At 44.5% G+C, this 72,089-nt stretch overlaps 1 protein-coding gene across 1 annotated transcript; it reads right to left on the reverse strand.

Annotated features, from left to right (window-relative positions):
* Positions 1-9,621: 9,621 nt before the first annotated feature.
* On the reverse strand, positions 9,622-40,107 carry LOC126298344 (uncharacterized). Its single transcript, XM_049989639.1, has 2 exons — positions 39,208-40,107; positions 9,622-9,696 (listed from the first exon to the last, which is right to left on the reverse strand). The coding sequence occupies exons 1-2, from the start codon at positions 40,105-40,107 to the stop codon at positions 9,622-9,624; spliced, it is 975 nt and encodes a 324-aa protein (XP_049845596.1).
* Between the last annotated feature and the right edge of the window lie 31,982 nt (positions 40,108-72,089).

Genomic DNA, 72,089 nt, shown 5'->3' on the forward strand with positions numbered 1-72,089 from the left:
AGGAATTGGAGAAATAATTACCACAACCAACAAATGATAGTAATTTTGTTCCTAACAAAAATGTGCAATTAAACAACAGTGTTGAAAGCAATGCTGTGCCAGTTAACTATAATGCAAATAAAGGTAACAGTAGTAGGCAGAGGCTGGAAAACTAGTTCCCGTCTATGAGGATACTGGCGCTCACCAGGCGGTTGCTTTTCCTAAGCCAATAATGAGTATGACAGATCAGAATACTCAAACTGAGGATTCGGGTGATGGGACGGTAGCATCCGATGATATTGCACAAATATTACACCACTCACAGTATTTGATAGATACTGTGTTAGAGACGCTTTCTAAGTGGGAAGAGAAAGAGAAGGCGCAGCAGTGTAACGGTAGGGAAGAGCTACAAAATACTGAATTGTCAGGTGAAGAAGCAGAAGAAATTCATGGTTATATTTACCATGAGGATGATGTGCTCGTATCCAAACTGCCTGTGCAGGATGTTGATACTGTACTAATAGATTTAGGACAGGAGGTAAGTGAGACTGTAGAGGATAGCCTGTTGGGAGTCGATGAACCCAGTAGCCGTGACCAGTTGTCACTGGAGAAGGAACCCGACGATAATAGTGAAAGTGGTTAAGCTGTAACTAGTGTTATGCCCAGTCTGGAGGCGAAGAATCGCTCCGACTACAGTAATTTGGGTCATGTTCAGCAAACTAAATGTAATGAAGTCGTGCGGTGTTTCGATTTGAAATTAATAGACCGACTGGAAATGGCAGCTGAAAATGTAGTTCAGAAAACCCCTACACACTTTGACCTAAATGTAATGAGGCCAGATGTCGATCACTTTAGTTGGAGACAGATCCAAAAGGAACTATTGGATGAGTTTGAGGAACCACCTGTACAACCTAGAATAAGCCACCCTATAATAATAGTGAATATGTTGGATATCAATGTACGTTGTCTCTTAGACAGTGGAAGTGAGGTGAGTGCGATATCTCAGTCCTTCTTTGATGCATTACCTGGTAAAGACAAGCTTACCGTAATGTGTGTATCAGGACTAAGAATAATTGGTGCTACTGGCAATGTGTCAAAAACGGTAAAGCAAGAAGCTTTGCTGCCTTTTGATATTACTGGTAATTTAATTGATCATCCATGCTTAATTGTAAACAATCTCAGTATTGAGGTTTTAATTGGCATAGATTTCTTGTCGAAATATCAGAGTGTTGTTGACTTTGAAAGAAGCCAGTGTAAAATTGGTCTTGCCGATAACCGGAGTAGTTACGGTACATTTTATTGGTAAACATGTAGTAACTAATGATGAAACTTGAGAGCTGCCTATACGAGTTCTGAAAAATAGGAGATATTGGGACGAAGGTGTTAATCTTAGTAAAAGAAAGCTAAACACAGAAGAAGAAGCAATTATTTTGCACAAGATAGAAGCTAAAGTGCAGGAAATCGATAAAACTTCAGCTAATCAGAAGGAAGAACTGAGACAGGTTTTAAAAAGGTATCATAAGGTATTTTCAAATAGACCTGGCGTGGTCAAAGGTTATGAATGTCAATTAAAGGTCAAACCTGGCCAAGTGTTTTTCAGGAAGCCATACCAAATACATGTAGCTAGGAAACAGGCGGTTCGAAAGGAGATACAGAGAATGCTAGAGTGGGGTGTGATTGGAAAAGCGGTCAGTGAGTACAATAATCCTCTTGTTGCTGTACCAAAAAGAGACGGGAGTGTCAGATTGATCTTGAACGCTCGTTGGTTGAATGAAATAGTGGTTAGGGAAAGTGATAGACCGCAGAACATGGACGAGTTACTGTAAAAGTTCCGGGGAGTAAAATTCTTAACTTCTATGGACGTCACGTGTGGATATCGGAATTTGCCACTGGCGGAAAGATCAAGGAAGTACACAGCTTTCTTGTACGAAGGAGTTTGTTACCAATACCGTGTGGTACCTTTCGGACTTAATATCTTTGTTTGTGCCTTCGTACGTGTGATGTGCCATCTTGTAGGACCAGCCTTAAGTAATAAAATAACAGTCTACGTAGATGATCTGTTAATAGCAACTCCTACCTGGGAAGAACACATAGTTTTATTAGAGGAAGTGTTAGAGGCTATTGAGAGAGGTGGCATGAAACTAAAGATTGAAAAGACAGAGTGTGTTAAAGAGGAAATAGGTCTCTTGGGATATATATTAAGTGGAAAAGGTATTCTGCCTGACCCAGGCAAGCTAGCAGTCATTGAAAAATTTGAAGCTCCCAGAAGCAAGAAGCAGTTGAGATCCATGTTCGGTCTTTTCGTCTTCTATAGGCGTTTTGTTAGTGATCAGGCTTTCAATACGCCCTGTCTTCACCTCCTGCTAAAAAAGAATACCCCTTGGGTTTGGACAGCAGAATGCCAACAGGCGTTCGAGATGCTTAAACAATCTTTAATTAATAGTCCTATTTTACATCATCCTGGTTTTTAAAAACTATTCTGTATGTCTGTTGATGCTAGTGGCTATGGTATATCTGTGGAGATATTCCAAGTAGAAATAGAGAACGAACAAGAAGTGCACTAGACTATAGCTTTCGCAAGTCGATCTTTACAGGCAGCAGAGACAAATTATGGCATCTCAGAACTGGAAGCATTGGCAATTGTATTTGGGGTTCAAAAATTTGAGCAGTATCTATTAGGCCACAAGATAAGTATTTACAGTGACCATAAGGCGTTGACCTTTTTAAAGACCTGTAAGTTGAGGAATGCTCGTTTGGTAAGATGGTCATTGTATGTCCAGCGGTTTGACCTTGAAGTTAGATATATTCAAGGGAAAGACAATCTGGTAGCTGATGGGTTATCTAGAAGTGCGGAGCTAGGTAATGACGCGGGAATTGTAGCAACTGACCTAAGTGAAGTACGAATGTTTGCGTTGCACGAAGTAAAGGAAGAAAGTGCATTAAAGAGGGTGATTAAGAACTTGAGACGTGAGCAGAATGCAGATGACCAGCTGAAATTAGTGAAGAGCTCTTTAGGAAATGCGAACTATCACAAGGTTTCGCAATACTATTGTGTGCATAAAGGTATTCTGTTTAGAAGGATTAATGTAGGAGTTTCAGAGTGGAGGCTGTGCTTTCCCTCACAACATGTAGACTTAATAATCGACTATGTACACCTGAGGTATGGGAACTACGGTGCAAAGAAGTGCATTGCCAAATTAAAAGAGGAGGTTGTGTTTGACAACATGTACCGCCGTGTTGCCAAGTGTCTAGCATCTTGTGTAGTGTGCCAGAAAGTCCGTGCTGCTAACACCAGAACACAAAGGGGATATGCATTCAGTAGAGCCCACTGAAATCCTAGGATTACTGGCTTATGATTTGTTTGGCCCTCTTCCTGCTTCGAGAGGTGGGTGCACCCATGTTTTTGTTGTTGTGGATGGATTTAGTAAATATGTTAAGCTATACCCAATTAAAAGAGCAAATACAAAAAACGTTGGTAGAAAAGTTGGAAAAAGATTTCTTCGTGAACGTTGGCGTTCCGAAGAATTTGCTGTCAGACAATGGGCCTCAATTTACTTCTGATAGATTTAAAGAATGTCTGGATAAGGCCGGACTGAAACATCTGAAAATATCTGCGTATTTCCCCCAAGGAAATGTGAGTGAACGTATTATGAGAGAATTGAATAGGCTTTGCAGGACTTATTGTGCTCGGAAACACTCAAGTTGGGCAGAGCACATCAAGTATTTTGAGAATGTAATTAACAACTTAAGGCATGATGCAACTGGTTTTGCGCCTTGCGAATTGATGTTTGGCCAAGAACCACACAACGTGATTGCAGATATGGTAGAATTCCCTATTCTAACGCAAATATCCACAGACGAAAAGAAGTTAAGGGCTAGGGAAAATATAAGGAAAGGAACATTAGAAAGAAAGAAGCATCATGACGCAAAAGCTGTACCCACCAGTTTTGAAATAGGTCACTTAGTCCTTGACAAAACCAAGGAAAAAACAAAGAAAATAAATGCAGAAACAAAGAAATTCATGTTCGTATACCAAGGACCTTTCAGCATCATAGGAAAACCACATGCCAATGCATATAGGCTAGAGTACCATAAGAGTAAAAAGCTATTCGGTCTCAGGAACGTGATCGACCTAAAGAAGTTCATAGGTAGTGAATGAATTCTGTAGGGAGGAGGTTGTTCTGTAACCTCTACACAGTGTGGCAGCTGTGCAGTCCCAGTTGTGTGAGATCTTCTTTCCTTTTCAGGTCTCACTCATTCTTCATCTTTCCTATCCACCATAGTTTCGACTCCTTCTTTGCAATACAAAAATTTCCCGTCATGGCTATCAAGCCATGAGTTCTGTAACCATTCTATCCACCGATTAGTGAAAAAAATACCTAATGTGACAAACCTAACAGTGACATAAACAACAGAGAAGTATGATGTAATTAAGATACAAAGGTATTTAAGTAACAAGTATGTATAGAACCCTGGTAATATTATAAGTACAAAGTTGTCGTTTTATTGGAAATGGTCCCACAATAATATTTAAAAAAGATATACAAGTTCGTTTATAAGCAGGATCTGAAGTGGTGATGAGACCTAGTGTATGCATTAGAGCTACGTAATAAATAGTAAGAGAGAGTGCTTAGTGTTATGAAAAATAGACAGATAAGTTGTAAAAATGAACTCACCTTGTGTAGCAAGGAATGGCAGTGTAATAGAATTGAGTAGTGTTTGTGGTTGAGACATGAAGGACACGTCCCTGAAGTATTTATAAGGTTGGAGCTGGCCATTATTTTGTTGTTGGGAGTGGGGTGACACACCTACATGTATTGAGATTATGAGTTGGAGGCGTGAATGCGACCATAGGTACTCATAGGTGTCCTATAGGTTTAAGGAATTTAGCATTACGCTCGTCCATAATTACTTAATGCATTTTAGTGGTAGGTCGAGAGAGACTACCTGTGGTTTCAGTGTCCGATCTAGTGAAAATGGATTGCCACGTGAGCAAACTGATCAGCTGCAATGCACTATAGATATGAAATAAATGTGCCATCCGATGCTTTAAATTTTAATGGAGTGAGTATTACTTAAGCTCATACAATAGCAAACTAAGTAAGTACATAATTGCAGATGTGGAACTGACACATCAGCAGAAGACCAATAAGTGGATTTAGTAGTCAACTAAACGTAGTGTGTTTTGAACACTCAGAACTGTACTATTACCACAAGTTACTCACATGTACAAAGAAGCTGACAAGACCACTACTAATCAAATATACTCATACTATCTCTAAGAATAAGGTAATCGAAGATGAGTCAGCTAAGTAAATAAAATACAAATGTATCAATAATGTACCGAGCATTGGTTCAGTGTTCTGCCCCAGAAATAATAAATTGAGATTAAGTAGGATTCATGATTGTATGCCTTGAGCATAAATTTTCTCTAGTACGTGACTAACGGCGTTTTGAGCCATTTGTTTTCCGATTTTATGACAGTTAAGTAACCGCGAGAGTAAAATTGAAAAAGTTCTGTTAACTTTGTTCCAGTAACATATTGAAAGATAATATATATATATATATATATATATATATATATATATCCCCATTTCATTGTGACCTACCCTTAGATATTAAGTGAACAGAGTCTAAGACACTCTTTTTGTTTGTTCTACAGGACAAACCAGATAATGGCAGCCTGGTAGCTGTGGAGTGACTTGGACACAACTCACAGTGACCCCTCCCCTTTCCCCATGTAATTTATAGTGAACGTGAAGGATGCATACCATAGCAACTTCCCCTCCTGTACCCTTGTAAATGGAAATTTAGAACGCCAGCCAAAGCGGCTGCAACCACATGTGTAAAAATGAAATTGTCGGGATATGTGAAATTTTCTTTCAGGTTTAGAAAAGACTCCTAAGATATAATTATCTGTTTATGTATCATGAATAACTGTGTTATTTTCTTTGAATTTGTGTATGCAAAATATTTACAGACGATTTAATGGATTTAAGATTTTCATAGTTTTACATATTTTTATGTGTTTGTCTGTCTAAGGCAATATGTATGCCAAAGTGTTTCATTGATTTTGCTTAAATTTTGAGTGATAATGTTGCTTAAGTGGCAGTAAACATACCAGCAATTTAAATAATTGAAGTAGGTAATAAGTTTTCTTTTAGTATTTCTATATGTTTACATTTCAATTTTTAATTTTCATAGGGAGTTAAGCTGTACTCTTGCTTCCCTTTTTGTAATTAATTTTTTTTATTTACAATCAAAAAAATTAAGTAGAGGGTGATGTAGGGAAGCAGCCTATTCACGCCTTATAAAAGTCACATCAGTCTTTCCATTGTGTGCCAGCCAGTCCGCTGTAACTAGCTCTGACGTCATAAATGTTGCGCAATACTTTAAAAATCAAGTAAATAACCTGAAACGTTTCTAGCATGTCAGGAGCAATACTAAATCAATATGTGTTGAATATCAGTTCAATAACTTTAGCCATTTTCGAAATTTGGATGTTTTTCTGTAAAAATCATTGGTGCAACAGAAAAGAACTAGAAACTTAAACGTTTACATTTAGATTCCTTTTGCACAATAATTTAGTAGAAACAGTGTTCTGGAACTCACAAATTAAAATTTTAGTTGAAATTCATGATTTTCTGGTTTTTGTCTTAGAAATTCTGGAAGCAAGATAGATTAAGTATGCGAATAAAGAAAGCCAGGATGTTTAAATTTAAGCAGAAGAGAGATACGCTATAATCATAAAAATGTGAGAAGTTTCAACAGAAAAACTGTAAAACTATAGCTATAGCGTATCTCCAAAGAGCAAGTTCAGAGCTCGTCTACTGAATTATAACTGTGTAATTAAATTAATTCTCTCGCCCAAAATATTTGACTTAGCCACGTCAGACTTTTATTATGATTACTTACTTGTGTGCCGATTGCACAATTAAATTGAAAGCTTCATCGGCCATCAGCAAAGAAAGCAATGATTTATTCGGTAACTTAAAGTGGTGCATTACTAGCCCAGCGGCTAGTCGGGAGAGCATATTTGATCAAGCGTTCCCTTAGCTGTCCGCACCGCGGCTTTATATGTAAGAACGCTGCGCGAGAAAAGAAAGGCCCCAGTAATAAGTTACTCCGGATACACGTAACCATGAAATCGTTTTCGAGTGAAGTGTTAATTTTGGGATGACGTTAATGATTTATCTTTAGTTTGCGTATATCGTATTATCACTTGCCGCCGCAGGACAGACATTCTACCATTATTAGCGTGGCGTTTGATGAACATTATCATCAAATTATGGCGAGCATTCACTTAAACTTTCAATTTCAACAGTTATATTTGCATCAGCGCATTAGACTCTGAACTGCTCTGGTAGTTGGATTGTGTGGATTCTTTTTGGTCTGTGACTTTCAGAATATAGTGAACATTTTAGAGAGAATGGTTTTTGATTATGAATCCCCGACAATCACCTAATTCCTCAGAGCTATAAGCTGTAGATATAAACGTATTTCTCAGATGAAGTGGGCTCTAGGAATTCTAATTACAGGCTTCACGTTTTGCTAATCACTTTCTGGTTGCCAATATTGTAGTTAGAGAGCCAGTGTTGAGAACGGCAAACAACAGCATAAATACAAAACATGTATTGTATTATTCCACCGGCCGGCCCACAGCGGGAAACATGTAGAATAGCAGTACAAGTTGTGGACCGGACAGTTTATGTGGGAGGGAATAACCGCCCAGTGTAAACACTCTCCCGTACTGAATCTTCTCAGAATGCCCACAACTCGCAGGCTGAGTGTCAGCTCGCTATTCACCAACCTAGTGGACGGCATGGTTTACGTCACCTGCACGTTTTTGCCAGGCCAGCTCAGGCGGGTCAGCGGCGGCTCATACCTTAACCCAGAAACGTCAATTCGTTCCAGCCACTGACTTTCTAATCCACACACCGGCACGCAAGGCAGAATTGTGTAAGGAAACCAGCCATTGTAACTACAGTTAAATCTTACGATCGTAGCGCCAATATGGCGACATTTGACAATAAGTGAAGGTTCAGAAATACCTCCTCCTGACGACTGTGGCTCTGGAAATATCAATATCTGCGGCCCTCTTATGACCAGACATAATTTTCCACGTAAAATCTTTCGCCCCCTGCAGCTACCGATACGCTGAAATGGCAATTTTCCACTTCAGATCCGTACCTCACTTATGACCGGACAAAACCCTTTTCTTTACACATCTCGGAACACCAACCACAGTAACTTTACACCCCAACACATACTTTATAAGCTTGCTATTCAAAGTGATTCTATCACACATCCCCTACTAAGTATAATACTTCGCCAGTAACTGAATGCTGGTGGTTCCAAACAATACTGAACGAAAATCCGCAGTAGATAGGCAAGTCTCATCTGTTTCCTTGTGAGCGGTACCATTATCTCTTATGAAGAGAGACGTAATTCTACAGGCTCACACAGGTATCACTAACGATACCCTCGTTAAAAACTATACATACCTTATAGATCGGGGTACGGTATTGCTTCCAATTGAAGTGGTCTTCCACACATATACCGTGACATTGAATAAGGACAGTGATTGTTGGGGTGTATATTAACAGACAAAAAAGTGCAGGTGGTCGTCGCCAGCTGTATAAGCCAGGAATAAAATCAGCCTTCTCATCGTATTTAGAAAGTGATTTGGCTAAGGAACGTGAGTTTGGGGGCAAAGAGAGTTCTCGTACACTCTGCATTGTTGCCAGATGTATCCAAGATGGCGGAAATGACGTCAACCAAGATGGCGGCCACTACGTCAGCTAATAACCCAAGTACCATTATCCAAGATAGCAGCTCCCCAGAAAAATGGCGGGAAGTTCAAATTCTGACAGGATAATTCATCATACCACAGTTATCTATACTAACCTAAGAAAATCGCGGGAAGATAGGTCACTTGGGTTATCCACACTAACCTAAGTCACCCAACTGCCACTTTTCCTATGAACCGGCTCCAAGTTTGAATTTTGGTGGGAAGATAAGTTACTTGGGGTTTCTCTACTAAGCTAAGAAAATTACGCAAAGGGAAGGATATTTGGACTATCCTCAGTCACCCGACCGCCACCTCCTCCTAATGATTCGTGGGAAAAGGACTTGGACATAAGTCTTTATTTGAACAATTTCATGCAGTACAGCCATCCAGTATGTTCACCATGAAGTCTGGACTCCAACTGACTTAGTACACAGTACCACCAACAGAGTGCGCTCGCATCTTGGACGTAAGCCACAGTGGTGGGAAACAGTGTGTTCACCATGAGGTCCGGACTCAAACTGACTTAGTACACATTGCCACCACCAGAGGGCCCTGTCGTCCAAGATGGTGGCTATGACGACAGGTAATTACACAAGTACCGTTACCCAGTGGCAAACATTGCGTTTACCATGAGACCTAGTACATATTGACACCGCCAGAAAGCGCTACAATGGACTTGGAATGAATATTCGTGAGTGTCACGCCCACCTGGACTTGAAAGGAAATAGTTAAAGTCTCCAACACGATCCTCAACCGTTCACCACGTCCCCTTACCAACACATGTTGGCAGACTAACATGTAGCAACGTGCACTAACGTGTACTAACGTGTATTAATGTGCACAAACGTGTACTAACGTGCACAGCGCATGACATCATCCAATATGGTGGCTGTGACGTCAGTTGATGATGCAAGTGCCACACCCCTCTGTGGGAAGTTTGAATTTTGGCTTAAAAAATAGGTCAATTGGGTACATCCACTAACCCAACCCACATATGCGAGGCATCTACGAGCAGCACGTGTCTTTACCTTTGATGACAGAGTAGCTACAAACCTTGGCAGACGCATCTAACAACATTCTCTATCTTATACTCACAATACATAACTACGTAAAAAATAAGAACCGAGTCGACCTCGCGGAAATTGTATAGTGTCCCTGAAATAGTTAACGCTCACTGTCTTTATGTCTCAGCTTGTATGCACGAAAATTCTAGCCCTAACAGAACCTGTTTACGAAAATAACGCAGAATAACGTAGAATGCAGTCTTCCTCGTGGACCTAACGTGGTACCCGCTCCATCATGTGTTACCCTTCCTGCTTTCAACAGACACAAACGTTCCGTCCGCTCTGTAGCGGTTCGTACAGAACAGCACATAGGATGTGAATGAATCGAGCATAACGATTGGCTCTTATCCAATTTACCCACCGAATTACAGATGTTGCCGGTATCGAAGCACCATCCACCTTTTCTTTCTGGGACTTTCAGGGGTAAAATTATTTTGCATACATCGCTAAATTGCACTCACAGTTAAACCCGCATAGTTGTCTACAGATCATCAAAAACATACGAGACTCACATGAATATTAGAAGCCAGGAACACACTTACCAGTCTAACTACAATTAAATATTATTATTATTGCCACAACAGTCTGACACCGGTCGATGTACACGTGATTTCTGCTCTTGATGGTTGTGCTTCTGGAATGAATCTCAGTATCTATAGCACACATAATTTCCTACGTAAAAAATCTCTGTAATATCCACGTGGTTATCGATGAGCTGAATCTATACGTCCCTCACGATAGGACACACAGTCATCCTGTCTAGTCATGCCACAACATAAAGCATAATAATTTTACAATGCAATATAACAAATTTTACACAACATAAGCCACAGTAACAATATATACACATTTTACACAAACAATGCAGTTATCCTTTATATCTGTACAGCACATGAAAAAATTATCGTATACCTACACTCACACTGGCTGTATGTTACGATGCTCCTCAGTCACAGGGAAGCACTGTCAGTCTTTTCTTTCTTTCTAGAGATGTGACATTCAGCGGGAATAAACTATTTTACACTGATCATCACATTGCACCAACAACTAAACCTTGAAAAGTAAGATACATATCGTCAAATACGGAAAGACTGTTACTCAATTACAGTGCTTTCCCACCGAGGACAGGAGCTTGAATATTGGAGCGTGAAACCGATATCCAACCCAGCAATATATCACCGTGTACCGTGTCGATGTAATAAACATACAATTGATATCCTCCGCCATACAAAATCATCCCTTTTACATCAGAGCACCATCACCAGACCGATGTCTCTCTCAGAATTGTTCTACAAATTTCGGATCGTTTCCCCTCGCACAAACGCGTTACTGTTCCTGCTCCGAACCTGCTTCCTTGCTTGCTCACTTTTCTACGTACATCTCCAGACTCAGGGACTACAGGAACACACGTATTTTCACATGGTTCACCATATTATTATACCATTTTCGCGGTACTTCTCGATTTCAAGCACTAGGCAGCATCCTACCGATCGCTAGCGCAACATAATTCTGAAGATATAGACTGGAAATTATTTCTCTACAAACCCAAAACTTTAGCGTGGTGCAGCTTGCTGTAAACCACTGAGTAACTAGAAACAAATAGAGGAAACTGTTATTTCCACTCTCGAATACCGATAAGGTTCAAATGGCTCTGAGTACTATGGAACTTAACATCGATGGTCATCAGTCCCCTAGAACTTAGAACTACTTAAACCTAACTAACCTAAGGACATCACACAACACCCAGCCATCACGAGGCAGAGAAAATCCCTGACCCCGCCTGGAATCGAACCCGGGAACCTGGGAGTGGGAAGCGAGAACGCTACCGCATGACCACGAGATGCGGGCGCCAACAAAGGTCTTTACCGTGTCTAGAGAACAGGCAAATGGGTCTTCCACATGCTAGATGCACACCCCACAATCGATCTTCTCTCAACTAAATAAAGGGGCGAAATGTGCAGAAGCACTCAACCAAACTATTTACATGGTAGGGTATAACGGTCCAGCAAAGACGCACCTCCATACATACTCTTCTCAAATTTCCACTTCATCACGTAAGCCACCCACCACATAATAAGTATTAGTTCGCTATTCGGTTGTCTAGACGATACTTTCCTACACTCCAACAGGCCTCTGCATTCAGACGGCTGCTGCCGTTAATGGGAAACGTGAATTATTCCCGCCACAGGCCCATGCATACACGGAATCATTCTAGAAAACCAGTCACATATATGTTTTATCATTATACTTACAATTAAATGTTACACTCGCAGTCTCAATTGAATGGCATTTGACAATGAGCAAAGTATCGGAAATGCATCCTACTGTGGCTGTGGCTCTGGAAATGGAAATATCTGTACCTTCCTTACGACTAGATATAGTCATCTCCTTTACACATATCAGAACACAAAGACGTACATTATAAGCCTGATGCTCAACTGCGAACAATTCGCGCACCCCCCACTAGTACTAAATATAATACTTGGCCAATAACTGATTCCACACGATGCAAAATAATACTGACCGAAAATCAACCATGGGTGGGCATGTCTCTTAGGTTTTCCTTGCGAGTGCTATCACTGTGTCTTAGAAAGCGACATGTAATCAGCCAGGTGTTAAAAAACCCAGATCGCAACAACTACTGCATGTTACCGCCAAAAGCGGTCCTGATCCTACAGCTTCTCGCAAGTATCTATGTTAAAAGCTATACCCACTTTACAAATCGAGGTATGACATTACCTCTGAATGAGGTGGTTTTTTCTGTACAAATACCATGACGGTGATCGTAGGAATGTGTGTTATCAGGCCAGCGCGGAGCCCACGATGCAACCTCATGATAAAATTATCACATTTTGAAAGTGATTCGGCTAAGGAACGTGGTATGTAAGCGGTATTTGCGAATCCCTCATACCGCCCCAGCTAGACATTTCTGTAGTATTTGTAGCACATTTTGTCTCGATATCACATCAGAGGTTCAGCGATATTTCCACCGAGCTATAGGCGACGACTGATTGAGAACGAACACAAAAAGTAGTAATAGATGATGTGCTGATTGATGTCGTAAGAAAATGTACACCGGCTTCTCAGATCTCTAGTGTTACGCTATCCGCTAGAAATGATGTCCATCATTTGGAATCTGGTCTTTGATTACAACCACTACTCAATCGTATTTCTGTCACTCTCATATATCGCAACAAGTCACCTTCCTCAAACCTGAACGCTACAGTAAAATTACAATCTGGTTTTAGTCAGTCCCTACGCATCTTGCAACTGATCTCATTTCTACAGCTTTGTGCATGTGATCGGTCCAATTTAAGTCAGAGCTGAGCAGAAGTTGCAGAAACACATATCCACCACCTTCTGCAACCCATGTAGAAACAGAAAGACCTGAGTTAGTGCAACAGGACAGTGTTTAGACCATTCGGCGGAAATGTGGTACATATCCAAGCACATGGAGTGCACATGGGGTTTTTTTAGGTTAGAGAATTCCCTCCCTAGGCCCGACAAGACGCCTCCTGAGACGCGGCAAGGCAGGAGTAGGCAAAATGCAACAAGGAATAACAATATTAATGTGCTAACAGTAAACTGCAGAAGCGTCTATAGAAAGGTCCCAGAACTGCTCTCATTAATAAACGGTCACAACGCCCATATAGTACTAGGAACAGAAAGCTGGCTGAAACCAGACGTAAACAGTAATGAAATCCTAAACTCTGATTGGAATGTATACCGCAGAGATAGGCTGGACAGTGAAGGGGGAGGCGTGTTTATAGCGATAAGAAGTGCAATAGTATCGAAGGAAATTGACGGAGACTCGAATTGTGAAATGATTTGGGTGAAGGTCACGGTTAAAGCAGGCTCAGACATGGTAATTGGATATCTCTATAGGCCCCCGGGCTCAGCAGCTGTTGTGGCTCAGCACCTGAAGAATAATTTGGAAAATATTTCGAGTAGATTTCCCCACCATGTTATAGTTCTGGGTGGAGATTTTAATTTGCCGGATATAGACTGGGAGACTCAAACGTTCATAACGGGTGGCAGGGACAAAGAATCCAGTGAAATATTTTTAAGTGCTTTATCTGAAAACTACCTTGAGCAGTTAAACAGAAAACCGACTCGTGGCGATAATATATTAGACCTTCTGGTGACAAACAGACCCGAACTATTTGAATCAGTTAATGCAGAACAGGGAATCAGCGATCATAAAGCGGTTACTGCGTCGATGATTTCAGCCGTAAATAGAAATATTAAAAAAGGTAGGAAGATTTTTCTGTTTAGCAAAAGTGACAAAAAGCAGATTACAGAGTACCTGACGGCTCAACACAAAAGTTTTGGCTCAAGTGCAGATAGTGTTGAGGATCAGTGGACAAAGTTCAAAACCATTGTACAATATGCGTTAGATGAGTATGTGCCAAGCAAGATCGTAAGAGATGGAAAAGAGCCACCGTGGTACAACAACCGAGTTAGAAAACTGCTGCGGAAGCAAAGGGAACTTCACAGCAGACATAAACATAGCCAAAGCCTTGCAGACAAACAAAAATTACGCGAAGCGAAATGTAGTGTGAGGAGGGCTATGCGAGAGGCTTTCAATGAATTCGAAAGTAACGTTCTATGTACTGACTTGGCAGAAAATCCTAAGAAATTTTGGTCCTATGTCAAAGCGGTAGGTGGATCAAAACAAAATGTCCAGACACTCTGTGACCAAAATGGTACTGAAACAGAGGATGACAGACTAAAGGCCGAATTACTAAATGTCTTCTTCCAAAGCTGTTTCACAGAGGAAGACTGCACTGTGCTTCCTTCTCTAGATTGTCACACAGTTGACAAAATGGTAGATATCGAAGTAGACGACAGAGGGATAGAGAAACAATTAAAATCGCTCAAAAGAGGAAAGGCCGCTGGTCCTGATGGGATACCAGTTCGATTTTACACAGAGTACGCGAAGGAACTTGCCCCCCTTCTTGCAGCGGTGTACCGTAGGTCTCTAGAAGAGCGAAGCGTTCCAAAGGATTGGAAAAGGGCACAGGTCATCCCCGTTCTCAAGAAGGGACGTCGAACAGATGTGCAGAACTATAGACCTATATCTCTAACGTCGATCAGTTGTAGAATTTTGGAACACGTATTATGTTCGAGTATAATGTCTTTTCTGGAGACTAGAAATCTACTCTGTAGGAATCAGCATGGGTTTCGAAAAAGACGATCGTGTGCAACCCAGCTCGCGCTATTCGTCCACGAGACTCAGAGGGCCTTAGACACGGGTTCACAGGTAGATGCCGTGTTTCTTGACTTCCGCAAGGCGTTTGACACAGTTCCCCATAGTCGTTTAATGAACAAAGTAAGAGCATACGGACTATCAGATCAATTGTGTGATTGGATTGAGGAGTTCCTAGATAACAGAACGCAGCACGTCATTCTCAATGGAGAGAAGTCTTCCGAAGTAAGAGTGATTTCAGGTGTGCCGCAGGGGAGTGTCATAGGACCGTTGCTATTCACAATATACATAAATGACCTGGTGGATGACATCGGAAGTTCACTGAGGCTTTTTGCAGATGATGCTGTGGTGTATCGAGAGGTTGCAACAATGGAAAATTGTACTGAAATGCAGGAGGATCTGCAGCGAATTGACGCATGGTGCACGGAATGGCAATTGAATCTCAATGTAGCGAAGTGTAATGTGATGCGAATACATAGAAAGATAGGTCCCTTATCATTTAGCTACAAAATAGCAGGTCAGCAACTGGAAGCAGTCAATTCCATAAATTATTTGGGAGTACGCATTAGGAGTGATTTAAAATGGAATGATCATATAAAGTTGATCGTCGGTAAAGCAGATGCCAGACTGAGATTCATTGGAAGAATCCTAAGGAAATGCAATCCGACAACAAAGGAAGTAGGTTACAGTACGCTTGTTCGCCCAATGCTTGAATACTGCTCAGCAGTGTGGGATCCGCACCAGGTAGGGTTGATAGAAGAGATAGAGAAGATCCAACGGAGAGCAGCGCGCTTCGTTACAGGATCATTTACTAATTGCGAAAGCGTTACGGAGATGATAGATAAACTCCAGTGGAAGACTCTGCAGGAGAGACGCTCAGTAGCTCGGTACGGGCTTTTGTTGAAGTTTCGAGAACATACCTTCACCGAAGAGTCAAGCAGTATATTGCTCCCTCCTACGTATATCTCGCGAAGAGACCATGAGGATAAAATCAGAGAGATTAGAGCCCACACAGAAGCATACCGACAATCCTTCTTTCCACGTACAATACGAGACTGGAATAGAAGGGAGAACCGATAGAGGTACTCAGGGTACCCTCCGCCACACACCGTCAGGTGGCTTGCGGAGTACGGATGTAGATGTAGATGTAGATACAGATACTACAGTCCGAAGCAGATCCACATCCATTCAAATCAATCAGCCCGACATACTATCGTCGTCATTCTCCACCTCCCAACAGAGAAAAATTACGGACTATAAAAGCCCACTAACATAGAAGGCACCTAGGCACAATGACGCATAGCTGTGGTGCGGTCCAGCACGGTGAAAGAGATTTTGCAATACTCCCCAGAACAGCACAGTGTGCAGTCCTCCATGCATTCATAATGGTATACCCAGTCCCTCACCGAATTTACACCTCAAATTGCTGCTGCTACTGCCACCTGTGTGACGCGATGATATTAAATACACAGGTGCTGCAGAGGCCACTTCAGAATTTCATCACCTATACTCTAGGCGAATGATCGTATCCCACAGACTATACTAAATCGCATTAGACGCTCCCTCTTTTCCTGTTTAGTTGTTTGAAACACTGTTTTCCAACACGCTTATGTACAATTCCAAACACTTCGTTTTTCTGCCACAACTCCGAGGCCTGTGCCAGGTTCTAAACCGACATGAAGACGTTCTGATCCACGGCATATCGCAGGAAACTACACCTTGCACTGTGTAAATCATGTTCTTATGGAAGATAGCATAACACGCCATGCATCGGCTGATATTAAACAAAAGACAGTAACAACGAAAGGAAACCGGAAGAGTTTTACGGCATTGGCGTAGGTTTCCAAACTATAGTCCGCAGGTGATTCACGAGCTCTACATTTAGACTCGTCTCTCACACTGACAGAATAGACGAGGCTCTGCACTCCCTTTCGACTGATTCCTCATATTGCACTTATGTACCCGATCAGTGTTTCTGTGCTAGCCACCCCAGAAGGTGCTGTCCATCCACCAAAACTCTTTCTTCAACTCAAACAAGCAATATCGGTCAATAATTATGTGGTAACCAGTACACGGATGGGATGGTAAAGACACCATCGGTGTACTCTAATAATAAGCATCACAGTTGATAGCGCGAACAATTTTAGCAATTTTACAGTAACTTCAACACCGGTCAATGATGTGACAGCATGTTTCCCCAATTTCAGTATCATAGCTGAACCAACACTTCTCCATGTTACTAGTATCATTGCGAACATGGATAGATGACTGTGCAGTATGTCTATTCAGTGTTAATTCTCGAACACATAAATCATCAAAGTGTAGCAGCCAGCGCTCCACATATTTCCATCACCTCCAGCATAGTGTTTAATTTACGATTAATCTCTCTGCCTATGGAAGTCACAGAGCATTCTCGCTGTCTTACGGTAAAATTAGAGAGTGAAAGACCCTCCTCATACTGTCATTGACCAACCCACCCTGCAGCACCGTTAGCGAATTAATCTGCAACCGACCAGAAGAAGACCGCTACACTCCACGTTTCGTGAATGAATCGAGCTTTCCGAGTCCTCACCCAACTCGAGATGCGCCCATGTCGAGAAGCTTAGCACTCCTTGTCGATGTTCAGCAACAGATTTCAAAGTGTCATGATGTAATAGCAGGCAGTTAAGAAGAACAATAAACCATTCATTGTTATGTGTGATGGAGGTCCAAATGGATGGAATTCAATGCATTTTTACGTAAATCAACCAAGCTATCAACTCTAAAGTATTGTTCTAGAGTCTAGGATCGGTACCTGGAAGGTGCTGGCAAGAGAGAACATAAACACACGCACTCCTCAGGCTACAACGTTCTGCACTTAGAACGAGCCACAATGTTAGGTTTCCGACCTATCATTCGTGAGAAATATATTTCAAGCGCGTGACATACATCCTTCTTCCCGCTTTCTCTACGATAAACTATGTTTTCGCACCGTAAAACGAAAACAAACTACTCCCATAAAGTACTTCCTCTGTGTGATAAGAGCACAATATAGCTTTCCAGAGACATATAGTGACCACCGTTCACACCCGATCACGGTTCAGAAATTATACAATGCATGCATCAGGACTATATAAAATGATCGTTAGTAGCGGAAGATACCTCCTACAAGGACAGATAAACGCAAGCAGCAGCGTCCGACATGTGAAAATTACATGTCATTCCGTCACTAACTGTGTAAACAGCACATGTGGCGGGCAAATATGTACACGGGGATTACAGCACCTCACAAGCACCTATCGCTAACTTAGTCATGACGGTGAAGTCTAGATTTTACGTCGAAGATGCGACAGGGGGGATGGAGTACATCGCATAAATCAAAGTTCGTTTAGAAGAACGTGTCAAGTTTAATCACACACATGAGATGGAAGTCCTCTGATGACCGACAGGTTTACCGTTAACGACCGCAAGTAGACAGTGCTTTAAACCACATACAGAACACGTGGCTCTATACTAGTAGAACGCAGGCTCTGTCACGCGACTGATGCATACGGACATAAGACTAGAAAACTGACCTGCAGCAGCTTCTCCTTCTCTAGAATGCATCAGTCCACCATTAAATCGTACCTCGTTACAGCTCCATCTCAATCGGTCACCCTGTCCACTCTCAGTTATCCTTTAACACAGACGCAAGTAAGTTTAGAGGTGAATGGTTAAAAAAATGGTTCAAATGGCTCTGAGCACTATGGGACTTAACTTCTGAGGTCATCAGTCCCCTACAACTTACAACTACTTAAACCTAACTAACCTAAGAACAACACACACATCTATGCCCGAGGCAGGATTCGAACCTGCGGTTCCTGACTGCAGCGCCTAGAACCGCTTGGCCACTCGTGCAGGCGATGAATGGTTCTCTGTCCTCCTGAAAAGCATCAAATACAGTAGTCAACTCATCTGTATCACTGGTACCTCCGTAGACATACAGTATAATGCTGCCTCGACGGAAAAGAATTGACTGCCTACCTGCTTCCCTTCGTTTCAATGTCGACGTTTTCTCGGATTTCTCTTGTCACATACTTGTTCCCATGTACACATTGTTCGGCACGAACCAGAAGATACGCAAGTACTTCCCCAATTTCCCCGAATTTTCGTGTATATTTGGTCAATTTATACCCCATCCTTCGCATTTTTCGCAGTTCTTTCGATTTTATGTCAGATCTATCCACGCGATCATGACATGACCTCTCGTTCTGTGTTCAAATAATAGACAGCGAAACCAGACAAAACTTTTAATATTTCAACTCAAAGGCAGAGGGTACGTAGTTGAGGGCCACATTTTTATCTGAAAGCCCGCAATTGGAGATTTTTCGTCCGGGATATGTGTCGTACAAAGTGGCAATTTCTTTGCTCTCTGTTATTCAGCGTACTATGCGAAGTGTGGAAACCTTTGCAAAACCAGTAGGGATTTCCGTAGAGTGAACCTCACAAGTAGGTTTCGGGAAATAATGAAATTACGTAGTAATGTTCACAACTAACACAAGCTATCGCTAGAGGTCCTAATCTATCACATTAAAGGCAATTTGCGTGGGGTCTCAGACTCTAAATACACTGCTGGAAATTGAAATAAGAACACCGTGAATTCATTGTCCCAGGAAGGGGAAACTTTATTGACACATTCCTGGGGTCAGATACATCACATGATCACACTGACAGAACCACAGGCACATAGGCACAGGCAACAGAGCATGCACAATGTCGGCACTAGTACAGTGTATATCCACCTTTCGCAGCAATGCAGGCTGCTATTCTCCCATGGAGACGATCGTAGAGATGCTGGATGTAGTCCTGTGGAACGGCTTGCCATGCCATTTCCACCTAGCGCCTGAGTTGGACCAGCGTTCGTGCTGGACGTGCAGACCGCGTGAGACGACGCTTCATCCAGTCCCAAACATGCTCAATGGGGGACAGATCCGGAGATCTTGCTGGCCAGGGTAGTTGACTTACACCTTCTAGAGCACGTTGGGTGCCACGGGATACATGCGGACGTGCATTGTCCTGTTGGAACAGCAAGTTCCCCTGCCGGTCTAGGAATGGTAGAACGATGGGTTCGATGACGGTTTGGATGTACCGTGCACTATTCAGTGTCCCCTCGACGATCACCAGAGGTGTATGGCCAGTGTAGGAGATCGCTCCCCACACCATGATGCCGGGTGTTGGCCCTGTGTGCCTCGGTCGTATGCAGTCCTGATTGTGGCGCTCACCTGCACGGCGCCAAACACGCATACGACCATCATTGGCACCAAGGTAGAAGCGACTCTCATCGCTGAAGACGACACGTCTCCATTCGTCCCTCCATTCACGCCTGTCGCGACACCACTGGAGGCGGGCTGCACGATGTTGGGGCGTGAGCGGAAGACGGCCTAACGGTGTGCGGGACCGTAGCCCAGCTTCATGGAGACGGTTGCGAATGGTCCTCGCCGATACCCCAGGAGCAACAGTGTCCCTAATTTGCTGGGAAGTGGCGGTGCGGTCCCCTACGGCACTGTGTAGGATCCTACGGTCTCGGCGTGCATCCGTGCGTCGCTGCGGTCCGGTCCCAGGTCGACGGGCACGTGCACCTTCCGCCGACCACTGGCGACAACATCGATGTACTGTGGAGACCTCACGCCCCACGTGTTGAGCAATTCGGCGGTACGTCCACCCGGCCTCCCGCATGCCCACTATACGCCCTCGCTCAAAGTCCGTCAACTGCACATACGGTTCACGTCCACGCTGTCGCGGCATGCTACCAGTGTTAAAGACTGCGATGGAGCTCCGTATGCCACGGCAAACTGGCTGACACTGACGGCGGCGGTGCACAAATGCTGCGCAGCTAGCGCCATTCGACGGCCAACACCGCGGTTCCTGGTGTGTCCGCTGTGCCGTGCGTGTGATCATTGCTTGTACAGCCGTCTCGCAGTGTCCGGAGCAAGTATGGTGGGTCTGACACACCGGTGTCAATGTGTTCTTTTTTCCATTTCCAGGAGTGTAGGTTTAGTGCAGGTAACGGTAGCGGTCAGCGCGTTTAACAGACAACAGTATCGGAGACGGTTGGAAGACACGGTAGCCGGCACCAGCTATCACTGCATCAGGCAACTTGTCCAGTGGCGGACGCAGATGAACAGCAGTGCGAGTGCTCCAGGGCAGTCTGCAGTGTACTCCAGGGCAGTCTTCAGAGTACTCCAGGGCAGTCTTCAGTGTACTCCAGGGCAGTCTGCAGTGTCGACTTCCACTACCACCATGGCACAGGGAACCATCTCAGATCAGATAGTGAGGCAGTGTTTAACTCTGAAGTTCAAGCTCCACTTATAGATCTCGCGAAAATAAAACAGTCACTTAGTATGTGTAATTCTGAAAACGGAAGTGAGCCGGTTAGTCTGAAATCAGAGCGCGAAAGTATAACTAGTAGGAATTCAGTGAAGGGGAATGTTTGTGGGGGAAATGTGATGTCTCAGCTAATGCAAATCATCCAGGGACTGGCAAATAATGAAAATACTATGGCAAATAATATCAGTACGATTCGAACAGATATGGGTACATTGCGAACAGATATGGGCACATTGCAAATAGTTACGGAGACAATTCAGACTGATATGGGTGCAATGTGAACTGAAATAGGTTCCGGTATGAAAGAGGAAGTTGAAAAAATTATGGGTGACCTTGAAAAAGCAATTGATGATAAATGGATATGGGGAAAATTACAGACGAAGATGTAATAGTAAAATCTAAAATCGAATCAGTGAAAAAAGATCTTGGGGAAAAAATGGATAAGATACGGACGGAACGTGGGGGCAAGGTAAGCGACTGTATAGAGCGCAAGATGCTCATAAAAGCGATATACATTTAGCAATTAGTGACATTGCCAATCGTGTAAGTGAGGGGGAGAAAGAAGTGGACAAAATTAAAGATAAAATAGAGTGCAGTATCACTAGTGAAAATGAATTTAAAAAAGAAATGCAACAGATAAAAATTGGTTTAAATTCGTTAGCCTCTCAACAGGCCACGCCATTTATAAATATCCCTTGAGCACATACCGGATATGTGAAATGTTACACAGATGACGGAAGATATCACCCAGTCAATTTCTTGGCTCCGTTTAGGGACGCTTTTGTTCACGGCATGTCGGACGAAGCGAAGATAAAATACTTTAAACGGCATTTGGAAGGAGACCCACAGTCTTGAGCAAATGTTAAATGTAGTTCGTGCGAATCGTATGAAGAGATCGAAAAGTGTTTTTCTGAATAAATTTTGGAGCGAGGGAAAACAGACGCGAATCCAATTAGAGACGGCTTTGAAGTTCAAACCTCAGAGCAAACAGGGTAGTAGTTATCAAAATGGAAATCCAAATAATCATCACTACAATAATAATCGCGAGGAATTCTCAGGGAGATAATATCTGGAATGAGCAGACGATGAGAGATTTTTGCAAGCGCGAACTTGGCAAACTTATGCATGTGAAACACCCGTAGGGGGTTCTAACGGAAATCACCACGTTGAAAAGGCAATTACCCGAAAATTTGCAGTGGGATCTTGTCCATAGTCCATGTGATTCCGTGGACGAATTTGTAGAATTTGTAGAAAAATTAGAGAGGGCTTTGAAGTTCAAACCGCAGAGCAAACAGGGTGGTAGTTATGAAAATGATAATCCAAATAATCATCACTAAAATAATAATCGTGAGGAATTCTCAGGGAGATAGTAGCTGGAATGAGGAGAATGGTCGGAGAACGAACGGGAGTGATGACTTCCGCGAATGGGACCCAAGTAAAGAACGCAGATTTGACGGGGAAATTCGTGCTAAGTGCGAGTAACAACCGATGTTCGCCTCTTGGCGATCTGAACAGGCAATGAAAAGGACTGGAGATAATGGTAATAGTAGAAAAAGTGATAGGTTTGGAGAAAGGCAACGAATATGTAATATGGAGTATGTTAAAGAGGAAGGCTACTATATAGGTGGCTCTTTCAATAAAACCAGGCGGCAGCATAGATTTGTGAGAGATTTAAGTAAAAGCAATGTGAATAATGACGTAAGTTATGGATGTGTAATGAATGAGTGTGTGAATGGTGATAGTGTGTATAATAAAGTTCGTACGAATTGGGATATGAAGGAGGAGTGTGATTTTAGTGTGACTGATTGGCGTTGGTACAGTAGAACGTTACGGTCGTTGCTGCCGCATATGTGAAAACGAGAGGAGTTTGAAATTGCTAGAGGTTTAGAAAAGGGAAGAAATGAATTTGTGGTGAAGAAAATATTTTATGAATTTTTTGTAATAAACATGAGATTGAGGCATGGATAGAACAGGATGTGTGTACTCTAGAATTGGAAGAGAAGGGACGAGACGTAGAACGAAAGGAAATGGTAAATGTACAGCCAATTATTGAAATTAAAGTTGACAAAGAAATGGTAGATGCACTTCTAGATTCAGGTGGTAATGTGTCAGCAGTGTCGGAAATTTTTATGAACATGATCAAAAATAGGAAGCTAGTAATATTCCCAGACACTAGCGTTTAGATTAAAACGGCAGTTGGTGGTATGGGTAAGCCAATAAGACAAGAAATACTTTTAGAATTTAAATGTGGAGAAACTAAATTCGACATAGAACGTTTTGTAGTGAGTGGTCTAGTAAAGGAGGTAATTTTAGGAACTGACTTCCTGTGCAAATAGAATACTTCTCTTAATTGTGTAGGGAAAATTGTAAAATTTGAATTTCAAAATGAAAAAGGACAAGTAAAATTTAAAAGACTTTTAACAGGTGAAAATCAGCTTGCTCATACCATAGTTACTGAGGGTTGGAGTGAGGAAGTCGATATGAATAACAGTTTTAAGGAAGTGATTGATGCAGTCAAGGGTATATCAGAAGGGAAAAAAAGAGTTGTGTGGGTTGTTGCACCGCTATGAGGACGTATTCTCGGATTGGCCTGGTAAAGTTACTGATTTCGAGTACTCTATAAAAGTGAAACCTCACGAACCAATAAAGTGCAAACCGTGTGTAACAACTGTAGCTGATCGGGATGCCGTCAGATTTCGATTAAAACAAATGTTGGATTGGGGTATAGTCGAACAATGAGGATCGATTACTGCAATCTTATCGTTAATGCTAAAAAACGTGATAACTCGGTCAGATTTCTATTAGATGCGACAAAATAAATAAAGTAATTGTAAGGGAATTAGACCAACCTGGCAATATGGAGGAACTGCTGCAGAATTTTAATAATATCAATTTAATGCCCAGTGTTGATCTGACCTCGGGATTTTGGCAAATCCCATTGGCAGAGGAAAGCAGACGGTACACTTCTGTCCTTTTTGAAGGTCGAAGCTACCGGTTTAGAATAGTACCATTGGGACTTGAAATTTCTGTGGCAGTTTTTGTAAGAACATCGAGTCATTTCCTGGGGGAGAGTCTAATGAGCAAACTCGTGATATCCGTAGATGATATATTGATCGCTACAGAAACGTGGAATGAGCATTGTCGAGTTTTGGAGGAGGTACTCGTGGCTCTTTTGAGGTCGCGCCCTGAAAATATTGTAAGATGTGAGGAAGCAGTGGCCGGCGGGCGCAGGCAGCGACCACGTGGTCCCGGACGTGAGCTCAGCAACCGGGTGATGCCGCTCCAGCCTCGGTGACGGAGAGCGCCAGGGATGGCGGACTTCGTGCAGCCATAATGGCAGACATTTCGCAGTTCACAAAGAAATTAATAACAGCCAGAGGAATCGTGATACCTCAAAATGAAGCGTGTACAATACCATTATTTGCACGACAATTCTCATGGCGTAATCAGATTTTCAATATCTTTATTAGCTGAAAGTTTAGTATCTGACGATAAGTTATACAAGTACCTGGCAACGAATTTCCAAAATCTAAACGGTTCGTCCGATTTTGTCGATCGACATGTCTTTAGAAAGCTATTAGTGTAAACCTAAATTGGTATAAATTACAAACATGTAACTTGAGTAGTACATGAGTTATGGGAGGTCAAAGTGGCCGATTACTATCGATCGCGTCAGGCCATAAGTACTCCACAGTTACACGAAAAAACGGTAGCAGCATGCTTATAAATATATTTATTCACCTATGTCTTTGTTTGTATCTCATATATACTATCCTTGACGAAATTGATTAAATATTTACAGTGTTTTAGAAAGCACAGAGACATTAGGTTATGGCTCACCTTTTGTTTCTATTCCTTAGATGTATGTTTATTTGATTTGTTTATGTATTTAATAATGTGTGTTAGAGCGTGTTTATGATCCAGGCGTAGGAATATTTATTTAATTTCAAGTTATTTAAATGTAAATCCAGTATTTCGTGTGTGTTTCAATATGTTTGTGAGTGTGCATTGGCTTGGAGACATGGCGGGTGCGCTCTAGCCAATCGCAGTACTCGTTACTGCTGTACCAAAGTCAATGGAGAGACTGTATGGAAGTGGGGAAGGAGCATCGGATCGCACAGGACACGGGGAGAGTTCTTGATGGGAAGACACGACGGAGGGTCGCATGAAATACTTGGAGAGTGTCGAGAAGTTGGCGCGTGGTCACAAGAGATAGAAATGTTTCGTAGTGCCGACTTGTGCACTTGTGCCGACTTGTGCTTCTGCAGTGAAGACGTAGTATGTGTTTAGAAGTGAATATCGTGCGAGCTACGTTATTGTTCATAACTAATTACGTGAAGTAGGACTCTATTGTTTCTCTGTTACTCAACTTTTATTTTATTGAACTGCTAGATCATCGACACTAATAAGTGTTTTGCAGAAATTAACGGCATTCTTAAAAGTACTTATGCTATCGTACTCATCATTTAAAGTCGTAAAATTGGACCTGCAGATTTTATTTAAATGCAATTGTAAGGTGTCAGGCAAATCCAACTCCTTCCATGAAAACCCTGACATAATAAGCAAATCTACTAGTATGTCACATAGCTCCGAATAAATCGTGACATTAAATTAACCAAAGTAATACGAGTAACGAGTGAGCAAATGGAATACCACAGACTAACACAAGAATGCCTAAATGCATGTCGTACCATCCCACCGTGAGGCAGACGCAGTTCCGAGGGGAGAAACGAGGACAGAAGCCGAGAGCAGAACCGTGTTAAGCTAGAAGTCCCTACGATAAGGGAGGGGCTGGGCACCCATGCCGCGAGCCTACCTGTACGACTACACAACTCGCACGTTTTAGCGTGAGACTGTTTCGCGTCTCAGGTACGTCAAGGACAGCCCCCAGCCCATGTTAAAAGCTAGAGCCCTCCAGAAAAGCAGTATAGATCTTACGATAACACAAAAAGGGCCACTACCACCCGCAAGTTTTAGCGTGAGACTTTTTCGCGTGTCTGTTACATTAGGACAATCCTCCAGCCCATGTTAAAAGATAGAGCCCTCCAGAAGAACAGTATAGATCTCACGATAACGCTAAAAGGACCACACCAGCTGCAGGTTTTAGCGTGAGACTTCTTAGCGTCTCTGTTACGTTGCAAACTTTAAAAAACATTGCCCCACCACGAAAAGTATAACGTTTCTCATTGGATAGACAGAATTTTTGTAGGTGGAGCTTAAGGTTAACATTGAGACCCTGATTGGTCAGATGAAAACATAGCCAGATAGTTTTTTAAACTAACTTTAGTAAATTGTAGTAAGGAGAAGTTAGGAAGAGTTGGTTCCGAGACGGCGAGCTGGATGGCTGCTGCGCCGGCCGCTGTCGCCCTGACGCTGCCTAAACACTGACAAGGTAATGAACGCATGCGATGCCGCATTTTTGAGCGCATAAGGCTTCACTCAGAACTGCAGAAGTCTCATCTGTTACACCCCCTTTTTGCTTAATACTAGTGTCGATCGTTAATTAAAACTCATGGTGTTCACATTTGCCACTTGAAGAAAAGATCTGAAACGCGATGACTTTTCTTTTATATAGTTATTGAGAAGCCACATCAGTCACTGTAATTTACGACAAGTTAAATAAGTAATTAAAGATAATTGAGGGTCACTGTAGACCATTTTGATAGTTTTCTCTTTTGTGAAACTTAAATTATACCTAGATTACACACTCCTGGAAATTGAAATAAGAACACCGTGAATTCATTGTCCCAGGAAGGGGAAACTTTATTGACACATTCCTGGGGTCAGAAACATCACATGATCACACTGACAGAACCACAGGCACCTAGACACAGGCAACAGAGCATGCACAATGTCGGCACTAGTACAGTGTATATCCACCTTTCGCAGCAATGCAGGCTGCTATTCTCCCATGGAGACGATCGTAGAGATGCTGGATGTAGTCCTGTGGAACGGCTTGCCATGCCATTTCCACCTGGCGTCTCAGTTGGACCAGCGTTCGTGCTGGACGTGCAGATCGCGTGAGACGACGCTTCATCCAGTCCCAAACATGCTCAATGGGGGACAGATCCGGAGATCTTGCTGGCCAGGGTAGTTGACTTACACCTTCTAGAGCGCGTTGGGTGGCACGGGATACATGCGGACGTGCATTGTCCTGTTGGAACAGCAGGTTCCCTTGCCGGTCTAGGAATGGTAGAACGATGGGTTCGATGACGGTTTGGATGTACCGTGCACTATTCATTGTCCCCTCGACGATCACCAGAGGTGTACGGCCAGTGTAGGAGATCGCTCCCCACACCATGATGCCGGGTGTTGGCCCTGTGTGCCTCGGTCGTATGCAGCCCTGATTGTGGCGCTCACCTGCACGGCGCCAAACACGCATACGACCATCATTGGCACCAAGGCAGAAGCGACTCTCATCGCTGAAGACGACACGTCTCCATTCGTCCCTCCATTCACGCCTGTCGCGACACCACTGGAGGCGGGCTGCACGATGTTGGGGCGTGAGCGGAAGACGGCCTAACGGTGTGTGGGACCGTAGCCCAGCTTCATGGAGACGGTTGCGAATGGTCCTCGCCGATATCCCAGGAGCAACAGTGTCCCTAATTTGCTGGGAAGTGGCGGTGTGGTCCCCTACGGCACTGCGTAGGATCCTACGGTCTTGGCTTGCATCCGTGCGTCGCTGCGGTCCGGTCCCAGGTCGATGGGCACGTGCACCTTCCGCCGACCACTGGCGACAACATCGATGTACTGTGGAGACCTCACGCCCCACGTGTTGAGCAATTCGGCGGTACGTCCACCCGGCCTCCCGCATGCCCACTATACGCCCTCGCCCAAAGTCCGTCAACTGCACATACGGTTCACGTCCACGCTGTCGCGGCATGCTACCAGTGTTAAAGACTGCGATGGAGCTCCGTATGCCACGGCAAACTGGCTGACACTGACGGCGGCGATGCACAAATGCTGCGCAGCTAGCGCCATTCGACGGCCAACACCGCGGTTCCTGGTGTGTCCGCTGTGCCGTGCGTGTGATCATTGCCCACTCGCAGTGTCCGGAGCAAGTATGGTGGGTCTGACACACCGGTGTCAATGTGTTCTTTTTCCATTTCCAGGAGTGTAGATGTGATATGGCATAGGTCATCCTTCGATCGATTGTAGAACATGGAAACCCATTCAGGGAATATTCGTTCACATTTCTGTTGAATGCAGTTGGTTTTTACCATCCTGTATTAAAACATTTCCTTTAATCAATAGTGCAATTTATAAACGATGTTTTGTGAGTAGAATAAAATTTCCAATGGTAAACTTAACTGCTTTTTCGACGTTATTTTACCAGCTAACTAAAAATAGGAAAGCCTTGAACCCTTTCCACTAAATTTAGTTAGTATTAAGATTCTTTTACAGGGAGTGCAGTGTAGCTGACGCTGAGATCATTTAGTATTTGGTTATATCATCGCTAGTCTCACTGAACTCTTTGAATTCTACATGTCATGTGTGGTCTGGCGTCTCCTTACCAGCAACAGGTCCCAGGTTCAAACTAGTTAATTCCCTAAAAAACACGCTCAGGGCGTCGTTGCGCGAAAGTGGTAGGGAGACACGATATAGAACAACCAGACACCACCATGAATGTTTAGACAATCTTTCATTTATAATGTTCTATGTGAGATTCAAAATTCGCAATTGCCAAGTGATACGAACCTTCGACCATTCGATTCGTGTGTGTATCCATATTGCATACTGTAGACTCACCAGTATTTGGTATGTAATCTGGCAACTACGTATCCCACCCACTAGACAACAAAACCAGCCAAAACTTTTAATATTTCAACTCTGAGTTCAAATGGCTCTGAGCACTATGGGACTCAACTGCTGTGGTCATAAGTCCCCTAGAACTCAGAACTACTTAAACCTAACTAACCTAAGGACACCACACACATCCGTGCCCGAGGCAGGATTCGAACCTGCGACCGTAGCAGTCGCGCGGTTTCGGACTGAGCGCCTAGAACCGCTAGACCACCGCGGCCGGCCTCAACTCTGAGGGTACGTAGTTGAAGGCCACATTTTTATTTGAAAGCCCACAGTCTCAAGCAAGTAATAGCAGTCAATCATTGTGTGCTAATGAACAGTGTACCAGTGGACGGATAGGATCGGAAACGCTCTGTCGATATTGGACAATGGACTGTAATAAGCACTGCCATTCACAGTGCGACGAATTTTAGCAGTTTTTCTGTAATTTCAATGCCGACCGATGACACAGCAACATACTTCCCATTCTCTGTGTCATCACTAAACCACCTCTTCCCTACTTTGTGAGTACCAATACTAGACTGCAGCTGTAGGTAGATGACTGTGCAATATGTCCATTCACTCTAATTCCTGATGACACATACTAAAGTATACCAGACAGCGTCCGATACTAAGGCAGTTAGGTTTCCTACATACTTCTAGCACTTCAATCATAATGCGTAATTTACGATTACGATTGTCCATCTTTCTCTATGTGGATGGGAGTCACAGAGAATCTCGCATTTTTACGATAAAGTAGGAGATTGAAATTTCTTCCCACATTGTCTTTGACCAACCCTCCCTGTGACCAATTTAATTTGCAGCTGACCAGAAGTAGGAGGCTACTATATCCCCTACATTCCATGTCCCACGTAGGAACAGGGTAAGCTGAGTCGGTACCTGCTGTTCAGCGAAGACTGATCTTACTCACAGCGCTCATCCAAGTGCACAACATCTCTCCAGAGGCGCACATGTCCAGAAGGTTAGCATCCCTTATCGGTGTGTGGTAGATATGAGAGTATTATGATGATAGAACAGACGGTTAAGAAAAAAACGTCTGTCATTATGCATGATGGAGCTCCAGACGGACGGAATACGGGAGGGTGGATATCTCTTCCGAACAGCAAGTTGCAAGGCATCCCAGATATGCTCAATAATGTTCATATCTCGGGAGTTCGGTGGGCAGCAGAAGTGTTTAATCACAGTAGAGTGTTCCTGAGGCAACCCTGTAGCAATTCTGGGCTTGTGGGGTGTTGCATTGTCCTACTGGAATTGGCCACGCCTGTCCGAATGCACAATGGACGTGAATGGCTGGAGGTGATCAGACAGGATGCTTACGTATGTGCCATCTGGCAGAGTAGTATCTAGACATATCGAGATCTCATATCCCTCTAATTACACATGCCCCACACCATTACAGAGCCTCCACCAACTTGAATAGTCTCCTGCTGACATGCAGGGTGCATGAATTCATGAGGTTGTATTCTTGTCTTCATACACGTCGTTCAGCTCGATACAATTTCAAGCAAGACTCGTCCCACCAGGCAACATGTTTCCAGTCATCGTGCACCTAATGGAAATTTGCGAAAAGCAATCGTCACCGAAGTAAATTTGTCGGCAAAGAGGGAGGAAAGGGTTACATCTAAATGAAAGGAAAAATGCAAATCGAATGGTGTAAATTAATTTTGAAAAAGACTAAAGTTAATAAAGAAAGTAAATGTGCGGTCGTTACGTTAACAATTAACTGGCGTTAATTAGATGTTTGAGATTTGGGGAAAATTACGGTTTCCAGTCCTACGGACAACTACTATAATAACTGACAAAGAAAGGTTATTGCACAAATAATTAGCACTAAATGCGTGGCAACTGAAGGTTGACACGTGTTGTGTGAAAAATGGATGTTTGTCAGAACTAATAAATTTCGCTACATTCCTACTTAATTTAGAAAAAGAACTAATAAAACCGGAAAATTGGAAGTTAATTTAGTGACTGAAATTAATAGTGAGCTTTGTTTCTGAAGCAGTACGAAATCCAATAAAACAAGGTTAGTCTTGGGCTACCTCAACTATCATTTCAAAAGCTACTTGACTACACGAAAAGAAGCTTTGAACTTGAATTAAATGATTTTGAACAATTAACAATAGTAAAATTTAGTACGTACCAAGCTGAGCTGCAGTCATAGGTAAGCTAAAATATGGTAACAAAACTCGCACTCTTAATTTGTGCTTGTGCAATCTAAATATTGTAGCCAGCTATGAATACCTTAACTAAACTTTGAAATTAAAGCAGTCAAATCGAATGATATTACTCTAATGCTGGCGTTTGAGTTTCAACGACACTCGGGTTCATTCTGGAAAAGGAAGGGACCCTGCTTGGTAATGCCACCGGGACAATGAGCAACAAAGGTTCATGCTAAGTTGCTGTAATTTTGTGAGGCAAATGGGACAATTTTAAAAGCTGCGTTCTGCCATACAGTTCTAAAACTTTACGTGCTTCCAGTCTTCCTGGTTGGTTGATTGAAGGTTTGAAATCGTCGATCGGGGAGGTGGCGACAGTCACTCAATGTCGGCCGTCGCTGTTACAGAAGCTGGATGTTGGCGCGCCTTCTTCTCGACACGGTCACCAGGCGAAACGGGCTCTTGATGTGCTAATGCTTCCCGGCCGGGACACCGTGTCAGAAACTATCACTGCTAGTCGAGCGCTATTACATGCTGCCAAACCCGGAAGGCACGGCAACTCGGGGGAGCGTCACACAACACACCTGCTCCACCGCCCTACTCCAGCCAGACTCCCTCTGCCCGCGCTCCATGCGGCAGACTTAACACTACCAAAGATCCTAAACACTTTGATACTCCACCTATCGATGTAATCGTTCTATAGCATAGTTTTCCCTAGGCAAGACCCAGCGTAAAAATACAAATAATATTTACGAAACAAACCAATTATACATCGTTGACATAAAAGCATATATATATATATATATATATATATATATATATATATATAGTACAATAGATGGAAATAGCAGGATATGCATTTCCGGCGTTCAAGTGTTGACAGGCACAGGCGAGGTCTAAAGCTTCTTTTCGTGTAGTCATCAAAGGTGGACAAGTGGGCTTCAGCTCTGAAAGCCCATATTGATGACGTTTCATTGAATGGCTCGCACGCTGACGCTTGTTGATCGTCCAGCATTGAAATCTGCAGCATTTTGCGGAAGAGTTGTACTTCTGTTATGCTGAACGATTCTCTTCAGTCGTTGTTGGTCCCATTCTTGCACGATCTTCTTCTGACCGCAGTGATGTCGGAGATTTCATGTTTTACCGCATTCCTAATATTCACGGTACGGTACGGTACGCTCACGGTACGCTCTACAGAAAATCCCCACTTCATCACTATCTCGGAGATGCTGTGACCCATCGTTTGTGCGTATGCTAGAGTACCACGTTCAAAGTCACTTTAATCTTGATAATCTGTCACTGTAGTAGCAATATCAGGACTAACAACTGCACCGACCACAGCGCCGTATTCTGCCTGTTTAGATATCTCTGTAATTGAATACGCATGCCTGTACCAGTTCCTTTGGCTCTTCAGTGTATATGAGTGATACGAGCATAGTATAATTTCTGATCAATGATCGGATCTGAACAGTTTGCACCGTACGCCTACAGCAAGCTATACCGTGTATGAATCACAATGACTCTTCGTTTTTCTTCTTTGGTGTAGAAGGAAGTAGTTTTATCATCTTTACGTTTGTCATTGCAGTGAGTGGGAAAGTAAACTTGCAGGGTGGATGTATGTCAGATATTAGACATATATGTGATTCTTGAGTTTCTCCCGGCGTATTTGATAATCAAAATATCCACGGGTGTACTGCCGGTCTATAGTGTCCAACGGGCACAATATTTCGGCGATCAAACATGTCGCCATCATCAGGTGAACTGACGGACTGAGCTCCTGTGAACGTGCCGGCACGGAGATCCGTACGCTATGGCTGCTCAGGGGGATCTGGTTTCGGTCGCATTATATATAGGATGGGGCCCCTCCACGCCCGCATCAACGTGGTGACCAAACCAAAAGTTCTACTGTCACCTCCGTAAGCATGTTAGTTTTGAATCAGGCGTCACAGGATGCAGGCTGTGATGTTGTCCATGCGTCTGGGTAAGATTACTCATTTACATGGTCCATCAGGAGATAGAAGTGGTCGAAAGCGATTGAAGGGTAGCGGTTGTAAGGGCAGAGGGAAAAAAAGTGCCAAGGCCAGAGCCAAGGGAAAAAAAACCTCTGCGACAGTAGGACGGGTAGTAAGGGCAGTAGCGGCTTGCTAGCTGCGATAGAGCATGCAAGGTGAGGTCGGTTAGCGTGAGGTATCGTGCATCGTTACCCATGTGCTGCGTGTCCGTTAGCTGGGTCAGTCCGAGTGCTGCGGCTGGGCTCGCTTGTAGTCCCCTGGGCCGGCTGCAGTGGCTTCCTCCCTGTAACATAAGAGTTCGGCGCGGCAACGCATGCGTTGCTGTTGGGCTCTCTGCTGCGCCTTGTCGTCGGTGACTTGGTGCAGCTTCATCAGGCTGGTGCAGAACGACAGCGATCGGCTACCGTTCAGCGTCCTCCTCTACTGCACGCCGCAGCTCTTTCGCAATGTAGCTTCAAAGAGCTCCGTTTGTTCGAAGAGCTGCGTCAGTTCAGCGTCCGAGGAAGTTTTGCCGTTCGCTCGCGCCTGGGCGATAAAGGCTGCCCTTTTGGCTTCTCGATCCCTTGGGGGACTGGCTCCCGTCGCGGTCGGCGTTGCCACCGGTTCAGCTGGAGCGGCGGTTTTCTTCTCTGCACCTCTCACCTGCGGTGCTGCTGGGGCAGCCGCTGGCTCAGGCGCGCGGACGTCCTTCTGCGAGGTCGCAGGAGTGTTCGCAGGTACTACTGCGCCGGGGCCTCGGGCGAAGACTGCTCGCAGCTGCCTCAAGGCCTCTTCTTTCTCTGCAGCCACGGCGGCTGCGAAGGCAGCCCTCTCTGTCGCAATGACGGCTCTGAGGGCTGCAGTGGCCTCCTTCACGGCGTTGCCGAGTTCGAGGTCACGTATCTTCTCGGGAGCGCGGGCTGCGTCCTGGCCGCCCGTTTCCAAGCGGTCTTCCTTGCTCCTGGCAGGTGGAGCTGCTGCTGCGCCGTCCCTCTGCTGCGCCGGGCTGTTCTGCGCCCTACGCCGTTTCTGACGTCGTCTTCGCATCTTCCGCTGTGTCGGTGCGGCCGCGGCCGCCTCGCCGCCCCCGACACGGCTGCGGCTTGCAAAAGCAGCACAGCCGCGCCAGCTGGCGACGTGCGGGCCGCCACACCGGACACAGGTCGGCAGAACGTTGCTGCCGCGGTCGCAGGCGCGGCTGTCGTGCTCCCCTGAGCACTTGACGCACCGCACCGCGTTGCGGCAATACTTCGCAACATGGCCCTCGCCCTGGCACCTGAAGCACTGGGGCAGGGGGTCCATGGCGGTCGGGAGAGCCTCTGACGTCACCGGGAAGCCCAGCAGCTTCCGCAAGTCGAAGATGTCGCTCCCGCCGTCGACCGTATGCACGGTAACGGCATAGAGCGGCGCCCTCTTCTTGTTGGTCCGGTTGTGCAGCCTTGCGGTTACACCACCAAACCCGGCTCGCAGGAGCCCTTCCCGGACCGCTGCCTCGTCACAGCACCAAGGTAGCCCCCTGAGGAGTGCCTCGGTCGTCTTCATCCTTCCTGCGGAAGGTGCCTTCTCACGCGCCGGCGGCGCGTCGACGATGTGGTCGGCCACTGCGACCTTGATCGCCCTGTGGTCGGCCACGTTTGCGGCTCGAACGCAGATCAGCGAGTCTGTATCGACAGACTCGTAGACCACTTCGTTCCGTGCGCAGTTCGTCATGGTGTCGAACAGCGCTGTCCACCCACCTTTACACTTGATGTATAAAGGGGGGACAGGCCGCGACTCGTCTTCTCGGGAGTTCCTTGCATGGTCGGCAGACTCAGTGAGTTGCGCAACCGAAGGACCCTTCGTAGCGGCAGGTTTCCTCTGCGCACCCTTCTTTCCCATGCTGTGAGGCGCGAAACACGACAATCTGCACGCGTTGTCAAAACAACGCACGACAATTTGCTCTGCGCGGCTCCCACAGCACAGAAACCTCTTCACGAGCTCTCAACGGCCGAGTTAGCGTAGCGCGCAACGGCAGCGATGCGCACGCCTCGCCAGCTCAGGCCGCTCTCGGTTTCGGTCTGACGCTGACGCTGTAAAGACGAGCCGATCCTTGGCTCGAGAATGGTGCAGTCTAGACAGATTTGTCATTCCTGCGGTTCCTGTGGAAGAGAAAAGAAAAATATATTAACACACTTGTCGATTTTTCCATGCTGGTGTGACCTGTAAGAGAAAAAGTAACACACTCTGCTGGGGGATTAGTAAAACTTAATCCCTCAGCAGGTCAGGCCAGCGCGTGCTTGGCCTGTGATGTGGTTGTTGGCCCAGTCCACGGATGAGCCGGTTTCGGGAGTGTTCCGTCCTCTCGTAGAATTTCCTGGCGATGGCGCGGAATCTTTCTCGAAGAGGCAGGATTCCGGTGTCCTCGTGGAGTTGGCGCGTCGAAAAGCGCCTTGGAAGATGCATAGCAGTCTTCAGGGCGCGGTTCTGTATCCGTTGCAGAGTCACAATGTGAGCATCTGCGGCTTTCCCCCAGACCACGGCCGCATACTCTAACAGTGGGCGAACCAATGTTAGGTAAAGCGTGATGCCGTGTTGCGGTGGCAAAGTTGACTGCGGGTTTAGCAGTGGATACAGGGCGCGGAGGCGTCCAACTGCTCTCCCTTTCACATCACGGATGTGATGCTTCCAGGTGAGCCTGCGGTCTAGGGTAACCCCTAGGTATTTTGCCGTCCCACTCCATGGGATGGGTTCTCCCAGGATTTCGAGCGGCGTAAGCCCTGGCGGCAGAAGTCTTCGAGTGAAGACGACTGCCTGGCTCTTTGTGGCGTTGAATTTCAACCGCCACTTTGTTGCCCATGAGCCCAAGGCGTCACACCCGCGTTGGAGGCGGTTTCTCAGCACCTGGGCATTCATGCTGCGCGTGAACAGGGCTGTATCATCAGCATACAGCGCCAGTTCGACTCCTGCCACTTTCGGCGCGTCTGCAGTGTACAGGGAGTACAGCGAGGGGCCGAGAACCGACCCCTGCGGCACTCCTGCACGTATCTGCCGGTCTGTGGACGTACCGTCGTCAGCCCTCACGTGGAAGGTTCGTTCGGACAGGTACGACCGCAGCAACGTCATGTGAGACGTCGGTATCCCTTGCTCAAAGAGTTTGAACTCGAGACCGTCGTGCCACACCGAGTCAAACGCTCGGGAGACGTCGAGGAACACTGCGCCAAGGAATTCCCTTGTCTCCAGTGCCCTCATGGCCGGTTCTACCACCCGCAACAGCTGGTGGGAAGTGGCATGCTCTTCTCGGAATCCGAACTGCTCGTCCGGGATGATGCCCTCCTGGGTGACGTGTCGCATCAGTCTTCTCGCGTACAGCCTCTCGAAAACTTTCGAGAGGGACGGGAGTAGGCTGATGGGTCGGTAGCTCGATGCCTGGCGTGGGTCCTTGCCAGATTTCAGGATGGCCACGACCTCCGCGTGTTTCCACGCAGAGGGGTAGTCACCCGATCGGAGAATCTCGTTGAAAACATCGGCAAGTTGCCGGTGTACGCCCGGTGGAAGGTTCTTCAGCAGGAGGTTTGTGACGCCGTCGCTGCCTCCGGCCTTCTTGGGGTTCAGCGAGCGAAGTTGCACCGCAACTTCCTCCTCCGTTATCGGCTCTATAACGTCGCCTTCCTCCCTTGCGCCGCGGAAGGTTGGCAGTTGCTCGTGGACTCGCCGCATATGGTCGTCGTCGATGACGTCGGCCACCGGTGTAAAGTTGGCTGCAAAGGCGTCAGCCAGGACGCTGGCTTTCGCGTCGGGGTCGCTGGCGAAGTCGTTCCCGACATGTAAAGGCGGTATTCGCTGTCGCCGGCGTAGGAAGGACTTTACCACTCTCCATGCACTGCCATCCTCAGGATTGAGGGTAGACACAAGGTCTTCCCATTCCTGGTTCCGGTGATGCTCGACTGCTGCCTTGATTTCCCGTCTCATGCGGTTTAATCGGCGCTTCGTGTCTGGTAGGCGAGTGAGCTGCCATTCACGAAACAGTCGGTTCTTCTCGGTGATCGCGTCCAATATAGGGCGCGGTAGCAGTCGCGAGAAGTCTCGTGTTCCCTGGCGACGTCTCGGCGTGGCTTCCTCAGCTGCTCGGAGTATTCTTCGGGTGAAGAATGCTAGGGCGGCGTCTGCCCCTACCACGGTGGGGTTTGGCGCGTCCTCGAGCAGTTCGAGCGCTTTCATCCGAAAGCGCTCGGCGTCGAGCCTGCGATAGCTCGGACGGCTGTCTGGAAGAGAAGTTCCGGCCACGTCGAGGCCAAAGATGACCGGTACGTGGTCGGAGGAGAGAGCGTTCCGCGTCTCAGCGGTCGCGAAGTGCCCGATGCCCTTCAGAAGGGCAATGTCGAGCACGTCGGGCTGTCCCCGTGCAGGGAAGATCGTGGGGTCAAACGGCCCCACGGTGATCGCGCCGTTGCGGTGAACAACGCGGGAGAGGCGGCGCCCGCTGCGGCTAACAGTTCGCGAGTTCCATTCGGTGTGTTTCGCATTGAAATCCCCGGCAATGAAAACTCGCCCCTCCAGCGACAGCAGGACGTCGAAGTCGGCTTCGTCTAGCGGTCTGCTAGGCTGCCGATAGACCGACACGAAAAGAATCTTTCCGGCGGTGGTGTTGACGGCCACTCCCGTGGCTTCTAGCGCGTTGAGCGCCGGCAGTTGAACTCGGTGGTGGCGCAGTGACTTCTTCACGTAGATGGCAGTGCCGCCCCCATGGGTGGCTCTGTCATCTCGGTAGCAGCAAAAGTTTGCTGCTCGCACGTCGACCCCGGGTTTGAGGAAGGTCTCCTGCACAAGGCAGATGTCGACCGCCTCGTCCCGTAGGAATTGGCGAAACTCGCCCTGCTGGGTGTGGAGACCCCGAGCGTTAAACGTGCAGATGGTTAACCCATAAATATGGTCGTTATCCATATTAGGGCTGGCTTCTCCCGGCGGTGGCCTGGAGGGCCGCCGTCACTGCTCCCACGAGCACCGGTAGCTGAGTCATCAGCTGGTTGAGCGACTGCAGAAGCGCGGCCAGCTCGGTGGAGTCATCCTTCACTGTTTCGGGAAGGTTCGACTCCATCGCGACGTTTCCCGTAGTCGGCAGCGGAGCGGCGTGCTGAGAACGCCCTGCGCGGGCGGCAACCATCCTAGCAGCCGCGGGCGCCGGCAAGCCGACACCCCCGACCGCAGGCGGCGCCGCCGGCGAGGGCAGCTGCGACGGCTGCGGTGCCGGTGCGGCCTCCCCCGCGAGCGGCCCAGGCCGCTCGGAGGGGGCGGCCGGCTTCCCCTCAGCTGCATCCGCAAAGCTGCGACCCGGGTTTACGCGGCTGGCGCGCTTCCCTCGCTTGAAGGCGACGCACCCTCGGTAGCACGCGACGTGGTCCCCGCCGCAATTGCAGCACGTCGGCTGGTCTTCCTTCTTCTTGGGGCAGTCCCGCGACTAGTGTTGCCCTCCGCATTTGCAGCAGCGCTCCGGCATCCTGCAAAATTTGGACACATGGTCCATGCGTTGGCAGTTGAAGCACTGGGCTCGCCTGCCTTTCGCCCGGAGTGGTTCGACTTTTACGTCGAAGTCGGCAATGCTGTCAACCTGAAAAATTTTCCGGTTGTCAACGTTGTCAACCAGAACCACTAGGAACAAGGGCATGTCCCTGTGGGTCCTGGGTGACTTCATCAAGCCGATGTGGCGGGTCTGGAAGCCGATCTCTTCCAGCTGCCGCTGTAGGAACTCCGGTTCCATCTTCATAGGCAGATGGCGAATAACTGCCTTCAGCTGCTTCAGCTGATCGGTGCTCTGCGTAAAGCAGTGCCACTTCTCCGATTCGCAGAGCTGCATGAGTTTCGCGTGGTCCTCCATGCAGTCTGGTCGAACCTTGTACGTGTCGTTGCCCGCGATCATCTTTCGCGGTTTTGCGACAGCGTACAGCTTGTCCCTCAGCTCGGTATAGCTGCCGGGAAACTGAATAGAGATATGCGGCGGGCGGCGGGACGGTTTCGTCGCCGTGGTCGGCTGTGTCCCGTCCCCGTCGGTCTCGGCTACTTCCGGCAGGCCCGCGAACCGGTTTGCAGCCTGGACCGCTTCTGGCGTCACCAGTTCGAACGCCCTGGCTCTCGCTGTATGGCGCCGGGGAGGCGCGATGAAGCCTTCTCCATCGGGTTGCCTCGGTGACGTGGTCGTCCTACGGCGCGCCCTCTTCTTCCGCCTGGCGCGACCGGAACTTGCCTGGGGGGAGGGAGTGTCCTCTACGGCCGCGGCTGGGCGCTTCCGTGAGGTTTGCTCTACCTCTGCAGGCTTGTCCGGTTCTGCCAGACTGCACGCTGGCGATGGCGTGGCGGGCTCTGTGGCCGGCGTGACTGCTGGCACGGCAGCTGTCGTGGCGGTTACATGTGCGCGCATGTCCGCGGGCACCAAAGACCGGAGTTTCAATAGTGCCCCCACCCTGACCTCTTCTGTCCCCGTGGCCAGCCGTTGCATACATCTGAAGCTCTCCTCTGCAGTCAGGCGCGCGATGGCGGCGGCAAATTCCTCCTTTGTTAGGGGAACCGGCGGCTCTGGCCGTCGTCGCGGTCCTGAGAGTGTGCGGGAGCGGCCACGTGCGTTCGCGGAAATTTCCGCGCCACCACGGCGGCCACGTGCAGCACTCTCGCTCGTCGTCCTCGTCGGTGATAGCGGGTCAGATGCTGCCGCCGTTAGGGAGACCTCCCTTGGACGGCCATCCGCCGCGCCCTGCGTCTCGCCGGAGCGATCATCTCGCTGCAGCTCCTCCTCCATGTCGCGACCCCAACACGACAACCTTGCTTTTTTTTAGAACAGACGACAGATTTTGCTTTTCAGATTGTGGGGTCACGCCACGTGGATTTTGCCACCTGAGTCCCTAGCAGGCTGATCCGAACCTAGAAGGAAAAAGGAAACACCGGTGAACGAGAACACGCAAGGCGAGAAGCCAAATGCGTGAACCCGCGCAGCCGATTGCAACACAACCGCCAAACAAAGGAATAGCCTCGGTAGCGTCAGCTAAGAGCGTCCGCTCGCTTCGGCATCCACAGCGCAAGTCCGCGTGCGTGTCGGTTTCGGTCGCGGCGGCGGCCGATTTAAATACCCTCCGCCCGTGGCGCGCTCTAGCAAACGCATAGTTGTGACGACGACGGCGGACAGAGCCATAACACCGACGTCATCTCAGACGCCGTCGCAATCTGTTCCACCGCGCTACCGTGGCGCGGGACGCGGACGGCGGAGGGAGCGCGCCGCGGGCGGAGGGTATTTAAATCGGCCGCCGCCGCGACCGAAACCAGTTCCCCCTGAGCAGCCATAGCGTACGGATCTCCGTGCCGGCACGTTCACAGGAGCTCAGTCCGTCAGTTCACCTGATGATGGCGACATGTTTGATCGCCGAAATATTGTGCCCGTTGGACACTATAGACCGGCAGTACACCCGTGGATATTTTGATTATTAGACATATATGTTTCTGCATTAGAGTATTAAGAGCGTTGCACTCCACATGACTAATACTTTGAAAACCACCCGGCGTTTGCATTATAGCATGTTCAAGTGAAGAACCGCATAGCTTTAGGAGTGCACGAGTTTATGTTCTACAGTCATTTCTCTCTTGCCAGTACCTTCTTGGTACTAACTCCAGACACTAGAACAAACTTCAGAATCGACAGGATTGTTGATTTATTTTATTTATTTATTTATTTATTTAAACTGATCAGATTTACGTAAAATGCTTCAAACTCCATCAGTCTGGAGCTCCATAATGCATAAAGACACACGTTTCTTCTTAACCGTCGTTTCTATCAAATGGTTCAAATGGCTCTGAGCACTATGGGACTTAACTTCTGAGGTCATCAGTCCCCTGGAACTTAGAACTACTTAAACCTAACTAACCTAAGGACATCACACACATCCATGCCCGAGGCAGGATTCGAGCCTGCGACCGTAGCGGTCGCGAGGTTCCAGACTGTAGCGCCTAGAACCGCTCGGCCACTCCTGCAGGCTCCTTTCTATCAACACAACACTCTCACAGCTAAGGGGGTGCTAACCTCGCCCTTCTGCAGAGATCTTCTGCATATGTGAGTAAGATTAGTGTGAAACGATCTTCAATGAACAGCTTGCTCTGTTCCTTCACAAGATGTGGGCTGTAGTGGGGACAGAAGCCTCCAACTTCTGGTCAGCTGCAAATTAAATCGGGTGACAGTGTTGCAGGAAGGTTGGTCAAAGTCAGTGTGGGGACATCTTTCAATCTCCAACTTTATTCTAAAAATGGGAGAATGGTCTGTGACTCCCATCCACATAGGGAAATCGCATCATGATCGAAGTACTAGAAATATGTAGGTAACCTAACAGCAGTGGTATAGGACGCTGTCTGGTATACTTTGGTATATATGTTCAGGAATTAACATGAATGGACGTACTGCACAGTCATCTGTCTACATCTGCTGTCTAGTATTGCTACTTGCAAAGTAGTAGAACGCTGGGTAATGATGATACAGAAATTGGGTAGCATAGTGCCATGTCATTGGTAGGCTTTGAAATTGCGGAAAAACTGGTAAAATTGCTAAAACTGGTCGCACTATCCACAGTAGTGCATATTACAGGCTGCTGCCTCGGAGTGTAGCGGCAGTGGGGAGTCTGGTGCGTCGCAAGGTACACCCCAGGTGTTACATGCTTCACCCACTGTCCCTGCTGTCGAGACATCTTCGCGGGTACCGGGCGCGGTTGGGCCACCCTCTCCCCAAGGGGAGTGGCCGGTTCAGCGGCGTTCGCGGCGCACGAGGCGGAGGGTCAATGTGGAGGCTGGCCGTGTGGCATCGCCCGCTCTGCCTGTGAGTGGACATGTGGCTGCTCCTTCAGCAAGGTCCGAGCAGGCACACGGGGGGAGGGGTTTATTAGTTATTGGGAGCTCCAACGTTAGGCGGGTGATAGAGCCCCTTAGGGAAATAGCGGAAACGTCGGGGAAGAAGGCCAGTGTTCACTCTGTCTGCTTGCCGGGGGGTCTCATCCGAGATGTGGAGGAGGCCCTACCGGCGGCGATAGAGAGCACTGGGTGCACCCGACTGCAAATTGTTGCTCATGTCGGCACCAATGACTCCTGCCGTCTGGGTTCAGAGGTCATCCTCAGTTCGTACAGGCGGTTGGCGGAGTTGGTGAAGGCGGAAAGCCTCGCTCGCGGGGTGGAATCAGAGCTAACTATTTGTAGTATCGTTCCCAGAACCGATCGCGGTCCTCTGGTTTGGAGCCGAGTGGAAGGCTTAAACCAGAGGCTCAGACGATTCTGCAGAGAACTGGGGTTCAAATTTCTCGACCTCCGCTATCGGGTGGAGAAATGTAGGGTCCCCCTGAATAGGTCAGGCGTGCACTACACGCCGGAAGCGGCTACGAGGGTAGCGGAGTACGTGTGGAGTGCACATGGGGTTTTTTTTAGGTTAGAGAATTCCCTCCCTAGGCCCGACAAGACGCCTCCTGAGACGCGGCAAGGCAGGAGTAGGCAAAATGCAACAGGGAATAACAATATTAATGTGCTAATAGTAAACTGCAGGAGCGTCTATAGAAAGGTCCCAGAACTGCTCTCATTAATAAACGGTCACAACGCCCATATAGTACTAGGGACAGAAAGTTGGCTGAAACCACATGTAAACAGTAATGAAATCCTAAACTCAGATTGGAATGTATACCGCAGAGACAGGTTGGACAGTGAAGTGGGAGGCGTGTTTATAGCGATAAGAAGTGCAATAGTATCGAAGGAAATTGACGGAGATTCGAATTGTGAAATGATTTGGGTGAAGGTCACGGTTAAAGCAGGTTCAGACATGGTAATTGGATGTCTCTATAGGCCCCCGGGCTCAGCAGCTGTTGTGGCTCAGCACCTGAGGAATAATTTGGAAAATATTTCGAGTAGATTTCCCCACCTTGTTATAGTTCTGGGTGGAGATTTTAATTTGCCGGATACAGACTGGGAGACTCAAACGTTCAAAACGGGTGGCAGGGATAAAGAATCCAGTGAAATATTTTAAGTGCTTTATCTGAAAACTACCTTGAGCAGTTAAACAGAGAACCGACTCGTGGCGATAACATATTAGACCTTCTGGTGACAAACAGACCCGAACTATTTGAATCAGTTAATGCAGAACAGGGAATCAGCGATCATAAAGCGGTTACTGCATCGATGATTTCAGCCGTAAATAGAAATATTAAAAAAGGTAGGAAGACTTTTCTGTTTAGCAAAAGTGACAAAAAGCAGGTTACAGAGTACCTGACTGCTCAACACAAAAGTTTTGTCTCAAGTACAGATAGTGTTGAGGATCAGTGGACAAAGTTCAAAACCATCGTACAATATGCGTTAGATGAGTATGTGCCAAGCAAGATCGTAAGAGATGGGAAAGAGCCACCGTGGTACAACAAACGAGTTAGAAAACTGCTGCGGAAGCAAAGGGAACTTCACAGCAAACATAAACATAGCCAAAGCCTTGCAGACAAACAAAAATCACGCGAAGCGAAATGTAGTGTGAGGAGGGCTATGCGAGAGGCTTTCAATGAATTCGACAGTAATGTTCTATGTACTGACTTGGCAGAAAATCCTAAGAAATTTTGGTCCTATGTCAAAGCGGTAGGAAGATCAAAACAAAATGTCCAGACACTCTGTCACCGAAATGGTACTGAAACAGAGGATGACAGACTAAAGGCCGAAATACTAAATGTCTTCTTCCAAAGCTGTTTCACAGAGGAAGACTGCACTGTGCTTCCTTCTCTAGATTGTCGCACAGTTGACAAAATGGTAGATATCGAAATAGACGACAGAGGGATAGAGAAACAATTAAAATCGCTCAAAAGAGGAAAGGCCGCTGGTCCTGATGGGATACCAGTTCGATTTTACACAGAGTACGCGAAGGAACTTGCCCCCCTTCTTGCAGCGGTGTACCGTAGGTCTCTAGAAGAGCGAAGCATTCCAAAGGATTGGAAAAGGGCACAGGTCATCCCCGTTTTCAAGAAGGGACGTCGAACAGATGTGCAGAATTATAGACCTATATCTCTAACCTCGATCAGTTGTAGAATTTTGGAACACGTATTATGTCCGAGTATAATGTCTTTTCTGGAGACTAGAAATCTACTCTGTAGGAATCAGCATGGGTTTCGAAAAAGACGGTCGTGTGAAACACAGCTCGCGCTATTCGTCCACGAGACTCAGAGGGCCTTAGACACGGGTTCACAGGTAGATGCCGTGTTTCTTGACTTCCGCAAGGCGTTTGACACAGTTCCCCATAGTCGTTTAATGAACAAAGTAAGAGCATACGGACTATCAGATCAATTGTGTGATTGGATTGAGGAGTTCCTAGATAACAGAACGCAGCATGTCATTCAATGGAGACAAGTCTTCCGAAGTAAGAGTGATTTCAGGTGTGCCGCAGGGGAGTGTCATAGGACCGTTGCTATTCACAATATACATAAATGACCTGGTGGATGACATCGGAAGTTCACTGAGGCTTTTTGCAGATGATGCTGTGCTGTATCGAGAGGTTGCAACAATGGAAAATTGTACTGAAATGCAGGAGGATCCGCAGCGAATTGACGCATGGTGCAGGGAATGGCAATTGAATCTCAATGTAGACAAGTGTAATGTGATGCGAATACATAGAAAGATAGGTCCCTTATCATTTAGCTACAAAATCGCACGTCAGCAACTGGAAGCAGTTAATTCCATAAATTATCTGGGAGTACGCATTAGGAATGATTTAAAATGGAATGGTCATATAAAGTTGATCGTCGGTAAAGCAGATGCCAGACTGAGATTCATTGGAAGAATCCTAAGGAAATGTAATCCGACAACAAAGGAACTAGGTTACAGTACGCTTGTTCGCCCACTGCTTGAATACTGCTCAGCAGTGTGGGATCCGCACCAGATAAGGTTGATAGAAGAGATAGAGAAGATCCAACGGAGAGCAGCGCGCTTCGTTACAGGATCATTTAGTAATCGAGAAAGCGTTACGGAAATGACAGATAAACTCCAGTGGAAGACTGCAGGAGAGACGCTCAGTAGCCCGGTACGGGCTTTTGTTAAAGTTTCGAGAACATACCTTCACCGAAGAGTCAAGCAGTAAATTGCTCCCTCCTAAGTATATCTCGCGAAGAGACCATGAGGATAAAATCAGAGAGATTAGAGCCCACACAGAAGCATACCGACAATCCTTCTTTCCACGTACAATACGAGACTGGAATAGAAGGGAGAACCGATAGAGGTACTCAGGGTACCCTCCACCACACATCGTCAGGTGGCTTGCGAAGTATGGATGTAGATGTAGATACATGGATGCAGTGTAAGGAATCAATGTGCCTGGTCTCTTCGAAATGGAACACCTACACATCTGTTACTCCATTACTGTGAAAGATGAGATTAAATGTAGAGGTGACCACCTTCAGACAGCATTTTGGAAATACACCACTTTGCCACAAACTCTTCCAGTTTTCATATGTAGTGAAGTAGTCTGCATTTTTGACAATTTTGTCATTTATTTCAATCATCTTGTGTGTTGTGAGAGAAGCAGCATCATAATTTATAATTTACACTGTGCAATGTCCAGCTTTCAGTCAGAGCCAATAGATCAAAATGTGTTAATGTCTGTTTAGCACTTAATACAGACCTCGAAGTCATGATGGAAAAACAAAACGTATTGCTGTGTATACAACTGCAGTTATACACTGCTTGGATGTGTTACAGTAGAAAAAGAAGCGTACCAAACAACAGTACGGGGACCCTCTCCTTGCAAGTGATGATCTGTAGGAAATGGTCCTCCTACAGTACGGGGACAAAATTTTACACTGGTCTGTGCAAGTGCTTCAATTGCGGATCACCTGCTTCAATAAACCAATACATGTAGTGTATATTTCATCGGTTCGCCACATACGCTCGATGTCAACATCCAGACAGTTTTTGTTTCCTGATGTATCAGAAGAGAGAAATGCATAAAATCTTATCAAGTTCTCTATCGAATAACATTAGTAGAGCTTCATAGTTTGTAGTTTTTCTCTGTTGGACGGTACAAAACTATGCTGATAGAGAGAAAGCTTGGGTGACTGACATGAATACAGCCTGAGGGAGACAGATTTCCTTCAGACTGCAGTACCTATATGTAGTTTGGAGATGCACCACAATGTAGTACTAAAATCCTTGTCTTTTTCCAGTTCTCGTATGATGTGGAGTCTCCCTAATTTTCCCAATAAGAAACACCACTGTAACTGCTTATAATGTATTTTCTACTATCTCATGTTGCAGGAGAAAACACAATTTGGCTCTGGCCTTACACATCCTACACAGCTGGCGGAGCTGACAACATGATCTCATTTCCACCAAGTGGTCAAAACAAGGTCCCGTTGCATTAACTCAGCGCACTCACTTTCTCCACAGGATGCAGGAGGTGGTAGATATAGCACTCTCTCCATTCTGCTCAGTTCTGTCTTAAATTGGACTGATCAAATTAACAAAACTGCAGGGAGGGTGGTCCAGAGTCTGAGGAAATGTTAAAAGATGCAGAGGGACTGTCTAAAAAAGCACACTAGAGTCTTGCTGTATGGGGTCCTTGGCAGGTAGGTTTGAAACAAGATGACTCGTTTCGAGATATGATAGAGCCATGAATATGTTTGACTAGTTGCTGTAATCATTAAAAGATATCTCCATAGGACCCAACGCATGTATGTGGATGAATGAAGAGACTTGATTGCAAATCGCAGACAGCAGATCTACCAGAATGCGTAAAACTTTTTACAAGATGGCCGCCGTGTGATATCACAGGTATTTTCTTCGTGTGCTAACTTATTTAAGCTTTCTTTGTTTCGTATACTTGCTGTAGTGTCCGCTCTTGTCGCACTACTGAGTATTAGCGTCTCAGAAGAGCTTGTTCTTGAAAAAACGTCGTGTTATCTGAAGTCCAGATAATCACGACATAACCCAAAGTTTTGCGTGACATAAACACAAAAAATTTCATTCAAGTTTTCTTGATAGTGCAAAATTCGTTAACAAAAGGAGGCTACTAATTTCATTAGTGTCTATTGTCGCAATAAAAGTGTAATTGAACGTTTCTAAATCGTATTTACCTAACACACTTCGTCTTGTTTACTAGTTAGACGCGATCTAGGCACACATTTTCAAAGTTGTAAACTTTAAAAACCTGACCAAACACGCTTTATATGTAAAATTTCTAAAAGCAAAGTAATTACTAATTCATTCTTCTCTCATTATATCTCTAGATCAGTAGAAAAACAACTGCACATAAGACCTTTCTATTGTTTTTTGTTTACATACAGCCAATCTCGCGTCCTTGACTAATTTAAAACATTCTTTAAGCTTAATTACTCTTTCAAAACTGACCATGAAGGAGCTGTTACAGGGTAATGAGTAGAGGGATTTGTTGCCAATCTTGTAGGAAATATTTTCTCTGGTAGGGGTGGGGTGGGGGAGAGGGAGATGCAATGGGGAGAACTGCAGAGTATGCAGTAGGAACATTTTGATTGGGGAACAGGAAATGAAAATCTGTGCCCTTCAGGCACATTTGGAGGAAGCAAGGAATGATCTCATAAGGATCAAGGGAGACAGGGGGGAGGAGGGTAGTTGAGAACTGGCAGTTGATAGGAGGATAGGAAGAAAGAGAACGCGATCTGACAACTTTATCATCAACACCAAAAACAGTATCTGCTACTGCTAGAGTTAAGTGGAGAAGAGCCTCAGGTAGAACATGTGCAGCGCAATTGAGCTGAGGGCAAGAAGCCTAGGAATGTACAAAGTGTTAGGGAGAGGAAAGTGCTTCTGCTAGGTAGTGGTCATGGGCGAGGTGTGGGCCCTCAGCTACAGGAAAGTTTATGGGCAGCGTACGAGGCCACCAGTATCTTCAAGCCAAATGCACGTCTAAGTCATGTGATAGAGGACTTATGGGCTTTATGTAAGGATAATGGGTGGGGTGGGAAACAGTTTGGACAGGCATGGGGCATATGACATATGTGGTGACCTTGACAAGGTAGCTTCCCTGACTCATGGCACCAATGTACACTTTGTTGAGCTGTTCTGGTGTCATGATCGGCCACACCTTGATGGAGCTGTGAGGTGAATCAATGTGGGTTTAGGGATGGCTCTGAGGGCAGCCAACATTGCTCATGTTTCTATGGTGACCGTCGGGACTATCAACAGTTGCGGTTTCACTAGCCATGGCCTACACCTAAACAGAACTGGAAAGGGAAGATTGGTACAGCTGATTCATGAAAGTATTGGGGGTGGATCTAGTGCCACACATGGTCAAATACCTGTTGTCATGGGTAGGAAAAGTAAGTCTTTTTTAGGATAAATCCTGACAACAGGTTCCCCTGGCTAAATATTATCTCCAGCACTTTAAAAAATACTGAAACAGTCACTCACAAGACAGACTTAAACACCCCAAATATCACACATATCAGAAGACTCAACAAATAACAAATAATTGGAAAGAGTAACATGGGGCATTTCAAAGGATTAAAAATCCTCCATGAAAACGTGAAATCAATAAAAAATAAAATACAACTATTACAAGTTGAGCTACAATCTTTGAAATGCACAGTAATTTGCGTTACTGATCACTGGCGCACGGAGCAGAAATGCAACATGTAATGTTATCATAGTATGAAAGGGCAAACTCTTACTGCAGAACTGCTTCAATGTGTGGAGGATCAAGCATTTACATCAGAAAAGGAACACAATTCAAATGAAAACATGACTTCAGTACAGTAAGTGAAGACAAACACTTTAAAATATCAGCAGTTGAATTAACAGCGCTTGATATCACCAAGAAATTAATCATTTTATCTGTGTATAGATCTCCCAGTGGTAGTGTGGACACTTTTTTCAATAAATTAACAGAAGTTCTAGATAAAGTCTCAAGTACAAAGGTCAACACAATTCTGTCTGTGGACATTAACATCAACACTAATACGATAAATGAATCCAGCAGCACCCTCATAAATATCCTTCAAAGTTTTGGCATGTCCCTATTTTTCAATAGTGCAAAAAGTGTTACTACAATGACTGCATCAGTAATTGACCTTATGGCCACAAATATCGACAGGGAAAAATGTAATGTAACTGTAAAAGATCTTGAACTATCAGACCATCTCTGTTAAATAACAACAATAAAATCAGGCATCGAATCATTCCCTAAACTGCAAGCCTACAAACGACATCTTTCAGAAATGAATGTAAAACATTGTTCAATGGAACTAGCAAAACAAAGCTGGGATGAAGTGTATATATAAACAAATGTGAATATGAAATTCTCTAAATTCTCCATATTTTTTAAACTTAACTCTGAAACGGCATTTCCAAAAGAATGGATGTCTGTATCAACATCTCACAAAAACAGATGGATAACAGTAGGTATTATGAAGTCCTCCCAAACAGTTAAATACCTCAGTTCCATGGAAAAGAGTTGCAATGATCCAGCATTCTTAAATTTCTATTGTAGATGCAAAAAGATCTATAGGAAGGTGCTGACTGATGCAAAAAAGTCATTTAATGACAAAATAATCTATAATACAGATAATAAAAGCAATGCAGTCTGGGATGTTATAAAAAACGAAACAGGGAGAGGCAAACAAACTCACAATAACATACTGGTAAGGGAGGGGGGATAAGATAATAAATGATCCACAACACAGCAAACTATGTAAATGAGCATTTTTCAAGTACTGCAGAGAAGTTACAGCAAAATTCCCCAAAACAAATAAAATAACACCTGTAAATTATGTTGCCCTAAACAGAATGATGGTATTTCCAACCACAAAGAATGAAGTCAATAAAACTGCTCAAAAACTAAAAATTAAAAAGTCAGTAGGCTTAGATGAAGTACCAATGTGTGTACTGAAACAATGCATAGAGATTATACAACGCCCCTTAACATGTATAATAAATGAATCCTTCACATCAGGGACATTCCAAGAGCAGTTAAAACCGGCAAGAATTGTACCTTTGCTAAAGAAAGGTAATGGAGAGGACATGGAAAATTACCAGCTTATTTCCCTGCTATTACCATTATCAAAAATAATAGAATCAGTTATGAAAGACAGATTAATGTATTACCTGAATAAATACAATCTTCCAAGCGAATCACAGTTTGGTTTCCCAAGTGGCAAAAATATGGAGTCAACCATAGTAGAAATCACAAAGATAATAGAAATCACAAAGATTGTACTTGACGCTCTTGTCAAAGATGAATGTGTCACAGGCATATTTTTGTATCTTTCTAAGGCCTTTGATACAGTTGACCACAAGATTCTATTAAATAAATTAGAATCATTAGGTATAAGAGGGTATGAGGTAACGGGCGAGTTCTGGTGCCCTGAAAATATTCTAAGTTCAGAGTTGGCGTGACCACGCTAGGGAAACGAGAGAAGTAAAATTGCTAGTGGTTTAGAAAAGGGAAGGAATGAATTTGGAGCGAAGGAAATATATAATGAATTATTTTGGGATGAACATGAGATTGAGGGATGGATAGAAGAGGATGTGTGTACCCTAGAATTAGAAGAGAAAGGGGAGAAATGAAAAGCTGTTCTAATTTGTAATTAGTGGTAATAATATTGGAAGGATCATTCATATGTTTATTTGAGGATTCATTAATAATTTATTAGTTTATTGTGGCACTGTATGTGTGCAGGAGGGCCAAGCTTAGGCACTGAGGGTGCGTGGAGGTCAGTGACCTCATGGATTTAAGTACAATATGTATTGGTCCTTGCTTTGTATAAGAGTGTGGCAAAGATTTAGTGGTTAATTTGAAGAGTATTAAAATTGTAATTGTATGTGCACAAATTCTTTGGTGCGTGGATTTAGGAAGGATTTATCAAAGTCAATTAAATAGAACTTGTGGGAATTTGAGCTTACTGTGATTCGGTCGCTTGCCTTGTAACTTTGTTCCTAAAGTATCGTTTTCCGCTGGAGGGAATCCTTAGCGAGGATCTTGGTTGGTTTTTGGAAATGGTTTGTTGCCGGGTTTCTACTTTATGTTTTCGTTGTTGACAGATTTGTCACGATAAACGGTGGATCTCGGAATTTAGAGGCAGACACGATTTCTGCGTGGCACTTGGTCAAAATATTGATCTGAGTTGATCAATACTTCGTGCTAAAATCCATGGGAGCGTGTGTAGTGCGACGAAAAAAAAATTAGTGCATGAAGGAGCCTTAGTGCTGAGTGAGTCCCACAAGAAGTGCTTAAAAAATCACACATACGTAAAAGTGCATTTAAAAATTTTATTTCTTTTGGGAAAATTATTTATGCATAAGTGAAATGCTGGCATTTATTTAATGTTCCATTTCGTTCATAATTTGTGTTGGTTTAAGTTTATTTCGAAATTGATGCTTGTTTATGCATAACTGAAATGCAGGCATTTATTTAATATGCCATTTCGTTCATAATATGTGTTGGTTTAAGTTATTTCGAAATTAATGCTACTCCACACCCCTACAAAAATCTTGTAAACACTATTGGCCTGGCATTTTAATCATTTAACTCTGTTCTTAGAAATTGGTTTTATATGTACTTGAATGAACATTCTGGCAAGCCAGAATAGTAATAAGTGGAGGTGTGTGAGATAACAGGTGAGTTGTGGTGCCCTGAAAATATTCTAAGTTCGGAGTTCGCGGTTGTGTCCTGGGGCCTCTCTGCGGGCCGCAGCTAGTCGGTGCCGGGGTCCAGGCCGACCACGTGGCTGGGAATTCCTTGGTGACGTTGTGTCTATGAAAGAGACTTGTAGCCGAGAGTGCCAAAGATGGCGGATTTTGTGAAACCATCATAGAAGACAATTCACAGTTCGTATACATATTGATAGTAGCCAGATGAATCAAGATACCTCAAAAAGAAACATGTACATTATCATTAATTGTATTTCGAGTGTGATGGTGTAATCAAATTTTCAGTATCTTTATTAGTTGAAAGTTTAGTTTCTGTCGATAGGTTATACAAGTACCTAGCAACGAATTTCCAAAATCTAAACGGTTCATCCGATTTTGTCGATCGACATGTTTTAAGAAAGCTATTGGTGTAAACTTAAATTTGTATAAACTACAGTCATGTAACTTGAGTAGTACATGAGTTATTGGAGGTCAAAGTGGCCGATTACTATCGATCGCTTCAGGCCATAAGTCGATCGACATGTTTTAAGAAAGCTATTGGTGTAAACTTAAATTTGTATAAACTACAGTCATGTAACTTGAGTAGTACATGAGTTATTGGAGGTAAAAGTGGCCGATTACTATCGATCGCGTCAGGCCATAAGTACTCCACAGTTACACGAAAAAACGGTAGCAGCATGCTTATAAATATATTTATTCACCTATGTCTTTGTTTGTATCTGATATATACTATCCATGAAGAAACGGATTAAATAGTTACAGTGTTTTAGAAAGCACAGAGACATTAAGTTATTGGCTCACCTTTTGTTTCTATTCCTTAGATGTATGTTTATTTGATTTGTTTATGTATTTAATAATGTGTGTTAGAGCGTGTTTATGGTCCCGCAATAGGAATATTTATTTAATTTCAAGTTATTAAATGTAAGTCCTGTATTTCGAATGTGTTTCAATATGTTTGTGAGTGTGCATTGGCTTGGAGACATGACGTGAGCACTATCGACAATCACAGTGCTCGTTGCTAAGGGAAGCGACTACCCAAGTGAATGGAGGGTGAGTTCTGAACAGAGCGGGGCGGGAGACAGTCGCACAAGATACGGAGAGTTCTGGACAGTACGGCGCGTCGGACGCACAGTGCAGGAAACAGTTGGAGAGTGGATCAGCTTGCATATGGTAGCAGGAGACAGAAATATTTCATAGTGCCAACTTGTGCACTTGTGAGATTTCCGTGGCTTCTGCAGTGCGTTTTGAAGTGACTATCTTGTGAGCTATGTTGTTGTTCACAACTAATTACGTGAAGTATGAACCTATTGTTTCCCTCTTACTCAACTTATATTTTATTTAACTGCTGGACCATCGACACCAATAAGTGTTTTACAGTAATAAAGACCATTCTTAAAGGCACTTCTGCTATTGTGCCCATCGTTAAAATAGTACCTGCAGAAGTTACTTAATTGCAATCTTTCATTTATAAATTATTATACTGCATTCAAAATCCGCAGTTGCCGAGTGATAGGAACGTTTGACCATTGATTCATGTGTATATTCATATTGTATACTGTAGACTCAGCAGTATATGGCTAGTAATGCAGCAACTACGTATCACAGCCCCTAGACAACGAAACCAGCCAAAGCTTTTAATATTTCAACTTTGAGTCTGAGGGTACGTAGTTGAGGGCCAGACTTTATTAATTGAAAGCCTGCAAGGGGTAGCTAAACAGGGCACAAGGAGCAGATATTACACATACATCAAATAGATCTAAACATTTAGTAAAACACTTATCAGAACCAAAATACATTAATATAGAGGTTCCGCAAGGTAGCATATTAGGACCAATACGAGGGAAAATTACAATGTTAATTAAATGTAAATGGCACCTGTAATAACTGTGTAACAAATGTAAAATTTCTAGGAATGAATATTGATTCTCAGCTGAAGTGGTGTGAAGACACAAAGGTACTTGCAAACGGAATGTCATCAACATGTTATGTCCTTAGAATCCTGTCATCACTATGTAACATGCAGTGTATTTTAGTTACATACTATTCATATGTACACTCAATTCTTAGCTATGGCATTCTGTTTTGGGGAACAAATGCACCAAATATGAACACAGTTTTCAAACTCCAGAAAAGAGCCATTAGAATCGTAGCCAAAAATGGTAGTCTAGCTTATTGTAAAGAATTGTTCAAAAGACTGAGGATTTTAACCGCTCCATGTCAGTACATTTACCAGTCAGTCGCACACATCAAAAATACCATTGGTAATTACGGCAGGAACAGTTCTGTCCATGGCCGTGGAACACTTGCCAAGAAAACATAAACATGAAACTCAAATCAGCGTTTCCTACCAATTAATAAAACTGTACAATAAATTACCAAAAGAGAAAAAAGAAATTGCAAAAATACACTTATTTATAAAAGCGGCTAAAAAGTTCCTGTTATGCAATATATTTTATATATTGGAGGACTACTTAGATAAAACAGAGTAGGAGTGTATTGGTCTCAGGATTTTGTACATTTCTTATGGCTTCAACCTAACGTTGCATTTTTTTAAGTTATTCGTCATATGGCACACCATCTACTGTGTGTGATCGTTCTCAGTCAACCATCATCCTCTCTCACCCATAACATAATGGTTATATTGCAGAAACTTGGCATCGAGATAGTATGTGTTACAAATGCTGTTTTTTGTTTTGTTTTGTTTTTAGCGTGCCGAAATATCTAATAGCGGCAAGAGAGAGTTGCAAATATCGGCTTAATACCACGTTCCTTAGCCGATACACTTTCTAAATTCGGTGAGAAGGGTGATTTTATCGCGAGCTTACACCGCTGTTGACGTGCACCCATGCTTTCGGTCTGTTATACACACCCCAACAATCACCATCTATATTCAGTGTCATGGTATGTGTGTGGAAGACCACTTCATTTGCAGGCAATACCATACCCCGATTTATATAGTATGTATAGTTTTTAACAACGGTATCGTTAGCGATAGCTGTATGTTCCCATACAATCAAGACCGCTTTTTATTCAGGGTTCAAATGCCTCTGAGCATTATGTGACTAAACTTCTCAGGTCATCAGTCGCCTAGAACTTAGAACTAATTAAACCTAACTAACCTAAGGACATCACACACATCCATGCCCGAGGCAGGATTCGAACCTGCGACCGTAGCAGTCGCGCGGTTCCGGACTGCGCGCCTAGAACCGCGAGTTTATTCAGGGTGACAGTAACAAAGTCGTTGCAATGGTGTATGTAAATTCTGGTCTCTTATTAAGGCGATTACATTTCTATTTCTAAGAGACACCGGTACCACTCTGGTTTTGAGACCGAGCGAGGTGGCGCAGTGGTTAGCATATTGGACTCGCATTCGGGAGGACGACGGTTCAATCCCGTCTCCGGCCATCTTGATTTAGGTTTACCGTGATTTCCCTAAATCGTTTCAGGCAAACGCCGGGATGGTTCCTTTGAAAGGGCACGGCCGATTTCCTTCCCAATCCTTCCCTAACCCGAGCTTGCGCTCCGTCTCTAATGACCTCGTTGTCGACGAGACGTTAAACATTAATCACCATTACTGGTTTTGTCAGTTCATAACCGAGGTATGGATTTGATGTGGAAAACTGTAATTTAAGTTTATCGATAGCTGTAAGGATGATCAAAGATTTTACTTGGAAAATTATGTCTGCTCATAAGAGGGGTATAGATATTGATATCTTCAGAGCCAAAGCCATCAGGCGAAGCTGTTTCCGATACAGCATTCATTGTCGAATGTCGCCATATTGGCGCTACGATCGTAATATTGTAGTTACAATGGCTGGTTTCCCTGGACAATGTTGCCTTGCTAGTGTTTGGATGAGGAAGTGAGTGGTTGGAACGAATTGATGTTTCTGGCTTAAGGTATGAGCTGTCGCTGAGCGGCGCAAACTGGCCTGGCACAAACATGCAGGTGACCTAACCGTGTCGCCCTCTAGGTGGGTGAATAGCTAACCAATATTCTCCATGTAAATATACAAAGATTCAGTATGGGAGAGTGTTTCTGCTGGACAGTTATTCTCTCCCATGTATACTGATCAGTTGACTGCTTCTACTGCCACTCTGCATATTTCCCACCTGTATTTTCTTGAGAGAACAGCGATAGTGATGTGTGTTGTGTGCATCTGTATTGTGAAAAACAAGTGTAAGAGATTAAACTTCCTGGCAGATCAAAACTGTGTGCCCGACCGAGACTCGAAGTCGTAACCTTTGCCTTTCGCGGGCATGTGCTCTACCATCTGAGCTACCGAAGCAAGACTCACGCCCGGTACTCACAGCTTTACTTCTGCCAGTATCTCGTTTCCTACCTTCCAAACTTCACAGAAGCTCTCCTACCGGGCGTGAGTCGTGCTTCGGTAGCTCAGATGGCAGAGCACTTGCCCGCGAAAGGCAAAGGTTACGAGTTCGAGTCTCGGTCGGGCACACAGTTTTGATGTGCCAGGAAGTTTCATATCAGCGCACACTCCGCTGCAGACTGAAAATCTCATTCTGGAAGTGTAAGAGATGTTTACTGATTCTCTAGACATGAATATCACAACCTCAGTTTACATTGTAAAGTGCAAAAGTGATATAGAACCTGTTATATCACTGATATAGGTATTCGTTAAAAAATTATAGTCGAACTGCCAGTTTCCTCTATTTTTTCGAGTTTTCATGTAAAGATCTTCTTGGACGAGTTGAGTTTCCAATTACTCCGTGGTTTGCAACCAACCCTTCCCACATAATGACCTTACTAAAGTTTCAGGTTTCAAGAGATATCTTTACCTTCGAAATTTTGCTGTGCAAGAGATTGGTAGCATACTAGCATACTGCTAAATGTCAGATATCAAGAATGATCGTTGAAATGGTATGATATTGTGGCAAGCCAAGTGAAAGAATAAAAAGTTTCATAAGTACGTCATTCTTTAGCATGCAAAATCGTATATTCCAGCTCATATCGGTTTCGAGATCGGTATATTAATTCACGACTGACGAAGAGTTTCTCGTCGACCGTCAGTGGATGCTTTTGTGCCAGGGGAACCAACCCAACCTTTGTACACCAGGTTCGAAAGTGACCGCCGTCGGCTAAGGGCACTCTGATCGCGTATCTGGCCAGCAAGTATGGGCAGAGTTGTCTCCTGACTGCTAGCTGCGGTGGATGACCGACCAGCCTCGCGGGAAATATCTAGTGCTGCGACTATATACTGTATATGTGTTTATGTTCTTTTTTGTGTGTGGGGGGGGGGGGGACTGTCTGTCTTAGCGGTATATGTGGACGAGTGTCTGGTGGTCGTTAGCTACGAGGACTGGAACGTTGCCAGCTATGTGGCAGGCGTAGTATACGGCTAGCAGAGCCTGTTCTTTTGATGGTGTCTAATCTCTGGAACAGTTCTCAAGCGAATGCCACGAAGTGGCTCCTTCATCTTTGTAATCAAATCAAAGTCCGGAGAGTATGGTGGATGGTACAGTACTTCCCAGTCCCATCGATGAAACAGAGCAGCCACAGCTTGCGCTGTATGAGCCCGCGCAGTGCCGTTCAAAATGACGGGTGGCTTGTGTACAAAGTGTCGGCACTTGTTTCGCAAAGCTGGTCGCAGGTGATGCTCCAAAAATGAACAGTAATACTGTGCATTAACGGTTTGCCGCGGAGGAACGTAATCCGTTAGGATAACACCGCCACAGTCACACACGAGAATCACCAGAACTTTTAGACCACTCAATTTGCATCATCAAAAGAACAGACTCTGCTAGCGGTATACTACGCCTGCCACATTGCTGGCAACGGGCTCTACACAACGTTGGAGACTACTTTGAAGGACAGTAACAGGTGCAAACATGTAACTTTTTTGTATCAGTTTTTGCCACTATTTTACTTCCAACCCTCGTATATGAGGAATGCAAAAGTGTTGATTTTGTATGGTGCAGGATACGAATTGTGTCTACTACATCGATATGGTTTGGTGGTACAATCGTTTGTGGTAATATAGCCTGACTGGAGATCGGTTTCACGCTTTAAAGTTCAATCTTTCCTCGACAGTAACAGAGCAGTGTAATTGAGGAAGTGTCTTTGGCGATAGTTTCCATATTTCATGATCTCTAGACCACTTTTGCATTGTTTAACTGAAAGTGCAAAATCTCGTAATTTGTATGTCTGCATAAAGTGGTGCGCAGTGTTCCCACACTGCAGAAGCAATTTGACAGATAAATCCAGAAGAACCAATCAGATTACTCCATTCACAGGAAGTTCCACGATGTAAGAGAGTCACAAGACATCTTTTGTTCGGGGTGTAGGAGCCTCCCCAGACAGGTTCGAACAAGACAGGGACAAGGTATCTACAGAAAGTTCTGTGATGTCTGAGGGTCATGTGATGTCTTCTTTGTTAGAGTGTTCAGAGACACGTCCAAGAACACCAATCTCCTGTGACTGGGCCAGATGGGATATTGTCCTCCCAACCGCCATTGTGGCTTTAGACCATCTCCAGACCAGCCGTAGTAGGACATAGAAAATTCGCGGGAGATTCCAGCCAATTTTCTCGTCTGTAGGACAGTGCATCGAATTCTGTTTGTGGTTTTTTGTTCACTATCTGTTGTCGGTTTCGAAATCGGAACTATTAGATATGTAATTGTTCTGATTTTCCTATCTGTGCTTAGACACCAGTGTACTTCAAAAATTGAAGAAAAAAAATTAGAGACTTAACGATGAGAGGGAACAGTTTGTTCCATCTCTTTACAATTAGTTTCTTTGTTGCATTATATTGAATATACTTCCAACATTTTTTTTTAAATTTAGCTTGAGTGAAGAAGTGGACTACCTGTTTATTTAATTCACAATTACATAAATGCACTTCCTGTCCTTAATCCCTCTACGTTGCCTTGGGTTAATTAACTTTGGGGTTTGTATTAAGAGTTCGTCAGTTCGTCAGCTGGTAGTGCCAAGGCACAGATGTGGTCACCCTGTAGGTAGGTTTAGTGCCAACCTAAGCTTGAAGTGAAAACAGCGGTGATGCACCTGTTTGCCAGGGGGTAGTTCGGGGTTGGTAACAGGTCCCCCTCCCCTCCATGTACGGGGAACGGCCGTTGAGACCCGCCGTGACAGTCACTCTTGGGGTAGCTGCTGAACTGAGCGGACGGAATCGAAGGCGATCTCCGTCTTTGCCGCCAATTTCACTGTGAGATGAGGTATTATGTGTTACATTGTTGTTAATCCGCTCTTTTTCAGGACTGAATTAGTTACCGTGTCGTTACGGCCATTCATTCATTTTTTGATAATTTTTGCCTGTACAATTAGTTTTCAGTTAGGGTTTCTTTTCCAGAGATGAGCGTGTGGGCTCGGGTTATCCATATATAGTGCTGCAATCACTTGGTGCCTTCAGCACACGTGAACAGCAATAGCTCTAAAAAAAAATCGTATCGTTTCACTTTTAGAAGCAGCGTTTTGCAAATGTTAAAGTAACCTGGGGCATTACCCCACCTAGTTAACTTAACACGTGGTCGTAACGGCTGATGAATAATTTAGATGACGATTCAGTGTGAAACCTGGTAGGAGACGCGCGTGTTTCGTGTGAGTTACTTAAGGTTCTAAGCGTGTGACGTAATTTTTTTAGGCCATCTCATAAATTTTGTTCACGGGTCCATGTAACCCCCATTTGAAAGCAGCATGTCCTAACTACTTTGATAAAGAATAGGTTCAGCGTGTGAATAACTGTATAGAATGGAAAGCAAAATGGCTCTGAGCACTATGGGAATTAACTACTGACGTCATCAGTCCCCTAGAACTTAGAACTACTTAAACCTAACTAACCTAAGGACGTCACATAGATCCATGTCCGAGGCAGGATTCGAACCTGCGACCGTAGCGGTCGCGCGGTTCCAGACTGTAGCGCCTAGAATCGCTCGGCCACCCCGACCGGCGAATGGAAAGCTAGACCGAACAGAGGGGTGAGTACAAAGAAATTAGCTGTTGTAATCGGTCACTCACGTAGTGCCGAATTGCACTGCCAGCGAGCTACCAGTTCCTTCTTGGAAATTAGTTAAGGTGAGGATGCTTGCGTGTGCTGTTAACTGTTTATTTGGGTGTGCCGTATTTCACAGGATGTTTTATTTTTTAAAGAATTTGCTTTCTTTTGTGTACATGGGAGACATTTGTGTCTGCTTTGTCCCCCGTTTTCCTGCCAAAAGATTTTTTGTTATTCGGTGCAAGTAGTAATCTTGGGTGCAAATTTCGATCACTGTCCGAGCAGAGGGACCACAAGGGCAGCAACATAGTTCCACCCTCTTTCCCATTGCTTAAGTAGCAACGAGATGCCTGTTAGCTTAAGCATCTTCAGTGCGAGACTAAACTAGAAGTTTTTTGACTTGGCTTTCTTTGTTGCAATTATTAAGTTTGTAAAGTTCCAGGGAATATAGATAATAAATGTCTTATAAACTCTATGTCATGAATTTAGTGGTCATTACAAACCCCAGTCCTGTGTAGTGAGCAATGTTATCAACAAAGTGGAGTCCTTATAGAACACCGAGCTTGGTGGCGCAGTTGTTAGACACTGGACTCGCATTCGGGAGGACGACGGCTCAATCCCGCGTCCGGCCATCCTGATTTAGGTTTTCCGTGATTTCCCTCAATCGCTCCAGGCAAATGCCAGTATGGTTCCTTTGAAAGGGCACGGCCGACTTCCTTTCCTAATCCGATGAGACCGATGACCTCGCTGTCTGGTCTCCTTCCCCAAATAACCCAACCCCAACCTTATAGAACATGTTAGAGTGTGGCATTTACTTACTTGCCCACTTGTTTGCTTGAGCTCTCCCCCACGTTATCCGTCTCGCAATTTGAACATAATAACTACATGTTGGGCTGGCCCCTTTATATTCAATCCTTCCGAGCATTGAACCAAGTGGGTAAGCACGTGTAAATGAGGCGCCTTGGCCACACACACATATGGCACACTCTACCATAGATAGAAGGAAATAGAGGAAGAGAGGGACAAAGGTAATGATACATAACCAGACGAAAAAATTGCATCTGGCGAACCCTGTGCCAGGATTATTTAACGAATGCTAGGCATCTTTTAGACAAGCAGACAGAAACATAAGTAATTTATGCTCTTTCAGGGACTTCTTTGTGCATTTTTCTGTGTCCATGTTCTTCGGCGTTGTTGTCGTCTATCCATATTCAGCGTTGTGTTGCTGTGAAATTTTTGGCGGATTACTTTTTTTTGTGCTCGGTTAATAATGTGGTATTAATTTTGTAGGGAAATAATTTGACAGCAATAGTTGAGTACATTGAATTTTGCGGAGTGAGTTTACAGGTGTCTAAAGTTCGTTAAGTGGCATCAGCATAATAACTAGGCCGCGAGCAAAAAGCTGTACAAATACGGCGGAAGAGAATTCGGTTGAGATACGTGAAGTGTCTGGGCAGTAAGGAAGCGTTCGTGACCTTGAACAGTCTACTGAGGCAGTGGCGCGCCACCCGACAATGAATGGGCCCCTACAGCCGAGACAGGCATTCCGTTGTGTGGAACGGTGTCCGGACATTGCCACGCTTTTACCTGCTCTGAAGTATTGGGCCCCTGTTCCCCCCCTCCTCCTCCTCACCCGCCCGCCGGTTTGCTTTCGAATAGAGGTGGGCCAAACGGTTATTCTGGAGTAACCGTTATCACAGTTCCAGTTATTCTTTGATAACCGTTATTGTTAACGGTTACTAATAACTGCCAAGTTATTTTTCGCTAGCAATACCGAATACTCCGAGGGGCTACAGTTAGATAACGACATAGTTGGAATCCATCAGTTTAGTTATCAGTATAACTGCGAGTAGTGTGAAATGGCAGGAATGTCGTATGAATCGTGTTATAACCTTAGCTTATTAACTCCGGGTACATTTTAGTTGATGTTAGAACGATTATTAGTGTTTCGTATTATATGTTTGTAGGTTATCGGTCGCTATTGAAATCTTATCTTCACAGCTGCAACAGAAAGTACGCGAAACTTCGCCACAGCACTGTTTAAGTAAAATGTTAACAATGTGCGTCTTTAAGTACGAAGTAACATGTAAACTGAGTACTGTAGGTTAAATTCGAATCTTAATTTCTTGTGCTGCTCACATAATAGAATAAAGTGTACAGCCTTGTAATACAACAAAAAATCTAAGTAATGCGACATATTCATTTACTCCTGTGTTGTAAAAGATAGTCCTGTTGGGGAAAGTGTGAGTACGCTAATCCAAGTTTTATGTCAGATTTGGAAACTGCTCGATTTCTCCAGCTACAGCATGTTTATAGCATATGAAGACATGCAGATCGAAAAGGTTGACATTGTTACATTTCTGGGACTACAACTCGATAATAAATTCAGTTGGGAAGGGCATACCACATTTTTTCACTCTATTATTTCATAAGGGAGCATATTCTGTGGCAACTCATCAAACATAGCAAAAGTTTTTCGCATGTAAAAGCGTCTAATAAAAATCGTTTGTGGTATAAATTCAAGAACATCATGTAGGAACCTGATCAAGGAACTTTGTCTTGTAACCACTGCTTCCTAGTATATTTATTCCTTAATGAAATTTGTTACAAGTATTTCCAACCAATAGCTCAATACATAATATCAGTACTAGAAATAGGAACAGCAATCTACATAAAGACCTAAAATCACTTACCTTGATCCAAAAGAGGTCAAATATTCAGGAACATGCATTTTCAATAAACTGCCAGCAAGTCAGCAACCATTAAAAACTTTGTTTCAGATCAAGCACGGTTTACAGTGTGTTTGACAGACTTTATGATACATAAGTGTCTGATTCCACCCATCATCAATATGTCGGAAATGGCTATTTTAATTGTGCTTATGACGTCACTACATACACATGGCAACGGACACCAAGATACATTTAAATAATACAATAACATCTCCCACCAAAAATACAATCAAACCAAAGGGACGATTGCGGGAAGTTGAGGGTTTTAGGGTGAGGACAAGCTAGTAAAAAAAAAAAAAAAAACCATGATCCCAAAACACAAAATGAAGAACAAAAACAAAAAAAAATACAGCATTCTGCTACACCAACAAAAATCTGAAGGATTCGGACACTTCCCTTGAACACTATAGGTCAACCATAGGTGACCATACCAAAACACCAATACCCACAACTAAAAGCACGAAAATTGGATTCGGATATTTCCCTTGACCTACATAGGTAAACCTCAGATGACGATACCAAAACATCAACATGTACAACTATGAAAATGGGAATCGGTCATTTCCAGTGACTATATAGGTCCACCACAGCTACTGATGCCAAAAACCAACACCTACAACTGTGAAAAATAAAACCACAATCCCAAAAGTCCACAAATCAATCATCCCTACATAAATTAAATCACATTCAATACTCCATAAATACACAAAACATCACAGCTAGAAAAAAAAAATTAATTACCACCAGGAAAATCCGGAACTGCAAACTAGATCGGCCAACCCCTCCCCCCCCCCCCCCCCACACACACACACACACAGACACACAAAAACCAACTCATAAACAGCGTGCCGTAATGACATTCACACACCACAACACCTTTTTACATCGAAGCAGACGGGTGGAATCGGACGCTTCCATTGACCCCTCCTTCTACTCTGTAGATGAATATCGTAACAGAGACTGATAGACCAGCTTAGGTAAAAATTCTGCTATATTTCAGTTTTGACAGCACTTGGTTGCAACAGTCAAGATCGGGTATTCTGTGTATGATAAATTTATTCTGACAGTGTATCAATTCTGTAAATATTAGCAGTTACTGTAATACATTCACATATCTTGACAATCTCCTGACAAATGATGAGGATAATAATTATTATATTCAACTGTGTTACGTTATACTTCCTGACATGTTGTTTGTCATTCGCGATGGCCAGCGGCTATTTCCGAAGAAGTACGTAAATATTTGTTCGCTCCAGTAACTATCGTCTCTGAAATACCACCGGGGTCTAAGACTTGAGTCACTGTGTCAGGAACAGAGACACGCAGTTATTCCGTTACCAACTTCCAGGTTACCTGTAATGGTAGTCCGATAACTGCCAGAGAGCGAGAACTGTGAGCCAATAACGATAACTGCCAGAGGAAAATACCGATCTCTGACAGTTATTTCCATAGTCGCTCGAATTCCTTATGGTACCTCTCTTCATACTACCCGTCCAAGCTAAACTGACATATGAGGCGGTGGCTTAAACGAACGACCGTCTTGTTAATGCCTGTACTGCAGCTCCTATCAGCCACCGCTCGGACATTATTTAATTGTTTGTGCTAAAAGTAACAAAGACGCACGATATAGTACACAGTTCTTATCAACAGATGGCGAGCAGTCTCACAGTTATTCCCATGGCCTATAGAACGCCTTCCAAATGGTCTACCCTCTCCTTCGTTCCTAGCCAGACCTCCGATGAGTTGACAGGAAAGCGTAGTACGATCTTCGGTCAACAGATGGCGCGAGGCATTGTTGACATTAGACAGTTAATGAAATAACTCCCTGTATCAGAGGAACGGTTATCGCAGTAACCGTCACTTCTCAGTAACCGGTTATTTCTATCAGTTACGTTATTTTTTTGCCACCTCTACTTTCGAAGTTCCTAAAGTGACCATCAGTATGGAAGTTGTTACAACGAACAAGGGCGGGCCTCCTGCTCAATTCAAAGGTTACGTGTATCTTAAACAGAGGGAATCTAAAGAAGGTGTTATTACAAGGATGTGCTTACGCCGAAAAGCGGATCATTGCAAAGGAAAGCTGCTTTCGAGGAACGGAGAAGTATTGAATGTATTAGAACATCTCTGTGGACCACCTGACGATGCGGCTCTGAAAGTGAGAAAGCAAGTGGAAAGGGCGAAGTGAAGGTCTCGAGAAGAAACTACGCAGTTATAGGAGATGTACGCGGATGAAATGGGAAATCTACATAATAAAGTTTATGACTTTGTTACAGTCATGCCTAATTCAGAATCTATGAAGAGAACCATGCGTCGTCGATGGAGTCAAGAGCGGGGGAACCAACAAGAGCCTAAGAACTCTTATGAAATTGAGCTTCATGAAGATCGATTAAAAATGAGAGATGGCAGTAGTTTTCTGCTGGAAGACGATAGATTAGAGGTGAGAATAATGATTTTTAGTGGAAGCAAGGGAAAAGAAAGTTTAAAAACATGTTGCCATTTTTTTATGGATGGAACATTTAAGAGATGCAGCAAGCAGTTTGTACAGAACTACACCATACACGTATACTTAGGATGCCCGATTAAAGAAACAAACATTCTTCCTACTGTATTTGCACTGCTCCCTAATAAGATGAAAGACACATATGTTCGTCTGTTTCGTTTGATAAAACAGGCAGACTCTGAGTGGTGTCCTAAACAAGTAAATGTGGACTCTGAGGTAGCTGCAATATCGGCCATTCGTCAAGTTTTTCCCACAACTGAAATAAATGGATACTGTTTCCGTATGAAGAAGAGTTTATGGAGAAGAATTCGAATTCTCGGTCTAACTGAGGAGTACCGCTGAGAACGAGGATTTAAGACTTCACGTCAGCATGTGTGCAGAGCTGGCAGTTGTAAAACCGGAGGACATAAGAAATGGATCGATTGAGATTCATGCAGAAGCTCCTGATAACAGAAGGTTCTCTCAATTTTTTGACTACTTTGTGGATAACTGGCTAGAGAATGAGGATATCGCAATAGAAATGTGGGACTGTTACGGAAAAAGGCACCAAACGACGAATGCTGTTGAAGGGTGGCACAACAAAACAAATAGTATTATTGGATACCCTCACCCTAGAATCAACTATTTGGTGGAGTGCTTGAAAAAGGAAGCAGAGTTCACAAACTGCATGCACATGAAATTGGAAATGAATCTTGAAGGTAAGAAGAGGAAGAAGAAGTACTTGAAGCTGTATAGTGAGAATCGTAAAGAATTATGAAGAGACTGGCAACAGTAGGCCTTGCTTGAAAGCCATTGCCCATATTCAGAAACTGGACTAAAATACGTTAAAAATAAACTATTAAAAATTATAAAGACCACTGAGTCCTCGCAGATTACTGAGATAAAATTATCAAACATTGAAGCAGCATTATCAGAGCTAATATTAAGTTGTATTTGTAAATAGAGTGTACATTAGTTCAGCATGTTTAGGCTGATTTCACACACGCATGAATGGTAAATGGTCATTTATCATTTGACGGTCCAAAGCCTGTGGAAAGTGTGATATGAATCAGCCTTTAATGTAAAAATTAAAAAGTGTTTCAAGTCTCACAAAAGTATCCCTATTGTTGTCACATTAAGATAACTTTTTTCTGCCTTCCAATAGTATGGCCATACTATTAAATAATTGTGAGTTCTAAAATAATTTTCTGAAACTTCAGAATTGTAACTATCACCTAAAATATCATGGTTTGTTAAACTGATAGTATACGCTTTTGTAAAAGAAAATGGGAACTGAACCTTTGAGTAGCACGTAAAATTGACATCCCAAAACTGATCTGATTCTAAGGTTGACAATTTTGGCACCTATAATATTTTTATTTAAGTTTAGCTGCAAACATTTATAGTAGATGTAAATCTACCTAAGTACTTTTTTCACTATTAAAAACAGTCTTGATAACGATTTATTTATCAAGATGACCAGTTTCGACCACTACTGTGGTCATCTTCAGACCATTGAGTAGGAACCTCTTTCTGTTGGAGAATCTAGTAGTGATTCTCCAACAGAAAGAGGTTCCTATTCAATGGTCTGAAGATGACCACAGTAGTGGTCGAAACCGGTCACCTTTATAAATAAATCGTGATCAAGACTGCTTTTAATAGTACATATTTGGAAGACATTGATCACTGCCTTTCCCGTAATGTATTCAAAAGTAATTCTACTTAAGTACATTTAGATATAGTCAAAAATTAAAATTTGTTACTAAATTGTTGATTATTTTTAAACAGGTCTGTAAAAGCAAGGAGCTTACGACTGAAAATTAATTGTTACTAAAGAACATCAGAATCAAATGTATTAGACCTACTTTTCTTATACATTAGAGACTTTTTTAAAAGATATTTGATCATTTCCTCTGTCACTGACAGTGTAATTTCAGTTGCTTTGCAACACCAGGGATATCTACTTCTAAATTATGTTTGCAGTTGCTCTCATTCCGAATTCTGTAATATTTACTTCGGCTTCTTTGGTGAAGGAATTTCGGAAAATGCATTTACTAACTCCACTTTAGTGGCACTGTCATCAGTAACATTACCGTCGCTGTCGCGCAGTAAAGGTACTTACTGAGCCTTTCCGCTGGCTTACTTAACATGGGACCAGTATCTCTTTGGATTTTCCGCCACATTTCTAGAGCGAGTTTCGTTGTGGAAACTATTAAATGCATCTCGCATTGAAATCCGCACCAAATTTCGAGCCCCAGTAAAACTTCACCAATCTTGGAGATTTTGCGTTCGTCTAAATTATACGTGCCTTTTGCGGTGCTCCTGCGACAGCTTTCTGTCGTGTTTTGTGTACCATGAGGGATCAGTTCCGTCTCTTATTAATTTATTTGGTATGGATATCTCGAGTGCTGTTGATACTATTTCTCTGAACTTAAGCCACATATGGTCTTCATTTACATAGTTCGGAAGTATTGGAGGCTATCTCTTAGCAAGAAATCACCCGAATTTTTAGCTGCTTTTATAAATAGATATATTTCCCGTTTAGTTTTGGTGAATTTCTTTGTTGCGGAAGTGAGCCTTGCTACGACTGTGTGTTCACTAATCCCTGTATCCGTCGTGATGCTCAGGATTATTTGTGGCTAAGAGGTCAAGTGTGTTTTCATCACCATTTACAATTTGAATGGCCTCGTCAACTAATTGTTAGAAATAATTTTTTAAAAAAGCATTAGGACAATTACGGAAGTTGTTTTCTATTTACAAGACGGTATATGAAAATGTGTTATTGTCAACATGCGGAAGGTAGATTGGATTAACTGCCAACTATAATTGTATGAGTAGGGTACCTATTTGTGATGAGACTCAAGTTTTCTTTGAACTGTTCAGCAACTGGTTCATCTGAGACAGGGGATCGGTAAAATCAGCCAGTTACACTCCTGGAAATTGAAATAAGAACACCGTGAATTCATTGTCCCAGGAAGGGGGAACTTCATTGACACATTCCTGGGGTCAGATACATTACATGATCACACTGACAGAACCATGGGCACATAGACACAGGCAACAGAGCATGCACAATGTCGGCACTAGTACAGTGTATATCCACCTTTCGCAGCAATGCAGGCTGCTATTCTCCCATGGAGACGATCGTAGAGATGCTGGATGTAGTCCTGTGGAACGGCTTGCCATGCCATTTCCACCTGGCGCCTCAGTTGGACCAGCGTTCGTGCTGGACGTGCAGACCGCGTGAGACGACGCTTCATCCAGTCCCAAACATGCTCAATGGGGGACAGATCCGGAGATCTTGCTGGCCAGGGTAGTTGACTTACACCTTCTAGAGCACGTTGGGTGGCACGGGATACATGCGGACGTGCATTGTCCTGTTGGAACAGCAAGTGCCCTTGCCGGTCTAGGAATGGTAAAATGATGTGTTCGATGACGGTTTGGATGTACCGTGCACTATTCAGTGTCCCCTCGACGATCACCAGAGGTGTACAGCCAGTGTAGGAGATCGCTCCCCACACCATGATGCCGGGTGTTGGCCCTGTGTGCCTCGGTCGTATGCAGTCCTGATTGTGGCGCTCTCCTGCACGGCGCCAAACACGCATACGACCATCATTGGCACCCAGGCAGAAGCGACTCTCATCGCTGAAGACGACACGTCTCCATTCGTCCCTCCATTCACGCCTGTCGCGACACCACTGGAGGCGGGCTGCACGATGTTGGGGCGTGAGTGGAAGACGGCCTAAGGGTGTGCGGGGCCGTAGCCCAGCTTCATGGAGACGGTTGCGAATGGTCCTCGCCGATACCCCAGGAACAACAGTGTCACTAATTTGCTGGGATGTGGCGGTGCAGTCCTCTACGGCACTGCGTAGGATCCTACGGTCTTGGCGTGCATCCGTGCGTCGCTGCGGTCCGGTCCCAGGTCGACGGGCACGTGCACCTTCCGCCGACCACTGGCGACAACATCGATGTACTGTGGAGACCTCACGCCCCACGTGTTGAGCAATTCGGCAGTACGTCCACCCGGCCTCCCGCATGCCCACTATACGCCCTCGCTCAAAGTCCGTCAACTGCACATACGGTTCACGTCCACGCTGTCGCGGCACTCTACCAGTGTTAAAGACTGCGATGGAACTCCGTATGCCACGGCAAACTGGCTGACACTGACGGCGGCGGTGCACAAATGCTGCGGAGCTAGCGCCATTCGACGGCCAACACCGCGGTTCCTGGTGTGCCCGCTGTGCCGTGCGTGTGATCATTGCTTGTACAGCCCTCTCGCAGTGTCCGGAGCAAGTATGGTTGGTGTGACACACCGGTGTCAATGTGTTCTTTTTTCCATTTCCAGGAGTGTATTAATTTATTCCGGTTGTCGAATATAACCTCTGCCCATACAAAGTCACAGGAACTCTCTGCTTCAAAGTCGATTGTGAGCTTAAATTATTTTTCCTTAAGTTGTCCTTCTTGTTTCTGTTGTAGTGCAGATAATTACAATAACGGCTTTTCCCTCCAGAACCTAAGATGCTTTCTCTGTGACCGTGTAAATACCAGAGCTAAACAGTGTAAAACAACACCTCACGTTACAAGCGTAACATTCTGTATTACTTCATTTCCTTTTTTCTAACATTTTAAAATTGTAAGTCGACTTAAGATGACATGTCAATCATAGATGTTCTTATCTCTATTTAGTGAACGTGTTTTCAGTTATGTTTTGAACATTGTCCCGCTACTCTTAATTAACTAATGTTTTTAGAGAGTAAATTAATATGGAGTATGTCGTTCTTCTTTTCAAACATTCGCATACCCATTTATTCTTTCCCTGTTGTCTTTTGGGTATGCAGTTGTAGTAATTAAAGTAGGCACAAATACAGTGATCAAAAAGAAATGATTAGCGTACAGTCGCATTCTCGTTACATCGTTCCTTTCTTGTTGCTCCCATGCCGATGGACTGTTTCTATCGCAATCAGTAAGCGTGAAAGGAAGCTACCGTACAGACAGAGAAATCTATATTTATACTTGGCAGAACTAATTACATACTGACATAATCGTCGGTATTGATTTCGTTTCCCAAAAGTTATAAATATTTCAATTTCGGAAAAGAAGCTCTGTATTTGGCCAAGATGTCGAAGAAGAAGGTACCTTACGTACTGGTTGTACCGAGTAAGATGTGGACACGGCGGTTTGAAAGCGGAGAGAGGTAGTACGGGGAAGGGCATCCCTTACCTGGGGGATCGCTACTCAAGCTACCTGGCCAAGGGGCAAGTGTGGCAAATGTCCGGCTTGGCAAATGTCCGGCGTGGCAAATGTCCGGCATTCGTGTGGAACCGCACAAAGGCAAGCGGAAGTGAATGACCGTTGCGCGACTGCAGCCCACGTGTCGACTACCGCAGAACAGGGTGCGAATCCCAGCAGTAAAACTGCACATTGGCTTAGTTCAGCTCTGAATAAGCTAATTGAAGGGAATGATAAACTTAATAAACGTTCTGACGAGCAAAATAAGCGTTTTGATGAGCAAAATACCGCGTTTAATACTCGTTTTTATGAGCAAAGTACTGCGTTTAATGCAGTGCAGGCCGAAACTAAGAAATACTTGAATGAGCAAGAACAATTGATTCACAAGCAGTTCGAGGATCGAGAGAAAGTGATAGGTGCACGATTTTACAGGAGTTGGCGGCCGAATTGACGCCATAATCACGGAAAGTCCTTTGAGAAATGACGCTATGCAAAGTGAGGTGCGCGAAATTCAAAAAAATGTATCTGACCATAGTGAACGCGTAGAGGTTTGAGTAGCTGCACTTGAACATGACCTCTCGGATGAGGAGAACGGAGTCAGTGACAGAAATCTAATAAAGGACGTAATAAATGAAATCTGTAGTGAACAGACGGAGCTGCTGCAAAAAGTTTGTCAGCACGTAGCGCAACAAGAGAATCAGACTGACAAACTCGTAGGTAGGATTGATGACTTAGCCAGAGCTGTTGACAAAATCACATTGCGAGTAGATGCAAAATCCGATCGAACAGAGCCAATAGCGATTAGTGACAGCCAAGAGGTCCAATCACTACTCCGATTTAAGCAGGCTCAGGATAATTTAGCAGAACTAATGAAACAGGATAAGGTGCAAAGGAACAGTACGGTCACTTCGTGGAACGACAGTGAAGTAGGCACCGCCAATAAAAGACGCCGTACTGAATCAGAAGAAACTAGGGAATTGGAAGAGCGATTATGTAGTATTAGATCTCCTGTGGTATCGTACATGCCGAATCGATAGACATGAATGAGGAAGAATGTAAGCGGCATTTCGTGTCCGTCTTAAATTACTCGGTCTTTCCTGACTCCAGTAACCATCAGCACCCCTGTGTGTGGTTACGCCAATTTGAAAATACATTGCCAGCTTCGTGGGGAGATACATTGAAAATATGTTTTATGTGTAACCACTTGAGAGATGAGGCGAGTGCACGGATGCAAACTGCAATCCGCGACTGTGTTACGTACAAAGATTTTACATGGGCCTTTCTGCACGAGTTTTGGTCCAAAGGGATCCAAGAACGGATAAAATTGAATATTCTGATGAAAGAAAACTGTAAAAATAGTCCGGAAAAGAACCCAGTTCGTTACTTTCGCGAGATGATTAAGGATAATCAGTATTTGGATGCGCCATATTCAGCTGCAGAATTTGTTAGGATATGTCTCACGAAATTACCTCCAAAACTGCGGGGAGAAGTTACAATAGTGGCTCGAAGTATGCAGATGTTGTGGCGTTCCAACGACTTTTCCAAGAATTAGAGGAAGAGATTGGTCACAATGGGCCTAACGAAGTGAGAAGGTATGAACAGGTACGTCATCACAATTATGAGCGAGAGCAAAGGAACCGACAAACTAATTACGTTCTGCACCGACATTTTAATCACGGGCGTAGTAGAGGCTTTGCAACGCGAGGTAATC

This window comes from Schistocerca gregaria, chromosome X (assembly GCF_023897955.1).
Source record: "Schistocerca gregaria isolate iqSchGreg1 chromosome X, iqSchGreg1.2, whole genome shotgun sequence".
NCBI lineage: Eukaryota > Metazoa > Arthropoda > Insecta > Orthoptera > Acrididae > Schistocerca > Schistocerca gregaria.

Bases quoted from the DNA above. Each gene is read 5' to 3' on its own strand.
- LOC126298344 (XM_049989639.1), bottom strand. From the start codon at position 40,107: ATGGAGGAGGAGCTGCAGCGAGATGATCGCTCCGGCGAGACGCAGGGC. The intron at 9,697-39,207 runs GTTCGACCAGAC...AACTTCCCACAG, and splicing joins CGGGCAACGACACGTACAAG to AGGGGTGTGGCACTTGCATC.